We start from the raw sequence: 72,089 nt of genomic DNA on the forward strand, positions 1-72,089 counted from the left end.
CTGAATCACTCAAATTGGAACGAAACATCTCATGTTTATTTTTTGAAAATGGTCTAAAGTTGCTACTCACAAGTAGGCTAAGACGCGGATTTGCCACCCTCAAGTGGGCTTTAGAAAACAACATGATTTTGCCACTCTGCAAAGTGGGCTTAAAATGCACATTTCGATGAATTGTTCCAATTCAAGCAATAAAGCCTTCATCCACAGGCATTCATGCATTTAAACATATAAGCAAATAGCCTCATGGCAAGCATGCTATCATGGCAACACTTACACGCATGCAAGGATGCTAAAGCATAAAAGCTTACGTAGTATTCCAAGCCAAAACAAAAGCTATGCTAGAAATCAATGCATGACCCTAGCTATGTCAAGAATGCCCGATGCAACACATGCAAAATGCAACTAAAATAGGTCCGGCTATCTAAAATGGCATGTGAATGCAACTAGATAACATGTATTCAAATTGGTATTGAAATACAATGTAGTTTGTATGATGCGCCGAGCCTGGTGCATGCAAGACAGATGAATGGATGCACACATGCGAACATAAGTATGCTAATTGAAACATGCCCTAAACTAACCATCGAAAGCTGATAAGTAAAAGGGAGAAAGAAATGGGGTTGGAAGACATGCATCACACACGTACACTTATTACAAAATTTGCCCTCTCGACGGAGGGTCCGAATAAATCAACTAACTAGCTACACTAAGCTAATTAATTACAAACCGAAACTAATTAACTAACAAGTTAACTAATTACAAACGCAAATGAATGGCTAAGTGCATAAACTACTTAAGTACATAACCAAATAGTTAACTAGCTAAGAAAAGCAGTTAAAAGGGGCCTTGGGGTGAGGGCTGTATGCATGCTCGGTCGGCTTCGCTCGGAAATCTACTACCGTGCCTCGTGATGCCTCTGTTTGCACTCTTTTGGACTTCTGAAAATTATGCCAACCTCCAAGATACTTCTGATCCACCTTAAGAACATGCTGAGGGATGGTCGGCCAAGCGGAGTGGCCATCGGCTTGAGTTTATGGCTATTGGCCAATTTTGATACCCGATCGGCAGACTTGGTAGCCGGTCGGCCACTGCTTCCTGCAATTTCTCCTTTTGCTGCAACAGAGCACAAACAGAGGCATGGCAGTGTATTTGCAAGGTATGTGTTCATAACCACCCTCCCTATCATTTCTCAAGCTCAAGGGAGTGCGGTATTCGACTCTCGGGCCACCAACCGAGTATCGCAATGCACGATGGCCGAGAAGCCAAGTTTGCACAATTCAATGTCAATGAATGCACACAAAACACATAAGGACCTCCACCTCTATCATGCTTGATCAAGAGGGTCGGCGACTGAGAAATGAGGCGCGTTTTATCACTTCAAGTATGAAACGCCCCTCGTTTCTCGTGTTTAGATCAACACCCGATCCAAACACAATGCAATGCAACAACATTCCAAACACAATGCAAATAAAGAGCATCGTTCAAGAGGCATGCAACACAATGCTCAATGGACTTAAACCACATATGGACAGACTTAAGAGGTTCCAAAACAGTGGCCAACACACCAAAATTTAGGCACAAATGGGGCAAGAACACATGCTCATGTGATAGCTCATCAACTAGGCACAAGGGTCAACTTTCAAACACAATGAAGAGGTGACGAATAAAAGAGCATGGCATAGGTACAAGCACTGAAATCATGTGAGAAATGATGACATATCATGCAAGCCACACAAGCATGGCATGCTAAGGTCCTTAAGCATTAAAGCTAATGAAGTACACATCACTAAGGCTATACAATGCAATGCTCAATAGACTAAACCAACCCTAAACAGTCCTCATGCATGCCAAAATAATAGCCAAAATGCTCTGAAATGCTAGCATTGAAAGTAATAAAATGAATGCTCATGCATTGGCCCATGAACTAGGCACAAAGGTGAAACTTTTAAGAGCGCTTAAAGAGTGAAAAACATGGAAGTGTGACAACACTACATGCTCTGAAATATCATTCCAAATGATGCCAAAACATGCACATAAGACAAATGAGGCATGCTAGGAGGCTCAAGGCTTAAGGCTAGCAAAGGTACTTGAACCATAGCCATATCAAGCAAGCCCCAAAGGGCCAAGGTGACTCAAAACAGTCCCAAATTAGGTCAAAACAATGCCAAAACATGCATGGAATGAAGCCAAAACAAGCTAGAATTAAAGGCATGAAGCATGGAGCATACTAGGCCAACAAAGAGGATTACACTACACCTATCAACACCAAGCATGAGATGACTTCACCAACTAAAATCAGAGTTAAGGCATGTTAAATGATAACCAAAAACATGCTGGAATGGAACCAACACATGCTAGAAAGATGAGCCAAAACCTTAAGCATGCAAGGCTAGTTTGCAAGGATTACACTACAAGTGTAAAAAGCATGCATGAGGTAACTAAACCAAGCCAAAAAAGAGCTATATCATGACAAAACAAGGCCTAAGACATACTGAAATGGAGCCTCAAGGAGGTAGAAAAACATGCTAACTTGATGAGCCATCAACACAAGCACACAAGATAAGAGGAGGGGGGACAACCCCCTCATATTTGGGGCCTCAAAACACACTTTCTACCACTAAAAATCCACTGGATTTCAGTGGCTAAAGGGCCAAGAGAGGGTGATCTCGAAGGCCTAAAAGGATGGCACAAAACAAGGCCAAACAAGGCACAAAAGGGGGTAGACCACCCCCAATACAAAAGGGGCCTTAAACAAACACTTTAAGCACTTAAAAATAGAGCTTTTTATAGTTGAAAGCTAAGCTAAAAGAAGTATGCAAAGATGGCTAAGTACTTAAGCAAAACAAAGCTTAAAAAAGATATGGGACTCACCCCTGAAGAACAGCAAAACCAACAGCTTTTCTAAGCCAAAACCAACCTTAGGATGCTAAAACAAGTCCTATGGAATCTTAGCTCCAAGGTCAAGAGGTTTGGTGAAGGGTTGTAGGCAAAATGTGTGAAGAACACTCACTTTCAAGCAATATATATATATAGAGAGAGAGCTCTTGAGAGAGAGAGATATATATATTTGATCTAATGCAAATTTCAGAACCTTTGGAAGGGAGAGGGACCTCCCTTCTTATAGAAATCCAAGTCTCAAGCTTGTTGAACAAGCTTGAGGCTTGTTACAATCCCTCCATACCTATGTATGGAGGATGAGTTCTATGCTCACCAACTGGCACAGCTGGCAACAAAATATCTGCAAAAGCAAATAAAAAGGCCTCGGCCGACAAACATGGCCGACCGGCCGACAAACATGGCCGACCGGCCGACAAAGGTGCCAACCGGCCATCAAATGTGCCGACCGGCCACCACTGATGGCCAATGGAAAGAAGGAATGGCCGATGGGCAGGGGGCCTGGCCGATGGGTTGGAGGGCTGGCCAAAAGGCCACACCCCTTCCCTCATAAACAAAACCACAAGCTCTTGGTCCACAACCAAGCATAAAACAGACAAGTTGAGAGGCTCTAAGGCAAGGCGCACAGCCGAGACCTTCAGAAACTCAAAACGAACACGAGCATGGATGATCATCGAGTGTTCAAATGATGACGTCCAAGTCTTGAGGACGGTAAAAAATGGGGTGTCTACAGCATTGCACCATGTTCAGGGTTATGAACGTAGGAATGCTAGGGCTTTTAACAAGAAGGTTAAGTCCCAGAATCTCAAAGAAGGGACTTTGGTGCTGAAAGACAACCGAGCTCCCATCCATGACCTTAGGGGTAAGTTCAAACCCAATTGCACTGGTCCTTACATCATCAAAACTATCTGGTCAAGTGGAGCTATTATTCTCATAGACCTGGATGGCCTAGAGTTTTCCCAACCGATCAACATGGACAAGTTGAAGAAATACTATCCCTGAGAGGCTCGCTGGGATGAAAACCCGGAAGGGCGACCTAGGCAAAAGTTAGAGCAAAAAAATTAGAAATAAAGAAAAACTGAGCTCACAAGGTTGAAAACCCTAAAGGGTGGCGTTGGCAAAAGTTAGAGTGCAAAAGGAGAGAGTTAATACTCGAGTGAACTTGAACCGAACTACGTAAGGCTAATTCCCATCTTCGGGATACGTGTGCAACTTCATCCTAAAGTTCTGCCGTAAACATCTCCAACTCAACTGTCCTGTTCATGTGTTGATCAGGTCATCTTTGTCTGTTCTTTATCTGAGGGTTCGATTATGATCTTTATTCTAAGAACTGGTTACAGTGCTGAGTAGTGTTATTCAGTCAAGGGGCAATTTGTAATCTTCGAATTCGGGGTTATACATCTCAAGGATTGATTCCGTGCATGTCAAGTGGTGATCTTTATTGAAAATGGTTTTGAAAAGTTTTGGTAAAAGCTGATTTTTGCTCAAGTTTTACCTTTTACAACTTAGACCATTTTTGGACCAAAAGGAAAATTTTCAGTGCTCACAACTTTAATTTCATTGATTTCAATGCAAAGTTCTCCAACTCTCGATACAAATCAAAGTTGCTTTTATTACATTCATAAAACTTGAAAAGTAAAGATCAAAGGAATAAACTAGGGGCATAGATAAGTCAGGTGCTCCTGCGTCCCCCGCTTGTGCTTGTGGAAGCTTCTGATGCTAAAGTGGGCCCAGTTTGTGCCTCTTCTTCAAGCCAAGTTAGGCACTCGCCAGAAAGGGCACAACTGAAACAAGGGCAGGAGCTAGAAGTTCTTTTGTCCTCCAAGTAATGAGGTACCTAGCCAAATGTGAACCACAGATGAGGAAAAAAATCGGGTACTCTACCCCCTCCGCTAAGCAAGTCTGATCATGTCCAAACTAACGTCTGAACCGGAACGAGAAGTAGAATACACAGTGTATAAGGCCGATCAGCTGTATGCCAGGCTGTCGAGTCATGATGTAGCTCATTTCGGTCAGATTAAGCCAGGGACAACGCCAAGCAATGTCAGCAGCAGACCTGTTGCATATCCAGTGGTACCACCATCCTTCATTCGGGAAATCCACTAGCTGTTGGTGGAAAAAGTATGCTTGAGCTGAGTATGCAAGGAAAGAGTCCACTACCTTCAGCTTGTCCATTAGCCATACCTGGGGAGGGATGAAAGAAAAGAGAGATTAAAGAATATAGAGATGTATGTTGAGAGAAAAGTGAGAAAAGGGCTTTGAAGGAAAAACAGAGCATGAGTACCGAGTGATATGAGAAACACATATTAGAAAGAGTGGGAAACATTACCTGAAGAAGTAGTGGGCTTCCCATGAATTTGGTGGTCTCTCACTGATGGAAGGCGTCTAAGCCCATCAAAGTCTTGACCAGTACCAAGCCGATGCAACTCTTGCCCTCTTTCAAACCTTGGGCCACTTCAATTAGCTGAATGCTAGATCCGTTGAAGCTAGGGGCAAGGAGGAAATGTGCCAGCATACATACGCAAAGGGCGTGTTACCGAAAACCTCGCCAAAAAAGTTCGTTGCAGTCACCAAAAGCAGAAAATTGATGAATCAAACTGGGAATATCCAGCTCTCCATTGTGAACCAAAGATCAAGCCTCGTGTAGAGTAAGCCCGCACATCCGTCCCAAAGCTTGGATGTGGCCGAAACGGGGCTGAGGTATGATTTTCTCATTGCATCAGGATTCCATTAGTGCTTCAAATTCTTCGATTGTCAGCATATCTCTTGTCCTTCGAAGCTCAAGACATGTGTAATCGGGTTCCAACATCTAGCCGTGGCATGAAGAAATGGTAAACGAAGCAGAGAACGGCTCAGCTGGGAAAGTGTATTTATGCCGAAACCCCGAAAATTCATATTTTTCGAGTCGTCTAAAGTTGCAATCCAATCCGAGAGTTTTTCATCAAAAAATGGCTCTATTTGTGAAGAATTTGTAGCTGAAATAAAGAAATTACGAACTTCAACCTTTTGTAGAAGATAAGGCAGTGAGTGGAAGTCAGCTGTCAACAATCTGGAGGTTCTGCACATTAGTGGCCGACAAATCCCTATTCTGACCGGCACCCTTCCTCTCAAGTCTGTTGTCTACCTTTATGCTAAACAGTGTTGGAAGCAAGTGTTTTGTTCGGCTCTTTGTGTGTTTTAAGGTCTTGTTTTGAGTCCTTTTTGGTTTTAGCAAGTTTGTTGAGTTGTATTTCTGTTGTTTTGTTTTGTTTATCGAGTTGTAGTTGTGTTGTTTTGTCAAGTTATATGTTGTTGATTATCGAGTTGTATGTTGCATTTTGTATTTTGGTTGTCATTTGGTTTGCCAACCAATTAAGCATCTTGTTTTAATCAAACACTCTTGGCCATTTCAATTCCCTGTCCATTTTATGCATATATGGTGCTCATGATGCAAAATACAACACATTTTTCATAAAATTGCTGGTTTTATTTCGATCATGGCTTTTTACAAAAAAAGCAATACAAGTTTTAAAGCAAAATAGAACTTCCTAAAGCTATACATGTGCTAATGCTACTAAAGAAAATAAACTAAGAAAAAATACAAAAAAATTAGCGCCAATCGCCTCATGTTCTAAAGGCTCTCTCCGTCCTCTTCCTCAGAGGAAAAGACTCTGAGGCACTGTCGCCATTAGTTTCGCTGTCTGAATCTAAACCAGATCCCGAGTTGGCGTCATCATCACTCTCCGCCTTAGAGCTTGCCTCGGCATCGCCTCTACTCTCAGAACCCGAGCCGGCGTCATCGCTTCCACTCTCAGATAAATCTGAATGCTGATTCGCTGCCTTCTCAGAGTTGATTATCTTAGTATCATCATCACTCAGAATAGGCTCTAAAAGGCCACTCTCGGCTTGAGTGCCCCTAGCTCTGCCTCGACCACGTGCCTGAGCATGTCTCTCTCTCCTTCCTGCTACCGGAGGAGGTACTGTTGGTGCGGGTACTGCAACCGTCGCTGGTGCTATCGGTATGGGTGGAATCTGGAAAGGCCGTTGTCACATATCAGTTACAGTACACGTATCAGATGCAAGCACAGTGTGCAGAATGACTATATGCAGAAGTCAGATACAGTATATGAATATAGTATATGAAAGTAGTACGCTAGATGTAGCGTATCAATACGGTGTGGGAAGTTTTCAGTTGAGATGTCAATCCGATCATGGAAATGATCAAGTTATCCCCTTATAGACACCTTATTTTTGACCGCCCTTATGACTTGGGCGCCACTGATTGATCACTCGATGATGAGAGTTGTGTCATGCAAATGTTCAATTTCTTCAGCAAAAAAGAGCTCTAAATCCTAACCTTACACCCCATTTTGGACCAAAACTATTTTGACCAAAACTATTTTTAGACCTCAAAACCCCTTCTGTCAAAATATTTTTGAAAAGTTTCTAAGATGTTCCGAGGCTCGTATTTCGTTAAATGTTGCACTTTTCAGTAAACCGAGCAAAGACAAAGCAAAAATAAATGGAAGAGAGGTGAACTCTTTAAAAAATCTTTCAAAACATCTTATTTAGAGGTTTGGAGTTCAAGAAAATTGGAGGAGAGGGACGAAACCTAGTTGGGGAAGAAGTTGGGCATAAACTATTAAGAGGGAACCGGACAGCCTTCATTAAATCAAGTCTATCCTTTTGTACACTTGGACTTAAGTTGTGAGGCCACCACCATTGGAAAGTGGACTTCTGGGGCTTCATTTTACACTTAAGCATCTCTTAAAGCCGAATTTGGATGAAGGAGATATGGCTGGTTGAAGTTATGCATCAATCCGGTTAAGCCAAAATAGAGCAATCTTCACTAAAATAGACATATCTCTTAGAACACTTAGAATTTAAATTTGAGGCTGCAGCTATTAGAGAGTAGACTTTCGAGGCTTCAATTAAGACTCAAGAATGACCGGCAACGGAGTCCGGATGAGAGTGATATATCCATTTGAAATTGGGCCTGGAAGTAGATTTTTTCTATGGCTGACAGGTGGCTGACAATTACCATCTGTGGACGACCGGCCACCACTTCTGGCCGGTTGGCCACTGGTGTAAAGCCTAGATATTTTGGCCAGCTGTCCTCCTAATGCTTCAGCTGTCCTAATTTAGATATTTTCGACCCAAGGCTCATATTTTCTATATATAGAGGACCTCCCTCTCATATTTCAAGGTTAGAAAACATTAGGAGTAAAGAAATATTTTGAAAAATATCCTCTTTCTCTACAATCCTCTCTTTCTATAATTCTCTCTCCTTTTTGCAACTTGCATAGCCTATTCCCAAACACACCAAACCAAACCTAGAGAGCTTCTTGCAGAGGTGATTTGAGCTTGGATTTGAGCTCCTGAAGCACTTGAGAGTGTGAAATTGGTTGGTTATGACTTAAGGGTTCATTCCTCTCCAAGAGGTATACTTCTCTTGCTTTTGCACCATCTCTACAACACTTGTTTTCCATGTTTTATTGTTGTTTTTAAGCTCTTTAAAACCTATTTTTATGGACTAAAGCTTGTGGCTTAAGGCTATTAAGGGTTTTGGGGTTAATCACCCTTCTTTGAACCTTGTTCTCTAAGCCTTTTCACTTGTGTTTTCCATTCTTTCATCAACCTTTTTTGAGCTTTTTACCACTGATTTTCAGAGGTTTCTAGAGGTTAAAAAAGTGGTTTTGAAGTCCCAAAAATGGAGGGGTTAGCCACCCCTCCTTTGGCTTGTCTACTAGCTTAAACTGTTCCACATTTTAGCTTTCATTCCAGCACATTTTTGTACTATTTTTGGAGTGTAAAAACTCTGTATTTTTGGGCTGAAACTTGGATTTTAAGGCCATTAAAGGTTAAGGGGTGGTTCACCGTTCTTTGTACCTTGTTTTGGAGGCCTTTGCCCTTGTATTTCCCACCCTTTTACTATCTGTTTTTGAGCTTTTAAACACTGAATTTCAGAGTTATTTCAGTGGCTAAAAACACTTTTTGAAGTCCAAAATTAGAGGGGTTAGCCTCCCCTCCTTGTGTTTTGTTTATTAGCCTAGCATGCTCTATGTTTTAGCCTATTATTTTAGCTTTTGTTAGCTCAATTCCAACATGTTTTAGGACTATTTTAGACCTATTTTAGGACTGTTCCTAGCTGTTAGTTGCATTTGAGTCTTATTTTGCATGATTGTAGTGTAATTGTCCTCATAAGCTTGGTGCTTTAGGTCTTAGACATCACTTATTTGAGTTAATAGCATCTTAAGGTGTTGTTTTTCACTCCATTGCAGCACTATAATCTCTGCAACCTCCCTCTTTGCTTCAGTCTTTCATTTTCTTTTGAGGGTTGTTTCAAGCTTGGGATCCTTTAAGCTTGAGATTGAGGTTATGCTTAATAGTTTAATCCTCTTTGAGGGTTCATTACCAACAACATGATCTCTCTTGCCTTCCATTACCCCTTGGTTGACACTTCTTTCATCTTAGAAGACACTCACCAATGGACTAATTGATTAAAGAATGATTTGGTAATTAAAATGTGTAAACAAAATTGGCAAGTAAAAGTGGTAAGATAAGCACTTCTTTGTGTTGCATTGCATGTGTTCAAATCGGACGTTAGTTTGAACACAAGGAAAATGGAACATTTCATACCCAAGAGTGATGAAATGTGCCATTTTCCTAGGTCTCCATTGCCCTTGATCATGCATGATAGGGTGATGGTCATTTGCGTCTTGTCTTGCATTCATTAAACTTGTACAAACTTGATTCTTTGGCCGTCATGCAATGAAATTGCTTGGTTGATGGTTTGAGAACCAAGAGTATCACTCCTTTGAACTTGTTTGATGATAAGGAGGGTAACAACACAAACAAACCTTCAAAAAAGTACACTATTTTGCTCTGTTTGTTCTCTGTTGCAGCAAGGAAGTCCAACCGGCCACCATTGTTGGCCGACTGACCATCAGCAGTGGTCGATTGGCCCCACTGTCGGCCACCAATGCAAATTTAACATTATGCTCCTGAGACAAAACAAAGTTGATCTGGAGAAGGAGAAAGCGTAAGTGCTTCTGTGCAATAGAGGCTTGCAGCAGCAAAACAGTGGCCTTTTGGGTGAAAAATCGAGCATGCATGCGTCCCTCGTTTCCCGTGGTCTTTTAGTTAATTTTCTTAGTTAATTAGTTGTAGCTAATGCTTGCAAATAATGTAATTATTCAAGTAGATTAGTTAATTAATTCATGTTGTAATTAATTAGCTTAGTTGCTTTGTAATTAATTAGTTAAGTATTTAGCTAATTAGTTTGCTTTGTAATATTTAATTAACTTAGATAATTAATTATTTATTTGTTTTACTTAATTAGCTTAGAATAGTTAGTTAATCCTTTTAAGTGTTGTAATAATTAGCTTAATTAGCCTAGTTAGTTAGTTAGCTTTTATTCACTCGGACCCTCCTTCGCGAGGGCGTGATGTTGTAATAAGTGTGTGCGCATAGGTATATGTCTTCCAACCCCACGTCTTTCTCTCTTTTATCACTTTCGATGGTTAGATTAGGGACAACATATTTCAAATTAGCATACCTTATGCTTGCATCCATTCATTCGTATTGTATGCACCGAGGCTCGTCACATCATTCAAATTGCATTGCAATTTCAAATAATTCTTTGAATACGTGTTTAATTGCATGTTATCAAATTGCTCCATATGCCACATTAGTAGCCGAGCCTATTAATTGGATATTGCATGTGTTGTATTAAGCATTTTGTATAGTTAGGAATCATGCATATTTTTCTAACTCATGTTTTCCTAGTTTGGAGTACTAGGTGAGTTTTACGGTTTAGCATACTTGCATAAGTGTGAATGTTGCCATGATTAGCATGCTTGCCATAAGGCTATGTGCTTAAATGCTAAACTGCATGAATACCTATCGATGAAGGCTTGTTGTTTGAATTGGAACGATTCAACGAATGTGCATTTTAAGCCCACTTTGTTGAGTAGCAAATCATGTTTTAAGCCCACTATGTTGGGTGGCAAATCCGCAAACTTTAAGCCCACTTGAGGTGGCAAATTCAAACTATTTTCACAAACAACACATGAGTTGAATTGTTCCAAATTGAGCAAATTAGTCTATACTTACATGTGCACATCACATAGTAAAGCTAGCTTAATAACCGGAATTAGAGCACATAATGTTTATAAAAAAAATCATATCATGATTAGTAGAGACCGATCTTTGATCGGGCGAGCAGGAGTGCTCAATTCATGACCTTCCCCTCTCGTACCTAAGTTCCCGAGCCGAGCCTATTTTGGTGATGACGAACACGTGGCTTTTGGCACAAGTCATGGGTTTCCTAAATTTCCCTAAAAATAAAATATTTAGGTGGCGACCCTATATCTGGCAAAGCAGTCCAATTTTGGCGTTTTTGATCCTAAAATCAATTTTCCAAAAGATTTGCCAGATTTAGACTCTTTGGTGTTTATCAATTTTACATTGCACTTGTGAGATTAGATTCAGAACCGCGAGAGTCCAAACTGTAGGGCTTTGTTCCGAGCTTCCAAAAGGGGGCATGGAAAAGCTGAGCTATAGTTTCTGGCAACTCTGTTGGGGATTTAAAGAACTTGACTCGAACTCATGATATGACTTTTTATTTACACTTATGTGTTTCTTTACATTTGCATTTGCATCAGTGCCCGTAAGTCACAATGTTTGCCATGTGCTATTCCTGAACGATTTGTCGGAGGCTTGCTTGGAAAAGCTTGCCAAAAGGCTGACTGGTTGCGGGCTCTACCACGATGGGAACACAACCCTTGGATCTGGACTACCATTGTACCGTTTGATCCTCCTTTCACTTCTCGGTGTTAGGTGCGAGAGGTATATAAGGTAGTCTTGCTGAGGTACCCTTTTTGACCAATCGGCCTAGTTGCATATTGGAAACCATAGAGACTATTCCAAACTAGGACAGGTTGCTTACCCGAATGCAGGATTGTGAGAAGCCACTTGTTGTGCATAGTGAAACCTAGTTCCTGACGAAACTAGGACAGGGTAACCTTATCTCCTCATAGGGTGTTTTGGCTCTCACTTAACTGGTATGTGCTTTACAGTGAAATTGTACAAGAATGTGTGTATCAGTTGCAAGTTTGGTATCTATAGTTTGGTATCTATTTTGTGGTAGAATGTAGTTTGGAGTACAGTCGCTCTATTTTGGGACAGAGTGCAATTTGGAGTACAGTCACTCAGTTGTGATCATATCTGTTCCAGTGAAATTGGGCTGAAATGCTGTCTGTTTTCTCTTTTGCTAGGTAGTCCTGGAACTATGGCTTCAAAAGGCTCTGATATCTCCCAGGTACTCTGAACTAGTGTCGATATATTGTGTCAACTAGTGTTTCCTTCACCGGTGGCCAGGCAAAGAAGGGCCAAATAAGGTTCACTGGGTCCACTGACCCGACAGTTAACAGTTAGATCACCTTTGTTCAATTCAGCAGACCCGTGATGGTTCAAAGTCCGGAAGAAGTTGCGGCCGTGATAGCAGCGTTAAACCAAGGAATTGCCATGCAAGATGAGACCAACGATGAAATGCAACGCCCATCTGGGGCATTTGCCACACATCCAGTCCTGGGCCCCCAGTCGAACTTTGACCCACTTCTGCTAACCGAAGATTTGCATGGTCTGGATCCCCGAGAAGGGTTGGCTCAAGCTTGAGTTTTCAGACCCTTGGTGCAACCTAATGAGAGGCTTTAACCCCTTGATATTAATGATCTCAATCTGACCTCGGTAAAAATTACGAACCTTGAGAAGCAATTCAAAAAGGCACAGGGCCTTAACATCATTCCTAACATTGAGGATGGGTACACCGAGGCAGTTGTAAGGCTCCCAGACAGATTCAAATTGCCATACATTGACCGTTTTGACGAGTCTGGAGATCCTATGGTACATATCCTTCTTTTCTTGGACGGCCTGAAACTGATGAGTCTAATTAAGCCTCAAAAACACTCTCTGTATGGAAGAACCCTGTCGGGTATAGCGGCCACTTGGTACGCCAAGTTGGAGGATACAGTGAAGTAGAATTGGGGAGAGTTGGCTGAGGCCTTTGTCAATCAGTATTCTTATAATACCCAAATTGAAATAACCACTCAAGACCTTGAAGCAACCCACCAGAATCCTGAAGAGCCTTTTGTGGAATTTGTTGCAAGGTGGAGAGCAAAGGCAGCACAAATGACAAATCGCCCTTTTAAGAGGGACCAAGTGCGAATAATGGTGTAGAACCTTGAGCATGATATGCTACAAAAGTTAATAGTTGCTCCACTATTCATTTTCAAAAGTTTACATGAATTGGGGGTTCAGATTGAGAGTGCATGTAACAGAGGGATTATTTCCAAAACAAGTGAACCAATAAGGAGGGTTTTTGCTGGGAGTACCAATGCTGGCAGTAGCACTATTCCCAAACCCAGTGAAATCAACACCATCACCACTCCCAAAATTACCGACCTATTTGCCAAATCCAACTCACAAACAGCAGGCCCAACCCGAGCTTAAGGCAACACTTTCACCTCCCTCTATATGAGCCTAACTAGTGCACTAAAATCCTGATAGAAAAAGGGTATCTCAAAGCCCTTGATCCCCAACCTCTTCCTAACTCACTCCCTGCCAGACATAACCCCACCAAATACTGTGTGTACCATCAACAACGTGGTCATGGCACCGATCGTTGCTACCGCCTTCGTCATGAGGTCTAGAATCTCATTGACAACCAAAAGATAGCTCCACCTCAAGACCCCAATGACCAAGTACCTCATCCACACCTTAACCTCATCCATAGACTACTTCCTACCTACAACCCTAGCATATACATCACCCCAGCTCATTTACCCAAGCCTGAGGTGTTCATTTCAGAAAGCACAGACTTGTGCATGATGGATGCACTCGAACCCCAATCATCTCAAACCCATGAACCTGCTATTTCTGAGTTAATGAGCATGATTGAACTTCAGAGAACAGTCGGTCGATCGGAGCAGTAATTTTTTTTTTAACAATTGATACATGTTAATTTTTATATATTCAACAAAAAATATTTTCTGAATTTTTAAAAAAAAATTATGAGCTTTAATAGAATTTTGAGTTGTGTGCTTGGTTATGAGTTGTAAGTTTTTATATCAAATATCATATGTCATATCAAAAATTCCCCACTCAATTCAAAATTCTTTTTAAAACTCATTCACCAAACAAATTTTCCACACTAAAATCATAATTCCAAAACTTACAAACTCAAAAGACAACTCCTATTCTCAAATCATATTTAGAAAACTCTACTAAACATTACATATATTTCTCAACATATTCACCAGTCTTCCCATTAGAGAGAGAGGACATTTGGAGGCGTTTAAATACCACCTATTAGTAAAATTAACGGTTGACACATGCCATACGTATGTAAATTGGATAACTAAAAATAAAATAAAATATTTAATATATATTGGTTATAATCTTGAATGATAAGAGTTTTCTCTATCAAATTTATGGCTGTGTTTGGAATGATTTCCAAACTATGATTCTACCCCCACATTCCAATATGATGTTTGGATAGTATTCTTAAATCACATTTTCACAATATTTAGAAAACTTTGTGTGAGGCGTGATTTTCAATTTTTTTTTTTCAAATTTGGCCTAACCGGTCGTCCGGGCGGTTGACCGGAATAGTGCAATTTTTTTTTATCTTTTTATCTTTTTATTTTTTTACTTTTTTTATTTTTTGCAATTGACATATGTTAATTTTTATATATTTGGAAAAAATATTTTCTGAATTTTTAAATTTTTTTTATGTGTTTTAATAGAATTTTGAGTTGTATGTTTGGTTATAAGTTGTAAATTTTTGTATCAAATATCATTTGTCACATCAAAAATTCCCCACTCAATTCAAAACTCTTTTTAAAACTCTTTCACCAAACAAATTTTTCACATTCAAATTATAATTTCAAAACTCACAAACTCAAAATACAACTCCTACTCTCAAATCATAGTTAGAAAGCTCTACCAAACGCAACCTATGATTTTGAGTTCAAGGCTTGACCCATTCTCTTCCTTGTTTGTTTAATAAATAACTAGACACTTAACATAAACAGAGAGAAAGTTTCAAAAAACCAATCTAAGTGCTCACATATATAATAGTATAAATGGTACCGTTTTGATTAGGAAAAAATACAACGTTGATACAATGCCGTTAAATCTTATATTTCTTGTAGTGTCACACTTATCTATTCAATTAAAAAAAAAATTACAAATCATCCCAAACTATAAAAAAATTCAACTAGAAAATTACAAAATTATTTTCAAAATATGCGACCAAATAAATTTGTAAATTTTAAAAACTCTTTTAAAAAACTTATTTTTTAAAATTGATTTCAAAACTAAACAAAACAGACTTGTATCATTTTTATTGACAACAATAAAGTCAATCCTTGATTGCTACTTAGGGGTGTAAAATTGGCTCACCAGTTTGCGATCCGCTCGAAACTTGCCCATGGCCCGGAGCGATCCGGTCCACTCAGGCCCGAGTTTGAGCCCAGCTTATGACCCTGGGTTGTGTATTTTAGGGTCTGTCCTGATTCGAAGCCTAACCTACCCGCTTGCTCTAAAGGCCTAGTCCGCCAGAGATTCAAAGTCATTTTCAAACTATTTTAGTAGAAAACAAAATAAAATTTTTGTGAATTTTTTTTTAAAAAAAAATAGTTAAGCCTGCCCCAAGCCCAAGCCTAGATCTAAGCCCCATGGCCTAGCCCAAGTATCTCTAGGTTTGAGTTTGACTTTGAGTTTGAGTTTAGGCTTGAACTTGAGTTGAGATTTTATTCGAATGGACCAAAATAGCCCCACCCATTTTTTACAAAAAGCCCGTGTAGTCCAAAGGTGGCTTGACTTGAGCCCAACCTTAAGTGGGCCGGGCCATCTTTGTAACCCTACTACATTTTAGTAATTTCAAAAATGATTTCCTTGAGGTACTGTATATATCTATATATATATATATATATATGGTGTTTGGGAAGTGGGTTTTTATGTAGGTTTTTTTAGTTGTAGGTTTTTATTGGATAAATTTTTTTTGATTTTTGGAAAAATAGTTGGGTTTTTATGTGGTTAGATGATGTTTGTGAAAGAAAAAATGAAATGATTATAAGGTTGGATGTGATATTTTGTTTGGATATGTTTTTTTTTTTTTTGTAAAAAATTTGTCTTTTAGTGAAAAAAATGAGAAAAAAATTTGGAACCTAAATTCTCAAACACCACCATATATGCGGTGCTTTGATTTTGAAGGCCTGTTCTTTTCTTCCCAAACTGCCCTTTCAATGGTGGCTTATGAAATTGGCTTTCCTAAATTGTCCTTTGCACGTGCATTATGAAAGCTGCCACAACGTCGGCTGTGTTCATGACAAAAAAAGTGGAGCCTACTTTGTTGTTATATGTGGATACTTTGATTATTATGCTATCTTCCACATTGTTTTCTAAATTATAATATTGCTACTTTGATTATTATGCTATCTTCCACATTGTTTTTTAAATTATAAATTGCTAATGATAATCAGCATGTTTAGTTCAATTTTTTAGATTTAATTTTTTGAAAATTAATTTTTTTATTTTTATTTTTAGTGAATATTTTTAAAATTTTCAGCAATTTTTTTTTTTATTTTTTTAAATACACTTTACTTAGATGTATCTAAAAAGTAAAACATTTATAAAAACATATTTTAAAAAATTAATAAATACACAAGAATACGAAAAATGTACTAAATTTTTATATTTTTTATTTAAATTTTGTTATTTAGTCAATTTTTTAAAGACTGTTTTTACAAATATTATACGTTTTAAATGTATTTATGTTAGGTATATCTAAAATTTTTAAAAATTGCTTAGAATATTTAAAAAATTTAATAAAAAAAACATGAAAAATAAAAAAAAAATCAATTTTCTAAAAAGTGAATCCTAAAAATAAAAAAAAACAAGCTGAATTATATTTTGGGAAATTTTCATGACAGTGGTATTTACAAAAATTAATTACAAAAAGATGGAAAAGTTTATAATTTTACTTTTTAATATTTGTAATGTTTACCATTAATTTGAAAATATTTTTCTACATATACATTGATTTGAAATTACCCTTTATATTTTACATCATCATTCTATGATAACATATAAGTGAAAAAATAATTATGAAGTGAAAAATTAAAAAATAGTTCAAACATGTTAACAATTTATTACTAATTTTTATACAATTAAAGTGGTATTTGATAAAATTAAAAATTAAGTACTTAAAACTAATCTATACATAGGCGGTGCTTGGGTAATTTTATTTCCACATACTAATTCTACTCAGTTCATACATTTAATGAAAATTTTCATTAATATAATTTTTTCCTAGAATAAAAATACCATAATATCCTCATCTTTTTCTACTCTAACCCTATTTTTAAAATGCCACAACCATCCTCTATCACCAACGCCACCTCTCTCATCCGCTATCTCATCTTGTCGCCTCTTTTCTTATCCGCTGCAATCGCTTTCTGCCATGAATCATACACTTTCACAAGTTTCTCACCACGAATCACTCAATGTTGACTGTAGAGGTCTAGGATGAAAAGTAATGAGCTAAAAGTGGCGATGGTGGTGGCGATGAAGGGTTGAAAGTGACGGCAACGACAATAAAAGATGAGTAGATGAATGGCAAAAAAAAGAAGATTCTGTTTGATATAATTTTAGAATATGTTTGGTTTCATCTTTTTAGGGGCAAGAATTTTAAAAAATTAAAAAATATCTTTTTGATATTTATTTTTGTCAAATTAATTTATATTTTTCTCTTAAAAATTTCAAAAAATTAATTCAAAATTTGAAACCAAACATAGCCTTAGGGTTTTTAAATTGAAAATGAGGATAACATTAGAATATATAGATGTATACTGAGAATTTATATTTTTATAATATGTATATTGAAAAAGTGTTCATTAAGTGTGTGTGTATGAGAAAAATTAGTGGGTACAAATAGAATGACCTCGGTGCTTGCTCTTTGCTACTGTGCAAGCATTGCTTTTTGCCATTTGTTGCCAAATTTACCCTTCTATGACTTGTAAAAAGGATTCTGCTTGCTTATGAAATTTAAAGAATATTATATAATGCGTTTGATTTCAATTTTTTGAAAATTGAGTTTTTTATTTTTCATATATATATATTTTTTGTTTTTAGTGAGTATTTTTTAAATTTGAATTAATTTTTTTTTACTTTTTTAGATGCACCTTACTTAGATGTATTTAAATAGTAAAATATTTGTGAAAAAATATTTTCAAAAATTAATAAATACACAAAAATATGAAAAATGTACAGAATTTTGAGATTTTTTTAAATATAATTTTTGGTATTTAGTGTATTTTTTAAAGATTTTTTTTACAAATATTATACTTTTTAAGTGTATTTATGTTAGATGTGTCTAAAAATTTAAAAAAAAATTGCTTAAAATATTAAAAAAATTCATTGAAAACATTAAAGTACAAAAAATAAAAAAGTAGAATTTCCTGAAAACTGTTTTATGAAAACTGGAACCAAACAAGCTATATTAGATGTTTCATGCCATATGCTATAATTTGAAAAATGTTTCAGAACTCTAAACAATGAGCTCTAAGAGAGCTCTAATTAGTGAATCCCACCTATTGATGTGATGTTTTGATTTTTTTTTTCTTCACTACCAGCTTATTAAAGCTAACTTTAGAACTCATTATTTAGAGCTTTCTATCATTTCTATATTACCAACTATTATTACTACTAGTTTTGCTGTTCTACACAATTGTTTTGTGGCACATGCCTAGAGAGTACAGAGTGCAGTTTCGGTAATTTTATAAAAAAATAATCTTGCACCAATCACAAAATAGTTATCTCTTATTATCTTAATTATTTTGGAGAAATAGAAAACGAAAATAACAGTTCAGTGGTAAAGTTAAAAAATATATTTAGACACATGAATATAAAATCATTTTTTAATATTATAAATTTTATCATAAATATGTAAACATTTCTTTAAAATTACATTGAAATGAAAATCCCCCAATAGTAAATTAGTAGTACTTTTAGGGTAAATCACAAATATACCTCATAAGATTTGTTTAAATTATGAATTATCCCTTATAATTCTGAAAATTATAAATACTTCTCTTGTCATATATATATATATATATATTATTGTCTCATATGATGAAATTACTAATTAAAAAATATTTTTCATATTATTAAAATTATTAATTGACTATGCGATTAGAAATTGAAAGAGGCAAGATGCAATTTTGAAAATCCCAAAAAACAATTCATATATTAAATAAACCACAAGGAGTGTGATTGCAATTTACCTATGCATTTATTTATTTGATATAAATAAGGGCAAATTACATTTTAACCCCGTCAACTATTGTTCCATGTCATTTTACTCATTAACTAAAAATTATAACACTTAACTCTTCATCTATTACTTTTTTCTCAATTTAAATCTTAATGACAAGTTTCTAAAAAAGTAAAAAAATAAAAAAAGTTCGCAAATCATTTTAAATATTCCATTTGAGATGTCATGTGTAAGTCATATGCTAATTTTTCATCTATTTAAGATTCAAGTCTATAAGATAATGTTTATATTGATACAAATTAATAGTTTAAAAGGAAAGAATGAAGCATTTTTTAGTTGAAGAGGTAAAATGATATTTTTGTATTAAAAATACACTATAAGATGATAATTAAAATTAAAAAAAAAAAAAACTGCCTAATGCTTGCATGAAAAGAAACATCAAATAATCTTTCTATTATATTTAACTTCTATCAAGGCTCCTTTGAGAACAAATTTTTTTTGGATAATTTTTTGATTTTTTGGTTAAAATATGACATAAAAAAATTAGTATGTTTGAGATGACTTTTTGATTTTTTACGAAAATATATGTATATGTAAAAAGTAGAGAGAAAATAGAATTTTTGAATTTTTAGTATAAATTGTTATTTTTTAATTTTTTTAGTGATTTTATGACTTTTAAACTAAAAAATAATGTTATGAAACCAGATTTAAAAAAGAAACTTAAAATTAAAAAAAATAAAGTGAAAAAAATAAAAATAAAATACAAGTCGCCCGTGCCTTGCAGGGGCCTCATGTTCACTAGTCCACACATATATATAGATCACAACGATTGATCGTCTACATTCACTTCGTCATCATTTCAAAAGGGTTAGGGTTGATTCTCTGTCTACTCCGGCGAGAAATGCCGCCTCAATCTTCAGGTAATGCTCTTACTTGATTTTCACTGCTTTGATCTGTAATACTTCTTTTTTTCTTCACTTCATCTTGATCTAGATCCTCAGGTTCAATATTTCCGTTATCGTTTTTTTATTTTATCTTTTATATTACTTATAAACACTAATTAGTATATATCAATTAACCTCTGGATCTAGACCAGAGACCAGAGCAAATGCTTTCACATTGTTTTTCCCCCTAAATCCAAAGTAAATCATTTTGTATTTCTTTTATTTGTAATATCATAGGTTTATTTGGAAGTATTGGTGATGGCATGAGTGGAGTCGGAAAAAATCAAAATAAGGTATTCTTTACTTCCCTTCCTGCATATGTTATTTATTATTTAATTAGATACAATTTTTTTAAATTTTACACTATGTTTGGAACCTAGAGAGAAAAGAAAAGAAATGATTATTTAAGTAATAAGAGAAAAGAAAAGAAATGATTGTGATTTCTCTCATTTTTGTTTAGATAAGGAAGAAATAAAAGAAAAGAAATGATTGTGATTTCTTTCATTCTTGTTTGGTTAGGTTTCATTGAGAGAAAAGAAAAGAAATTATTTTATGTTATATTACCAAAATAATCTTTTTATATTTTCAATCATTTTATTTCTTTTATTTTTATAGGGACAAAATAGGTATTATAAAAATAGTGGTTTTTTTTCTCTCCCAATCTCTCCACTTTTAGGAAGATTGAAAATGAGGCTCATAAGAGAAATGAGTTTCTCTCTATTTCTTTCTATTTTTTTCCATTTCTCTCTACTTAGGTTATCCAAACAAATAAGAGAAATACATATCACTCCATTTCTTTTCTTTTCTCCCCAAATCACTCAATCCAAACATAGTGTTACTGTTTAGTTTCCATTTTAATTGTTCGGTAAAATGGCTACTCTATCTCATGATGATGACGATCCATATTTAGCTTGTATGAAGCATTGTTCTTTGGGAAAATTTAGAAGTTCTTTGATTTATTTGGTAATGTGTATTTTATTTATTGTCGTTTTTATTATGTAATTTAGTGTGTAGTTCAATTTTTATTGTTCAATCAAATAGCTACTCTACGCTTGTAGTAATGTTGCATACTTAGTAAGAAACATAATTTGGACATCTCGAAGATTGTGAGATTAGGCCAACCCATATGATTGGATGATGATCACTGAGTTTCGGTTTGAAGGTTGTCAGATCATTGTAGAGGCTTGTACTTTGGAGCAAGCCAAGAAGGTAATTTGTATTACGGCTGTTGACATATTTGAGAGAAGAATCTCTTTTCATAGCAATCGTACTAGCTAGAGGCAACCAAATTCTTGTTAGTGATTATGTACAATTAAAAAAAAAAAATGAGATTTTGAAAAACACTTCACATGTTTGTATTCTTTTTCTACAAGATGCCAGGAATTCCTTGTACCGCATGCAATCCTGGTCATAGTATGGATAAAAATAAAAATAATATATAAGTAGGGAATTCCACCACTATGAATTCGTGGTCATAAAAATAAAAAATAATATATAAGTAGGGGGTTCCACCACATAGCATTTCTTTTTCAAGTTTTTTGAGGTAAGATTCACCATCTCTAGTCTTCCTTAATGTGTACATACTTGATTTATAGGTTTTAGATTAGTTCATCTATTAATAATATGAAGATAGTGGGCTGAAGTTAAAGAACCCATTGCATGTTCATCCTCTTGGCTTGAATGACATGGCATCTTTGAGCTCTGTCTCTTCTTGCATGCATCCATATGATGGTTATAGCTTTTGATTGGCTTTATTACAAGTTTTATTTCATCCATATGATGCTATATATCTTTGAATAATCTTGTATGTGGGCGGAAATGGGTTTTGATGGTCTTTCTTACTAAAGATTGGATTTCCAGCATTGTTTAGATTTTTGTTAACTTGTAAAGGCTTGAATAAATTCTATGAAACCCATTTTTAAGATTTGAAGGTATTGGAGCTTTGTTATTATGTATTTTATATGTATTTTTTTTATAAAATCATCAGATGACATTTTATACCCAAAATAAATATTTTCCTCTGTTGTTGTCTGCAACACAGAAGCAACAACCACTTTAAATGAATGCAATTTTCTCCACAAAATGTAATTTTGAACAGGGCCTCTTGGAATAGTTAGGTATATATGTTAGCCTTCATTTGCCACCATTTTTGCTTAAAACCAGTAAGTATTGAAGGAGATATGGTTGTTTTACTAAACGTCTACAGATCTGGTCCTATTAACTTAGAAACAATTATTTCTCATAATTACAGAGTTTTATAGCCTTTGAGTTCATCTAGAAAAGTCTTCCTAACTCACTACAAGAAACTACACTTTCAACGGCAAATTTTGGCAACAATCTTAGAAATTAGTTGTTGAAAGGTAACATTTTGCAACTAATATCTTCACATCGCCCAAAGTAGTAAAAAAAAAAAAAAGGAATTACTTCCCAATGGGGACATAATTTGTTTGTTACATATTAGTGGGAAAAGAATGGGAATTATAACATAGTGGATAGTAGAAAGTATGTTACCAACTCATGGGTTTTGATGTTAAATGACCCTTTTACCCTTGCACCCCAAAACGACATCGTTTTGTCCCTCTTTTCCCCTTCCTAGCCTCTCTCTTACTCTCCTTGCTTTCGCACACATTTCTCTCGCATTTCTCCCTCCCTCCCTATACTCTCTCCCGCCATTCACGCCTCTTCTTCACTTATCTTTTCCCTTCTCTATTTCCATGCCCTAACCCACACCAATTACCTCTCACCTCACTCTGTCTGTGTCTCTATCGCTCCAATCTGACTCATAACAAAACCAAATTGAAGGCAACTCTCTCAAATTTGAAGGTAATGCATCACTCTCTCTCTCTCTCTCTCTCTCTCTCCATAATTAATTGATCAAACCTAATTTCTTTACATTGATAATTTTTGTGCTATTAGTATCATTTTTATATGCTAATTAGTTGTTTGATTGATGAAATGCCTGAACGAATTAGTTGTTTGATGAAATGCTAATTAGTTGTTTTATATGCTAATTTCTCTATAGATCTGGTCCTATTAACTTAGAAATAATTATTTCTCATAATTATAGAGTTGTCATAATTTTTCTGCAAACATCGATTTCTTTCAAGCAATGTTTGTTGTTTTTTTTTTAAAATTTTGTGTTCAGTCATTAAATTGATGTTGTGCTTCCGGCTTAACAGACTATGCAAGAAATATTACAACAAGAAAGGCTAAAAAACCAAGACCAACTAAAACGACAGCAAATAATACTACATCACCTATTGAAACGATAGCAACAACTAATCCAGAAGATTTTTGTCGTTTTACTCATAAATATCTCATTTTGATTTTTGATTTTTGATTTTTGTTTTTCTAAACCTTAAATCGATTTGTTGATTGAGATTTTCGCAAGGATTTGATCAAAATCTCTTTCGATTTGTTGATCTGTTATTGATTTGTCAATTATCTGGATATTATTTTTAGGTATTTTTTGGATATTATTTTGAAGTTTGTACTTCAACCATTCATAAGGCATCTCCAATGCATGAGGCAAATGGAGAGAATTAGGCATTTTGCCTATTGAAGCTGCATTTCTAGGACTCCAACGCATGAGGCAAATGGTGAGGCATTTTGCCCATTCTCGTTTTGGCTCTTCATAGATAGCTAGCCTCCATTGCTAGGCAAAGTGTGTTCCCGCCAACTCAGGTGACTCTTTCTCTTTCTCTCTCTTTCTCACTTTCTCGTTCTTCCCCATCAACGATCTCTCTGAACCCATCTCCTGCACTACGAAACGCTTCCCTTTCTGTTTGATCTCGCTAAGCTTAGTTTACTTCTTGCGATTCGGGAAGATTCAAGAGGTCTGGACATTGGATTTCAAGGTCAGAACTCTTTGAATCCTAAATCAATACCTTTGCTTCACTTTGATTTCTTTCTTTGTTTCCTGGTATGTTTGCCATCAATTTATTGGACTCAATGAGGTTCCTATTATTTCCGTATATTGGGTCCCCAACCCAAATATCTGGTGGTGGTGGGTGGCTCTGAAATGTCGTCGCCACTCTCAAACATTGTACCAAACAAGTCCTTTTCAAACTAACCGGTTTTTACTATGCCTTCTCTTATACCTTTCCAATCAATTTTGACTACGGCTCTAAATGTTGAATAGTTTTCGGAGTAGATTATTTCTTTCCATTCATGGGTTTTGCAGTGCTCAAGTTTTCCTCAATTGGGTTCTATCTGATTTTTCATTCTCTTCCTCTTACTATGATGATTGTACAGAGCACATGAAAGTTTGTTTCTTGTTCTTTAATATGCTTTTTTCATCTACATATTATTAGTTTCAATCCTTCATATTTGACCTGTTATTCTTTTTGTTGTTTTTCTTTCTTACTTTTTATTTATTAATAACTTGGTTTTTGCCTCTGGGTTTTGAGTTCAAGCCCTCGTCATTTGTTCTGAATTTATAATTGTTTTTACTTCAAGATTTTGATCAATTGTAACCGAAGGAAAATTCAAGTTTTGTTATGGAATTTTTGAGAGAGAGAGAATGGATTTATGGGTTGTTGCAGCAGCAGCAGCTGGAGCTGGGTATTTAGCCAAGTATTGGCAAAACTTGTCTGGGAAAATGGGTTATCAGATGAGAATTCAATTCGCAGGCAATCCAAATCCCAATATTTGCTTTAGCAGATGCAGGACCAAAATAGTCCATTCTGTGGATCGATGCGAAAAGGATTGGGAGGAGATGTTTCTTTAGGGGGGGAACATGATGAATCAGTTTCAGATTGGACGTTTCATGAATTGGACTGACATGGTGGTAGTTTGGCAACTGGAAATGCATCTACAAGTGACAGTGATGCTAAAGTTTTGGCAAATGTAGGGAATTATGAGAATTACAATGTGCTTATGACGAAGAATTTTCCACCAGAATTCCAAGGAAAAGAAATTTTTCAGGACAATGTGATTGGAATTGGTGAAAAGAATGAGAGTTTTGACAATTTTGGTGATGCTTTACTGGGATTTGAGACCTATAGATTAGCAAAGAGCAAGCCTCTTAGAAGTAGAAGGTCTCGCGAGTTTTCTGTTAAACCATTGAACCCTTTAGAAAGTTACCTCACTGCTCAGCTGTATAGAGCAGGCTCAAAAGGATGAGTTTGAGTTTAGTTTAGTTCCATCACCACTTACACCAATAGTGAGGCCATTGTTGGTAACTGATGGGAACCGAAATAATTAGCAGAGATTTTAGTGATTCATTTGGTTATAAGCTTAAGAACAAAGCTGTGATTTCCTTAGAAGAGGATAGTAATACAGTTTTGGAAAAGATGACTATTTGAAAAAGTTCTTCATGCAACCTAACGTATGTGGGCCTTGTAGAATAAGTTCAAATTGTGTATGAGATTTATATAACCTTCAAGTACTTGCTTTTATTTTATTTTATCATTATCTTTTAATGGGTTTTGCTTGATGTTTCATAATTTTAGCTCTTGTGTTCACTCTGTGAATTCTATTGTCAAAAATGATCTGTAGCTCGAATATTTCGGGCTCGAATGGCTCGAAAGTACAAATTTCTCCCCCCTCTCGATCTCTTCCCTCTCCGCCTCAGCAGTTCACTATATCTCTTTACTCTCGCCTCTCTCACCTCTCACACTCTCAACAAATTGCAAGAAATCAACACTCTCACCTCTCTCACTCTCGCCTCATGCCTCTCTCCTCTTTATCTCTTTACTCTCGCTTCTCTCACTTGTCTCTTGAAGGAGTACGAAGGACGATGAGGCGGGGGACGAAGGATGACGAGACGGTGGATAAACGACGACGGAGGATGACGAACCACGACGCAGGACGAATGGGAGCCTGCGATAGCGAATCTGAGGTAAACCTGAAATCGCAAAGTTAGGGTTTACGTTTGGCTTCAATTTTTGTAGAAATTAGTCGATTGGGAGTGTTTGGGGTTGGATTTTGCTTGCAATTTGTGTTAGGGTTTGGGATTTGGCTTTAATTTGTGATGTGTTAGGGTTTGGGATTTGCCTTTATGCTTGTTATCTAGAATGAACTCTGTTATAATAGATATAAAACAGAGTAGGTTTGGGATTTGGGAATGAATTATGTTATCAAGATGTGTTGCTGGCCTGGTATATTTGGGATTCTTGATACCTGTTATCCCAAACCTACTTTGTATGACAGTAACACTCTGTTATCAAGATGTGTTACTCTGTTATCAAGAATGAACTCTGTTATCAAAATCTTGATAACAGGAATAAAGGCAAATCTGGTCATACAAAGTATACCTACTCTGTTAGAGTTCAATCTGGTCATACAAAATATACCTGTTATCAAGAATGAACTCTGTTATCAAGATTAACCTGGTGGTGTGCCTAATTAAAGATTGAACTCTGTTATCAAGATTAACTTGGTTAACAAGTTAATCTTGAATTAATTTTTAGCCTTGATTAAATGTTCTGTGAAAAATTGATGAAATGTTCTTGAACTTCATGAAATGTTCCTATGTTAAATAATTTCAAAATTAATTCAATGAATAATTCAATGTTCTGTGTGTGAAAAACAGATTGAACTCTGTTATCTTAATTTAACAGATTGAACAGAGTTTTGTGAAAAATTAATTCAAGATTAGCTTGTTAACCAAATTAATTCAAGATTGAACTCTGTTATCAAAATTAACCTGGTTAATTCAACATATCAAGATCGAACTTTGTTATCAAAATTAATTCAAGATTAACCTGATAAAAGAGTTCAATCTTGAATGCATCTGTCTCTATTTTAAACAGATTGAACTCTGTTATCAAGATTGAACTCTTTAAACAAATCTGTTATCAAGATTGAACTCCAACATCATCTTTTACTAATAATAGGAAGATAAAAAAATGGAAGAACAACTTGGTAGGTAGTTGAATCATCATCTTCTGCTAATAGGTAGTTGAATCATCATCTTCTACTAATAGGTAGAACAACTTGGGAGATACAAAAATAAGAAGAACATCATCTTCTACTAATCGGTAGCTGAATCTGTTGGTATTTTTTATGCAAATAAAAAAATGGCTTCATCTTCTACTAATAATAGGAACATAAGATTAAAGCCAAGATTGTGTAATTGTGAAAGAACAGCTTCCATGCATTTTATACGAACCAATGAAAATGGAAATGAAGGACGTGTCTTTTTTGTTTGTCCAACAAAATATGTAAGTATTTGTTATATAAATTGATCTTTTACTTTTTACAAATTTTATTTGTTATTTATTGATTAACTGATTCTTGTGCATTGTAGAGTGCGAACGAACACTGCAATTACTTCAGGTTCGCAGATGACGACGACGTTACCTCCACAATCCGTGCAAATGCTAGACCTCGGACAGATTCAAGAACAGAAGAAATTAATGATCTAAGGAGAAGGCTTGGTGAGATGGACAATGCAATTCATGAGCATGATAGAAGGCTTCAAAGGATGGAGAAGATTTTCAAGGCAATGACTTATGTCATTGTATTTTGTGTATTTTTGTACTTTATCATATAAATGACTAAGGCCTCGTTTGGGAACAGGCTATTTTAGTAACTTTTTGGCTTTTTACGAAAAGATGTGCAGAAAAGTAGAGAGGTGATGTGACTAGTTTTAGTTGGTTTTTTGGCTAAAATAGTCAGTCCCCAAACGAGGCCTAAGTTGTTAGGTTTTGGAACATGCTAGGAATGTAATCTACTTTTCTACTTGTTTTGTATTTTTTTATTGGTGCTTAAAAATCTGATGGTTTGAAAAAACAGGTGTATTGATTAACAATGTGTTGAATGAATAGGTGCTTAACAGTGTATTTTTTTGGACAATGGTTGAACAGGTTGATTAACAATGTGTTGAATGAGCAGGTTGAACAGGTTGAAGGTGTATAACAGGTTTCTTTGAGATGAAATCTGTTAAATGAACAGTATGTATTGATTATGAACAATGTGTGAAATCTGTTGAATTATGTTGGTTGCTTAACAGTGTGTATTATATGTGATGGTTTGAAAAAACAAGTGTATTGATTAACAATGTGTTGAATGAACAGGTGCTAAACAGTGTATTTTTTTGGACAATGGTTAAACAAGTTGATTAACAATGTGTTCAATGAACAGGTTGAAGGTTTATAATAGGTTTTTTTGAGATGAAATTTGTTGAATGAACAGTGTGTATTAATTAACAATCTGTATAACAGGTTTCTTTGAGACGAAGGTGAACCTGTTGAATGAATAAGTAATATTTCAAGAAATTTGTTGGCTTGAATGAGAAGCATACACAGGTTTCTAGTTTGGTAACACATGCACACGTTTCTGAAATTGACTCAACAAATTCACGCATGAATGGTCCATGTTCAACAGTTGAAATTCACTCAACAAATTCACTCAATAGTTGAAATTCACTCAATAAATTCACTGAATAGGTTTATGAAATTCACTCAACATACACAGAGGCTTGCAACACAGTAAGATACAGGCTTTTGAGGTCAGGACAGCCCCTTGTACTAAAATAAGAAATTATCCAATTGTTAAAGATTCAATTCAGACTTAGGAGCTTCTAAAGTTCATAACTGCTAAGCACTGCAGAAGATCCATGGACATAGTAGAACTGAATTTAGTGACTGTAAAACTTCAAATTGAATATCATGCAAATTGCAATATTGTATTCACCAATCATGGCATCAAGGATCGTAGTTAAAAGGACCAAAAAAACTAAATAAAAGAACAAAAACATGGATATTAACCCTGATCCCTAGCAGCTTATCAAAAGGTCAACTAGTAAGCCCATAAAACATGTTAAGAACCATTTGTAAGAATATCCAACACCCTACAGGTTTCTATTCTTTCAAAAATGGGACCTTCAATTCATTCAACTCAAAAAAATGGGACATTCAAGTGAACAATCCGAAGTTTACAAATGAAATTCACGTACAATTAGCACTTCGAAACTAAAAAAAAAGGGGGACATTCGGATCCCCGTCGATGTTCAAGTCAACAAAATTTGATGATACTATCGAACTTTGACTGCTAATATTGTTGACCATTCCAGCTTGAGTATGAGATGTGCTTCCAATGTTGTCCCCAATTGTGCTAACTGGTGCTTGTAAAAATAAAGTAAATATTAAAAAAAAAATTCCACAAACATATTCACCAATATCAAGCGACAACAAACAAAGTGCAATATATTAAGTCCGTTCAACACATACCGATACATACATACTGTCTGCTATGACATCCATAGAAGGACAATAGTAAGGTTGATTTGGTGGCACCTAATGATAAAATAGTAACACAAGTTAATTAGTAATTTCAAGCACTAAAATTAAAATTAAAAGCCAAAAAAAAAAAAAAACACGAAACAACCTTAATATTTAACACGTACCGGTTCATACATAGTGTGTTGCACCTCCTGTACAAGGAAAGCTTAACTTACGAGATTCATCTTGATGCACCTTCTGACCCTATAGTGCCAAACATTGATGAATATTTGAAGTTTAACAAATTCTGCAATATACATGTGTACTGCGGAATGAAAAATGTACCTATACCGGATTAGCCTTCTTATTCTTTCCCTTCAACCGATTGACTATTGCATCAACCTTGCTAACCTTCTGTTTCGTACATGGACGACCTTTTCGGCGAGCAACCAAAGGACTTAGTACCTTGCGAGTCATGATTTCTTTTGTAGTATTGATACGAGGCGGACTTTTTGGTAAAGTATGGGAAGATGGCAAAGTACTACTTGAAGGTGGTAAAGTACTAATACATGGCACATTACTTGCACTACTTGATTGAACTGTTCTCACTTCATCCTTGATTTTCATCAACCCAAGTTGAATCACTTTGTGCTTACCATCATCATTGGTAGCAAGTTCTAGGATCTCATCCAACGTGTTGTGATAGTTATCATCCAACTTTGGATATAGAGAAGAGCCAAAGTTAGTATGTGTGGTTAGAATGCAAGTGTAGCCTCTTTCCAAGTCTTTTCTCCTTCTCTAAACAATGTATTTATTTGGCACCTTATATATGGATCTTTCAATGAGCACACAAAGTGAATGGGCACACATAATACCTCTAAACTCAAACAACCGACACATACATTGGAGCTCACATTCAGTTGAATTAAAGTACACAACAAATTCCACTTTTTTCATCCCTTTACCCACAACAACAGCCTCCCTCACATGATAGGTACAAATTACTCCCTCCTCTTTGATAAGATTTGCACGACAATACACTAGACGCTTCATTTCTAGTTGAACTTCTTTAAATTTGGAATTAGTGTAAGCTGTACGAAATTGCTTCTCAAAATGATGCACCGTTAAGCAATCATACACTTTGTTACGAGACTTAAAATCTGCTTTTGTCTCATTCTCTACCTTACTTCTCAACGCATTGTCATATTCCTCAACAAATTGCTTCAAGGTTGTCTTGGAGTTCACATATCCATCAAAGAATGCATTTATACTCTCACTTCGTTGTGTAGTTGACATGCCAGCCCAAATATATGTCTTTAACATAGGCAGGAAGCCACCTAGGTCGCTCACAGTATAATACCCCAACCACTCGTTATCATGCAAATTGAAATTTTCAATCATTGCTTCCCAGTATTCCTCAAATTCATCTTTTGTGAATGAATCATAAACTGCATTACTGAAAGCAACCTTTATGGACTCATATTGTGAATATCCTCTCAATTTCTTGGGAATTTTCTTCATAATATGCCATAAACACCAACGATGCCGAGCTTGTAGGAAGACAATTTCTATGGCATTTTGCATAGCTCTGCACTGGTAAGTTATTATCGCTTTTGGGGGAGCATCTGACATTGTCACGACCCAAACCCGCCCCTATGGATTTAGTACCGTAACCGGCCAGTAATCCGAGATTATCGAAGGCCTGCTTAACAATAATACAGTAATACAGAGTACAGGGGCTGGCGGAAGCCAATACAGTAATTAAAATATGTCCAATGAGCTGTGACAGTCTGTATGCAAAAAAACTTTTCACATCATATACACATACACAATCAGTACCAAAATAGTATGTACAATATATACAATCATTCAGGACAGGGACTTAATCCCTATTTAAAACAGTACAGTACAAAAACATTCAGTCTATACAGAACATAACCAAGAAGGGGGAAAACTAAAACACCCCAAAAGTCCTAGCTTGACAGGCTCAGAACCTCGCAGTGAGGCACAGTGGTTGGCTTTGACAAAAGGGAGTCTAACACATGCTCCTAGCTCCGGTCTGGTTCCTGAACACCTACATATATATATGAGCAGTGAGCTAAAGCCCAGTGAATAACATAATGCGTAAAGAGGTTAAGAATGAATGTCTTTTTAGTATTGAAAACAGTCAATTGATTCAGTGTATCAGTCATTCAGTCATAACAGTCATATGTGGTACATCCATTAGTAGAACAGTACAGTAAACAGTAGGTCTTGAAAGACCGAACAGTCAATGATGGCCATCATAACAGTAAACAGAAGTTCCAAAATAGGAACTGACAGAGATCTCTGTAACAGTAGCAGTAACAGTAACAGTAGTTGCTAAGGATGCGCTACAATACAGTTCAGAATAGAGTACAAACATTCATTCAGTTAACAGTAAACAGTTCAGAAAACAATTCAATTGATCATTTAGAAAATATTCATTTTTGAACATATCTTTACAACATTGTTACTCACAGAGTTCTGGGCTACAGATAAGCTAGTACGCATCTCCGGATGCCAACCCTACACAGTTGCAGAATGAACACACACTAAGCTACACAGTTGGGAAAATAATAACTTAATCCATAGTTTGCCTCAGTGTGGTTCTACATCAATATCCTCATTAAGATGCCTTAAACTAGGCCTAGGAATGCCTAGGATGGAATGAGGATGCAAGGATGCACTTTAAAATATTTTTTTACAACTTTCAGAAAACAGGGGTTACGCTCGAGCGTGTCTATATCTGCTCGAGCGGACATGCAGACAAGGGTCTCCGCTTGAGCGTGAATCAATCCGCTCGAGCGGACTGCAAGCTACAGTAAATGTCACAACCCAAACCCGCCCCTAGAAGTTTGGGCATGACCACTTCAGAAACGGACACTTAACCTGTTATATATAACATATGGGGCCTGAACGGAAGCATTAAATATCAAAATTTGACAATAAAAACAAACTCCATTGAGCTACTACTATCATGCCAGGATCACAAACTTTAAACAGACAAATAAAATCTAAAACATACACCTGAATATTGGATATAGACGCACATATATACAAGCCCAGCTCTATAATTGGGCATACATCAAAAACATTTCGGAAGAAAGTATTATACACATTTCAACCTTAGGCCAATAAGTAAAGCGTAGCGCCAAAAGTTTGTCAAGACTTCACAAAAATATGAGTGGCTTTATCTAGAGTCTGGGCACTCAAAGGTTGACAAAAAGAACGAGCATCATGGCTCAGGATTAACCACTTGGTTGTTTACCTACAGAGACAGACATAACATAAAGTGAGGCAAACTCAGTGGGTAATAGTACTTAAATGCTCAATTTACACATAACATCTAGCAACGCATACTTAAATACAAAGATCACGCAGTTAATCTATTCCTGTTTTCATTCCAAAATGGTCTTAGGCCCAATCGTGAGACATAGTGGCTTAAAACCCTTGAACACATTAACATTAAACTTTTAAACATGATGGCATATAGCCCTTGAACATATGGCATGGAGCCCTTAAACATGGTGGCATATAGCCCTTGTACATATGGCATGAAGCCCTTGTCAGAATGGCATAAAGCCCTTGTCAGAATGGCATTACAGCCCTTGAACATATAGATATATGAACTCAAGAGGTGTCTCACACGGATTCTAAAGGTGACTCACATTGTAGCACTTAGTTCCGTGTAGCACTTTGTTTCATATTAGAATGGCATAAGCCCTTATCAGATTGGCATTACAGCCCTTATCAGAATGGCATTAAGCCCTTAAAACATATTGGCATTAAAGCCCTTGAAACATATCGGCATTAAAGCCCTTGAAACATATATATATATATATCTATATGAACCCAAGAGGTGTCTCACACGGATTCTAGAGGTGACTCACATCGTAGCACTTAGTTCCGTGTAGCACTTTGTTTCATTTCATAACAACTTATACAGATGGCCATGAGCCTCATAACTTTCACAGAATGGCTTTCAGCCTCATAATTTTCACATATGTATGGACTCAAGAGGTGTCTCACATGGACTCTAGCGGTGGCTCACAATGTAGCACTTAGTTCCAAGTAGCACTTTGTTCCATACCAATAATTAGCAAGTCTTATAGACCAAACCATACATAAATGTCATACCATAAACGGAAATAAACTCATACATATGCATTATGCTTGAATCATTAACAGAAATCAGAATTCATACTTACTTATACTTAGCCTTTTAATAGCGCTGGCAAATCAATAAAAAGCATTCTTGTTAGTTCCATAAAGAAATTCCTCAACATTGTGAACTTGTAGTACACTTGAACTTGTACATATGTAAGCATGTAACGTAGCTTGTAACATACTTAAACTTGTAACATACTTAAGCTTGTAACGTACTTAAACTTGTAACATACTTGAACTTATAACATGCATGAACTTGTAACATGCGTCTACTTGTAATATACTTGAACTTATAACATGCGTGAACTTGTAACATGTGTCTACTTGTAACATACTTGATCTTATAACATACATGGACTTATAACATACTTGGACTTGTAACATACATGAACTTATAACATACTTAAACTTGAAAACTTGTAACACATTTAAACTTGTATATACTTGTACTTGTAACCTTACTTAAACTTGTACATATTTGAACTTGTCACATATATAAACTTGTAACATTCTTGAGTTTGTAACATTCTTGACTTATAGCATACGTAAACTTATAACAGACTTAAACTTAGAACATACGTAAACTTGTAACTTAATTATTTGAACCACGGTATTATTACCCCTGGGTAAGGGCCTTGTGCTAAAGATGATGTGAATACTTCTACATATATGAATAATCATTCATTAAGTTAATAGAAAACAGAGCATTTCTTGTTATATCATATCATTATCATGCGCTTAACAAAATAGAATAATTCATATTCTTATGTGGGTTGCATACTGATGGTAAACCTTTACATTCATATCATAGATTCTAAACGATCTTGGGTCCCTTCGTAACATAATCTTAGATTCACACAAATATCATTCTTCAAGGATGAACATAGGTTCCACTTATTCTTTAAGAAATAACATAGCATGCTGATAAATAACAAATGGCTAATATTCGTCATTAACAGAACATAAGGATTCCAAAATCATACCAACGTACGCGAATCTTTCAGCGTTCATATAAGTTCACATTGCTTTCCAATTGTCATAAATGTTCGTATAACACTTACAAGGAACAGAGCATTAGTGACAATAATTGTCAACAGTAGATAAAATGTACATTTTTGTACTACTACTCACAGTGTTCAGGTGCTTGGTCCGCCCCTGTAGCTGACCCTACACAAGTCATAATACACATAGAAATCGGGTTACATATAATTATTCTGTTCTTAACTTGTTTAATTCTCTTTATACCAAATTACACATCAATTTGCAATTCAACATAATTCAAATTAAATCCTTGAATCTCCTTTCAACATTCCACAACCGAATTCATGTCTTCCACATCCTTGACAGATTAATTTCCCAAGTTTTCCTTTACATTATAGCATGAATTACAACGTTCATAACAAAGTTCATTCGCAAATTTTAAACATAATTTTCAAACATTTCCAAATTCCAATTAAACTTGTACATATATAATTCAATATCTCAATTTCATTATTCTACCTTCAATTTGGGCCAAATCATTGGTTATCATCATTAATCAACCTAGGGTTTCAAGAAAATATTGAAATTGCAAGAAGAAAATCAAACTTATTAACCCATTACTTTATTCCAATCTTTCCCATTGATTATACACCTAGGATTCATAATCCACCATTTTAACCCATTAATTTAACTCCCAAGATTCCATACCTCAAGAATCAAGCAAGCTTTGGTGAGATTCCTCCGTAATTTCGGAATTCCATCGGTGGAAAATGTTGATCTTCATGCCTTCTTCACTCCTTGGTGGAAGATCTTGATCAAAACTTAGAGAAATGGTGAGGATTTGGGATCAAAACCCTAGGGTTTTCGGACCTAGGGAGAGAGGAGAGAAGAGGAGAAAAGAAAAATGTAAGAAATGATCTCAAAATCCCGTTTTTAAGTTGCTGTACTCGCGAAACCCGCTCGAGCGTCCTTATTCCCGCTCGAGCGTACCTGCTCTTATCACAGATTCCAAAACTTCAAACAGGCATAACTCTCCCATCCGGACTCCGTTTTAGGTCATTCTTGTGGTCAAATTGAAGCCCCGGAGATAAGCTTTCCAATGGTTCTAACCTCACATCCAAATTCAAAGTGTGGCGAAAGAAAAAGGCAAAAGAGTGCCGGATGATCGTAGACGAATTATTCGAATTAAAGTTTTTGGTCCAATCTTACTTTACCATCATATTACCACCTCAAGCAAGACCCCAAAATAAAATGAGGAGGTTCCAAACATACCAATAAAAATGTCAAAAATGAACCCACGTGTCTCAGGAATTCAAATTCAACCTGGAGACCCGCTCGAGCGCCCAACCTTGCGCTCGAGCGTACGGACCAACAAAGCTCCCGCTCGAGCGACCATTTCTACGCTCGAGCGGAAATTTACAACCCTCAGAATCTCAAGCCGTCTGCAAAATTGCTGGGAGCCCCAAAAGTACGCTCGAGCGCCAACTACTCCGCTCGAGCGGAGGGAAAAATTTCAGATTGTTCGGTAAAGGTCACTGTACGGGGAGCCAATATTCCGGCAAACCCGTACTCCTTTCTTCCAAGCTCCGTTTATGTCCGATCACCTGCGCGCAAAGAATGGAGAGCTACCCGGCGGTGTGTGGCCGGAAAAACCCTCCAACGATCAAGTTAGCACACACCTTAAGATAGAGAGAGAGAGAGAGAGAGAGAGGTGTTTTAGTGTAAGAAAATCCTTACAAAGTGTTCATCTGTCCGCGTATGGGGGGCGCAAACCCGCTTATATACCTTCTGCGCCCCAAATCTACTCTCATTAGTCTCTCGACACCTGGTGCTATTATCCCATCTGTCAGCACAAATCACGCTGAACATCATCTAACCCAACTACCAGCCCACTCTATTGGGAGCTCGGCAGCCGGGCTGCAGCTTCTCGGCTGCCAACAGCCATACTGCACTTCAAGACCAAGTGCTTCCAATAACTGAGCTTCGTTTCAGCCGTGCTCGACCGCATTCCGGCGACGCCGAGCACGGGATTGGTCATTCCGGTCAACCAAAGGCCTTCCTGCCGAGCTTCAGGCACGAATCTTCATCCCGAGCTATGGGTGCGCGCCTTCCGACCGAGCAACGCACGAACCGTGATGCCCTTCTAGGCCGTGGACGTCTCAGCCGAGCTCTCACTTGATCGGCCTTCATACCAAAGAGCCCAAGTAGCTCGGCTCCGCAGGCCCTTTGCCATTACTGAGCAAAACCACGGCACAATCTTGAAGCCAAATACCTCGGCCCAATCTTGTTTGGCCGAAACTAGATCATAAATCTCCCTCTCAATTGCCCCTTAATTCCGTCCGCGCTAGCGTGACTGGGATTACATTTCAAGGCCGGGCTAGGCTTTTTGCTTGGTGATCCACTTTCTTCGGCAAGGAACTCCAAGGAAGGTGAGCAAAGTCCGCTCGGCGACTTCCCTCTTGGCGAGCAAGATCAGCTCGGCCAAGGAACTCCAAAGAAGGCGAGCAAGGTCCACTCCGCCACTTCCTTCTTGGCGGACAAGATCAGCTCGGCCAAGGAACTCTAAAGAAGGGGAGCAAGGTCCGCTCCGCGACTTCCTTCTTGGCGGACAAGATCAGCTCGGCCAAGGAACTCCAAAGAAGGGGAGCAAGGTCCGCTCCGCGACTTCCTTCTTGGCGGACAAAATCAGCTCGGCCAAGGAACTCCAAAGAAGGCGAGCTAGGTCCGCTCCGCGACTTCCTTCTTGGCGGACAAGATCAGCTCGGCCAAGGAACTCCAAAGAAGGCGAGCAAGGTCCGCTCCGCGACTTCCTTCTTGGCGGACAAGATCAGCTCGGCCAAGGAACTCTAAAGAGGGCGAGCAAGGTCCGCTCCACCTCTTCCTTCTTGGCGGACAAGATCAGCTCGGCCAAGGAACTCCAAAGAAGGGGAGCAAGGTCCGTTCCGCGACTTCCTTCTTGGCGGACAAGATCAGCTCGGCCAAGGAACTCCAAACAAGGCGAGCTAGGTCCGCTCCGTGACTTCTTTCTTGGCGGACAAGATCAGCTCGGCCAAGGAACTCCAAAGAAGGGGAGCAAGGTCCGCTCCGCGACTTCCTTCTTGGCGGACAAGATCAGCTCGGCCAAGGAACTCCAAACAAGGCGAGCTAGGTCCGCTACGCGACTTCCTTCTTGGCGGACAAGATCAGCTCGGCTAAGGAACTCCAAAGAAGGGGAGCAAGGTCTGCTCCGTGAATTCCTTCTTGGCGGACAAGATCAGCTCGGCCAAGGAACTCCAAACAAGGCGAGCAAGGTCCGCTCCGCCTCTTTCTTCTTTGCGGACAAGATCAGCTCGGCCATGGAACTCCAAAGAAGGCGAGCAAGGTCCGCTCCGCCTCTTCCTTCTTGGCGAACAAGATCAGCTCGGCCAAGGAACTCCAAAGAAGGCGAGCTAGGTCCGCTCCGCGACTTCCTTCTTGGTGGACAAGATCAGCTCAACCAAGGAACTCCAAAGAAGGCGAGCAAAGTCCGCTCTGCCTCTTCCTTCTTGGCGGACAAGATCAGCTCGGCCAAGGAACTCCAAATAAGGGGAGCAAGGTCCGCTCCGCGACTTCCTTCTTGGCAGACAAGATCAGCTCGGCCAAGGAACTCCAAAGAAGGCGAGCAAGGTCCGCTCTGCCTCTTCCTTCTTGGCGGACAAGTTCAGCTCGGCCAAGGAACTCCAAATAAGGGGAGCAAGGTCCGCTCCGCGACTTCCTTCTTGGCAGACAAGATCAACTCGGCCAAGGAACTCCAAAGAAGGGGAGCAAGGTCCGCTCCGCTACTTCCTTCTTGGCGGACAAGATCAGCTCGGCCAGGGAACTCCAAAGAAGGCGAGCAAGGTTCGCTCCGCCTCTTCCTTCTTGGCGGACAAGATCAGCTCGGCCAAGGAACTCCAAAGAAGGGGAGCAAGGTCCGCTCCGCTACTTCCTTCTTGGCGGACAAGATCAGCTCGGCTAAGGAACTCCAAAGAAGGCGAGCAAGGTCCGCTCCGCCTCTTCCTTCGTGGCGGACAAGATCAGCTCGGCCAAGGAACTCCAAAGAAAGCGAGCATGGTCCGCTCCGTCTCTTCCTTCTTGGCGGACAAGATCAGCTCGGCCAAGGAACTCCAAAGAAGGGGAGCAAGGTCCGCTCCGCGACTTCCTTCTTGGCGGACAAGATTAGCTCGGCCAAGGAACTCCAAAGAAGGCGAGCAAGGTCCGCTCCGCCTCTTCCTTCGTGGCGGACAAGATCAGCTCGGCCAAGGAACTCCAAAGAAGGCGAGCATGGTCCGCTCCGCCTGTTCCTTCTTGGCGGACAAGATCAGCTCGGCCAAGAAACTCCAAAGAAGGGGAGCAAGGTCCGCTCCGCCACTTCCTTCTTGGCGGACAAGATCAGCTCGGCCAAGGAACTTCAAAGAAGGCGAGCTAGGTCCGCTCCGCAACTTAGGCGAGCAACATTAGCTTGGCTGGAACCTCGCAGCCGAGCAAATCATCAACCCGTCAGCCGGAGTAAAACATCTCGGCGGGAACCTCGCAGTTGAGCAAATCATCAACTCTTCAGCCGGAGTAAATCATCTCGGCTGGACCCTCGGAGTTGAGCAAATCATCAACTTTTCAGCCGGAGTAAAACATCTCGGCTGGACCCTCGGAGTTGAGCAAATCATCAACCCGTCAGCCGGAGTAAAACATCTCGGCTGGACCCTCGTAGTTGAGCAAATCATCAACCCGTCAACCGGAGTAAATCATCTCGGCTGGAACCTTAGAGTTGAGCAAATCATCAACTCTTCAGCCGGAGTAAATCATCTCGGATGGAACCTCGGAGTTGAGCAAATCATCAACTCTTCAGCTGGAGTAAATCGTCTTGGCTGGACCCTCGGAGTTGAGTAAATCATCAACCCGTCAGCCGGAGTAAATCATCTCGGCTGGGACCTCGCAGTTGAGCAAATCATCAACTCTTCAACCGGAGTAAATCATCTCGGCTGGAACCTCGCAGTTGAGCAAATCATCAACCCGTCAACCGGAGTAAATCATCTCGGCTGGAACCTTGGAGTTGAGCAAATCATCATCTCTTCAGCCGGAGTAAATCATCTCGGCTGGAATCTCGGAGTTGAGCAAATCATCAACTCTTCAGCTGGAGTAAATCATCTTGGCTGGACCCTCGGAGTTGAGCAAATCATCAACCCGTCAGCCGGAGTAAATCATCTCGGCTGGGACCTCGCAGTTGAGCAAATCATCAACTCTTCAGCCGGAGTAAATCATCTCTGCTGGAACTTTGCAGTTGAGCAAATCATCAACTCTTCAGCCGGAGTAAATCATCTCGGCTGGAACAGAAGAGTAGGCCCCTCATCCACTATTATTTTGGACACAACAAAGCTCTTCAGCAAAAGTAATTCACTTCTATCACATTGACAAAAAGAGCATTTGCATTCAGAAGTGTAAGGGAAACAAGTCCCTCAAAAAAAAAAATTACATAAGGCCGCCTTCCATGGCCGGGGTACGCCTTTGCCATCCAAATCTTCTAAGTGGTATGCCCCCTTACCCACCAGTCCGGTTATCTTGTAAGCCCTGTTTGTCTGTTGCCACCGGGGTTGTCTTCGCGGTGGACGCCGCTGCATCATCCTCTACTCGGATGTGCTCATTGATGCGCTGCATTAGTTGCCCCATGGATGGCGGCTGTTTCATTGTAAGCGAGTCCCTCAGCCTATGTCCGACCGGGAGACCGCGCTTGTATTGGGTGATTGCTAGGTTGACCGGGCAATCCAAGATCTCGTTGAAGGTTTCCCAATATCTAGAGTTGTATGCCTTCAGTGTGTCGCTCGACTCCATCTTGACACTGAGAAGGTGGTCAACTTCCTTTGGCGTTTTGGTGTTTGTTTTGAAGCGCGTCACAAAAGCTTCGGCCAACTGTTGCCACCTTTCTATGCTCCCCTCCGGCAGCCTCTCAAACCATTTCAAGCCCAGCTTGCCCAAACTTGACGAGAAGATAAGGCACATAAGAGCGTCATTCCGCCTATGTCCGGCCATGACCTGTCGGAAGTGGCTTACATGCATATAGGGATCGATTTTTCCATCGTAAAGCGTGAACTTAGGCTGGTGGAAGCCCACGGGAAGCGGTGTTATTTCTATCCCCACGGAGAAAGGGGTGGCGCTCAGCTTTGCCAAGTCTGTGTCTAGAAAGAGAGGCGCAGCTAGGCGAGGTGGAGGCATTCCGACCTCTTCACTGGCATGAACCCCATAGGATAGCCGCTGGAACGCCGGCACCCTCTGAGCCTCCCGCCGGCGAGCCCGTTCCTTCAAGACTACCCGTAAATACTCTGAACGAGCGGAATAAGAATACCTCGATGTCGTCGCTGGACGTGAGGGTTGATAGGTGCTGTCTTGCGCGCTGGACTTCTCTACGTGCGCGTCGGAATCTTCAACCTTGTAACTTCTGGTGGTTGAGATGGACGAAGTATGCCGCTGGCTCTGACTGCATGAACGGCGGGGTCGGGTGCGCTCACTGTGGTCTCCCACTCCAGCTACACCCTTCCCTTTGACATGTCGCTTAAGATCCTCCATCTCTGCCGCCATTCTCCGGATGACGGCGTCTTGGTCCCTTAGCTTGTGTTCCAGTCGCCTGGCGTGCGATTCTCTCCGCCGCCGGTGACCGTCTGGACTCCGTGAATGTCCAAAGCTTCTTCCGCGTTTATCCCGCGCGTCTCTTGAATGTCCTCCTGGAGAAGTTTCCAGGTCCGCCATAGGAGGAATGGCAGGATGTCCTTCTCTCCGTCTGCCTGACTCCGGGGTAACTCCGTCGATGGCGGACAACGGAAACTCATCGTTGTTCGCCATGGACGGCGATTAGATGAGCGTGGAAGACAAGGTTTTATCTGCAAAGTTCCCACAGACGGCGCCAATTGTACGGGGAGCAAATATTCCGGCAAGCCTGTACTCCTTTCTTCCAAGCTCCGTTTATGTCCGATCACCTGCGCGCAAAGAATGGTGAGCTACCCGGTGGTGTGTGGCCGGAAAAACCCTCCAGCGATCAAGTTAGCACACACCTTAAGATAGAGAGAGAGAGAGGGAGGTGTTTTAGTGTAAGAAAATCCTTACAAAGTGTTCATCTGTCCGCGTATGGGGGGGCGCAGACCCGCTTATATACCTTCTGCGCCCCAAATCTACTCTCATTAGTCTCTCGACACCTGGTGCTACTATCCCATCTGTCAGCACAAATCACGCTGAACATCACCTAACCCAACTGCCAGCCCACTCTATTGGGAGCTCGGCAGTCGGGCTACAGCTTCTCGGCTGCCAACAGCCATACTGCACTTCAAGACCAAGTGCTTCCAATAACCGAGCTTCGTTTCAGCCGTGCTCAACCGCATTCCGGCGACGCCGAGCACGGGATTGGTCATTCCGGTCAACCAAAGGCCTTCCTGCCGAGCTTCAGGCACGAATCTTCATGCCGAGCTATGGGTGCGCGCCTTCCGACCGAGCAACGCACGAACCGTGAAGCCCTTCTAGGCCGCAGACGTCTCAGCCGAGCTCTCACTTGATCGGCCTTCATACCAAAGAGCCCAAGTAGCTCGGCTCTGCAGGCCCTTTGCCATTACTGAGCAAAACCACGGCACAATCTTGAAGCCAAATACCTCGGCCCAATCTTGTTTGGCCGAAACTAGATCATAAATCTCCCTCTCAGTCACCAATTCCGGTTTCAAAGGCATAACCCAACAGATAGTTCTTCAATTCTAATAGAAAACACATTAACCACTAATTAAGTAAGGATAACTTTCTATACGCATTTTAGGGTCATTACAGTAAAAGTACTGGATGTGTGAAAATCACACTCGATGGGCGCTCGACACCCGCTCGAGCATGTGACACAAGTCCTCGCACGAGCATCCAATACCCCGCTCGAGCGGACTTTAAAACAGTGTAAAGTGCTGGATGCACGAATTCCACGCTCGAGCGCCAATCACTTAGCTCGAGCGTGAGTCCAAAATCTGGAATTTCCAGATTTGAACCTCAAGTTCAAAAACAAGTTTCAATATACCAAATTCGATTATTTTGGGCTAATTTTCCCGAAAAAAACTTAAAAACCTATAGTATAACATGTTTCAAAGATCAATTTGAGAAATCAAAGCCCAAAGGTAATTCAATTAAACTCAGTTTCAAACCAATTTCCAAGAACATAACTCAAACATGACATGCATGAGTTTAAACCAATTCAAAGCTTCCATTACATGCTCTAATGAGCTAATTCTTCCAAAAACATGGTAAAATCATGAACTATACTCAAAATATGAACATGCATGTGGCAAATTTGTGAAGAACAACTTCAAAATGCAAGAATATGCCCATGCATGCAAAGATTAAACTTTGATTCAACAAATTAAGCTAATTCATGACCTTCATCTCTAGACTCCTATAAACCATGCAACATATAACTTGAATACATGAACAAGAAGGTATAATCTCTACCTTAAGTCTCCAATTCTAGGTGTAGGAGTCCAAACATGCAATCGACCTTCAATTTCCTCAAATCACCAAGCTAAAATTGTTGAACTCAAGTTTCCTCACTCTCTCTATCTTTAGTCGGCTAAGGACTCAAGGAATGGCTGAGGAAATGATGCTAAATAATGTATAATTCAAGTCTCAACATATGGTATGAAGTGGGTCACTAAGTGGCAAAGTTGTAAATAATGCAACTTGTGTAATTTAACTTATTTTAATCTATTTAATCATACCAAATCACATTTCAAATAAATACGCCATAAAATCACATAAATTATGATTAACACATATCACTAATCAATTTCAGATTCGGCCGCCGATAAGGCCTTCAATTTGCAGTTTAAAACATAAAACATGAACAAATAGTTTAATAGTCGAACAGATGGAGATGCACTTAAACAGATACAGACAATCAATCAGTTCCAGATTTCAGTCAGTCAGTCAATTAACATGTTTAGTCTCAGTTTAGTAGTAATCAGTGGTTAATCAGTAAATAGTGGTGAGGGTTGTCACAATCTCCCCTCCTTATAAAGAGTTTGGTCCTCCAAACTCGAATTACCTTCGTTCTGGAAGAAAATAGGATTCAGTGGAAACAGTTCAGGATATCTCTTCAGCATATCATCTTCCCTTTCCCAAGTGGCATAGACGCCACCATGGTTTTGCCAGTCAACTTTTACTAACGGAATCTCTTTGTTTCTCAACTTCTTGATCCGTCTGTTTACAATCTGAATAGGTCGTTCCTCGTAAGTGTAGTCATTACTCAGCACTGCACAAGTAGGCTCAATCACATGGAAAGGATCCCGGAGGTAATCCCTCAACATAGAAATGTGAAAGACGTTATGCATATGCTCTATTTCAAGAGGAAGTGCTACTTGATACGCCATCGGATTGATTTTCTCAATAATCTCATACGGTCCGACATATCTCGGCGCTAGCTTACCCTTGACTCCAAAACGAGTATGGCCTTTCATTGGTGTCACTTTCACAAAAATGTGATCACCTACTTCATACTCTCTGTCTCGCCTTCGAACATCCACATAACTTTTCTGTTGGCTCTGTGCGGTTTTCAGTCTCTGTTGGATCAGTTTTACTTTTTCAGTTGTTTCTTGCACAATCTCGGGCCCAAGTAAAGGCCCATCTCCAACTTCTGCCTAGCAAATCAGAGATCGACATTTTCTTCCATACAATGCCTCGAAAGGCGCCATACCAATGCTTGAGTGAAAACTGTTATTGTAGGTGAATTCAGCCAACGGTAAATGGCTTTCCCAATTTCCCTGAAAGTCAAGGACACACATTCTCAACAAATCCTCCAAAGTCTGGATGGTCCTTTCTGGCTGGCCATCTGTTTGAGGATGGTATGCACTACTCAATCTCAGTTCAATACCCAATGCTGTCTGTAAGCTTTGCCAAAATCTCGATGTAAACTTCGAGTCCCTATTAGAAACAATGGACACAGGCACTCCATGCAGTCTAACAATTTCATCAATATAGATTACAATCAATTTGTCCGCATTATAAATTGTTTTGACAGGTAAGAAGTGAGCAGATTTAGTCAGTCTATCAACAACAACTCAAATTGAGTCCATACCTTTACTGGAGCGAGGTAAACCAACGATGAAATCCATGGTAATATGTTCCCATTTTCACTCCGGTATCGGTAAGGGTTGCAGTAAGCCTGCGGGTCGTTGATGTTCAGCTTTAACTTGTTGGCAATGAAGACATTTCGACACAAAATCGGCAATTTCTTTCTTCATTCCCGGCCACCAGAAATTCAGTCTCAAGTCTTGATACATTTTCGTATTTCCAGGATGGATAGACAGTTTCGAATTATGGCCTTCTTGCAGAACTCTCCTTTTCAGTTCAGAATCATTCGGTACACACTGTCTTCCCTGGAATTTCAACACGTTATTCTCAAATTTGAAATCCGACCTCAGTTTGGATTCTCGTTCTTCGATGATCTTCTTCAAGAAGTCATCTTGTTGCTGTTTTTATTTAATTTTTTCAGTCAGTGCCGGTTGAGCAGAAATAGCAGCTATTGTTCCACATTGTTCTCGCAAAACAATCTCAATTTTAGATTTTTCAAGGTCACCAAGCAACTCTCTCTGTCTAGTGAGTAAACATGCCAAATTCCCAATCGATTTCCGACTCAGTGCATCGGCAACGGTGTTAGCTTTTCCCGGATGGTACAAAATCTGTAGGTCATAATCTTTTATCAGTTCTAACCATCTCCGCTGCCTCATATTCAGTTCTTTCTGTGTGAAGAAGTATTTCAAACTCTTATGGTCTGCATACACCTCACATGTCGCCCCATAATGGTAGTGACGCCAGATTTTCAGTGCAAACACTACTGCAGCAAGTTCCAAGTCATGGATCGGGTAGTTCTTTTCATGCGGTCTCAGTTGTTGGGAAACATAGACAATAACTCTCCCATTCCGCATTAAAACACATCCCAAACCCTTATGAGAAGCATCACTAAAAATGGTAAAACCATCCGTACCTGAAGGTAGGGTAAGAACCGGTGCAGTCACAAGTCGAGTTTTCAACTCTTAGAATGCTGATTCCCTTTGGTTAGTCCAGTCAAATGATATCCCTTTTTGTGTCAGTTGAGTCAATGGTAAGGCAATTTTGGAGAAGTCTTTGACAAACCTTCTGTAATACCCGGCTAATCTCAAAAAGCTTCGGACTTCCGTAACATTTGTTGGTCTAGGCCAGTTTACTACTGCCTCAACTTTCTGCGGATCAACTGAAATTTCATCCTTACTAATAACATGTCCCAAAAACATAACATGATCAAGCCAAAATTCACATTTAGACAGTTTAGCATACAGTTTCTGTTGTCTTAGGGTCTGTAGGGCAAGTCTCAGATGATGTTCATGTTCTTCTCTACTTTTAGAGTAAATCAGAATGTTGTCTATAAATACAACAATAAAATCATCAAGGAATGGTTTAAAAATCCTGTTCATAAGGTCCATAAATGCAGCAGGTGCATTGGTAACTCCGAAAGGCATAACTAGAAATTCGTAATGTCCATACCTCGTTCGAAAAGCAGTTTTGTTAATGTCCTCTGGTTTAACTTTTAGCTGGTGATATCCGGATCTGAGGTCAATCTTAGAGAACACCTGAACACCCTGTAACTGATCAAATAAGTCATCAATACGCGGCAATGGATATTTATTTTTCACAGTTACCTTGTTCAGTTCACGGTAGTCGATAAAAAGTCTCAGTGAGCCGTCCTTCTTTTTCACAAATAGGACCGGCGTGCCCCACGGCGAAGTACTGGGCCTGATGAACTTCTTATCTAACAATTCTTGCAGTTGCACCTTCAATTCTTTCAATTCAGTCGGAGCCATTCGGTAAGGAGCTTTAGATACTTGCTGTGTACTCGGAATCACATCAACGGTGAACTCAATCTCCCTATCAATCAAATCCCCTAACAGATCATCTGGAAATACATTGGAAATTCTCTGACTATATGAATACTGTTCACATTAGCATTAACATCAGTAGATACAGTCAATACAGAACAGAAATACCCTTTACACCCCTTTCTAATCAGTTTGTATGCTTTCATAGAGGAAATCAGATACGGGGGAGGTACTACTCCAACTCCATTAAACACAAATTCAGGCAAACCAGGTGGACGGAAAACTACTTGCTTCGTTACACAATCTATGGTAGCATGATATTTCGTTAACCAGTCCATCCCCAATATTACATCAAAATGGTCAATATTCATTGGCAGTAAATCAATATACAGATGCATATCTCCAACAATAATTTCACATGCAGGGTACATATAAGCACAAGTCACAGATCCCCCAATAGGTGAAGATACAGCTAACAAGTAATTCATGGGTTCCAATGGTCTATTCAATTTTCGCGAAAAAAGCATGCGATACATATGAATGTGTAGACCCCGAATCAATCAAAACATACGCATTTTGAGCACAAATTGAGAGTATACCTGACACGACGGTCTCGGTATTTTGTACATCTCCCGGTACGAGTGCGAACATTCGGCTTTGCCTCATAGGCTCTTTCTCAATAGCTTTGGGGTTGGGTTTTGGTGGAGCAGTTGATGCTGCTGTGCTAGGTGCAGCTTTACTATTGCCCTGAGGAGTGGAAGGGCAATCTTTGACCATGTGGCCCACCTTGCCACACCTGTAACAAGCACCAGATAATTTATAACAAACCCCTTTGTGTTTCTTACCACATTCAGAACAGGGCGGTATGGAACCACTTCCCTGACTGGAACTGGTTGTTGACCCTGTATTCTGCTTCTAATTCGATGAATTGTTTCTGTCTTCCTTGAATTTAAAACCCCGTCTCTTCCCGCGCCACTCAGTTGCGGGTGTTTCAGTCTGCTTCAAAGCTTCAATATTTGCTTCGGCCATAATGGCTCGATCAAGAACATCCACATATTTCAGTAACTTTAGCACATTGATTCTGTCCAGTATTTCTACATTGAGGCCGCCTTCAAACTTCCTGGCCTTCTTGTAGTCGGTGTCCACCAGGTGTGGTGCATATCTGGCAAGTTCGGTGAACTTTGTTTCATACTCTACTACGGACATGGCGCCTTGTTTCAGTTGTTCAAACTCGGTCACCTTTCTGTCCCTGACACACTGAGGGAAGTACTTTTCGAAGAAGGCTTCTTTGAATTGAGCCCAAGTTATAGCAGTGTTGACATCACGGATAAGCATCCACCACCTTCTAGCTTCTTATTGCAAAGTAAAGGTGGCCAGTAGCACTTTGTGTGCTTCAGAACATGAAAAAACTTCAAATAACTTTTCAGTCTCAAGAACCCAAGCTTCAGCTTTTAGCGGTTCGAGGCCTCCCTAAAAGGATGGCGGTTTCATCTTACTAAATTTCTGTGTCAGAGCTATAATATCATCATTCATAGGTGGCTCTGGTTGTACTGAAGGAGGTGGGGGCTGTTGGTTCTGTTGTTGCCCTAGTCTTTCAGTTAGTAGTTCCACCATTCTCTCCAACCTCGTCATTCTTGCCTTAGAGGATTCAGTTTCATCAACATTTCTTACGTTGTCCATCTCACTATAGGTAGTTATAACAATTATAAACATAGGCAGTTGCATACTTAGACAGATTATCACATTAACAGTTATATTCATGTCTTAGCCACATACACTTATCATGCTCATGTAATGCCCTAATCACGTTTCTAGGACATCCTATAGCTCATTTGGACACGTGTGTGCGGTATAACTCGTGATTTAATAATGCTTTGATACCACTCTGTCACGACCCAAACCTGCCCCGGGGTTTAGTACCGTAATCGGCCAGTAATCCGAGATTACCGAAGGCCTGCTTAACAGTAATACAGTCATACAGAGTACAGGGGCTGGCGGAAGCCAATACAGTAATTAAAATATGTCCAATGAGCTGTGACAGTCTGTATGCAAAAAGACTTTTCACATCATATACACATATACAATCAGTACAAAAACAGTATGTACAATATATACAATCATTCAGGACAGGGACTTAATCCCTATTTAAAACAGTACAGTACAAAAACATTCAGTCTATACAAAACATAACCAAGAAGCGGGAAAACTAAAACACCCCAAAAGCCCTAGCTTGACAGGCTTGGAACCTCGCAGTGAGGCACAATGGTTGACTTTGACAAAAGGGAGTCTAACCCACGCTCCTAGCTCCGGTCTGGTGCCTGAACACCTACATATATATATATATATATATGCAGTGAGCTAAAGCCTAGTGAATAACATAATACGTAAAGATGTTAAGAATGAATGTCCTTTCAGTATTGAAAACAGTCAATTGATTCAGTGTATTAGTCATTCAGTCATATGTGGTACATCCATTAGCAGAACAGTACAGTAAACAGTAGGTCTTGAAAGACCGAACAGTCAATGATGGCCATCATAACAGTAAACAGAAGTTCCAAAATAAGAACTGACAGAGATCTCTGTAACAGTAGCAGTAATAGTAACAGTAGTTGCTAAGGATACCACAATACAGTTCAGAATAGAGGACAAACATTCATTCAATTAATAATAAACAGTTCAGAAAACAGTTCAGTTGATCATTCATAAAATATTCATTTTCGAACATAACTTTACAACATTGTTACTCATAGAGTTCTGGGCTACAGATAAGCTAGTACGCGTCTCCGGATGCCAACCCTACACAGTTGCAGAATGAACACACACTAAGCTGCACAGTTGGGAAAATAATAACTTAATCCCTAGTTTGCCTCAGTGTGGTTCTACATCAATATCCTCATTAAGATGCCTTAAACTAGGCCTAGGAATGCTTAGGATGGAATGAAGATGCAAGGATGCACTTTAAAACATTTTTCAGAATTTTCAGAAAACAGGGGTTACGCTCGAGCGTGTCTATATCCGCTCGAGCGGACATGCAGACAAGGGTCTCCGCTTGAGCGTGAATCAATCCGCTCGAGTGGACTGCAAGCTACAGTAAAAGTACTGGATGTGTGAAATCACACTCGATGGGCCCTCAACACCCGCTCGAGCGTGTGACACAAGTCCTCGCTCGAGCGTCCAATACCTCGCTTGAGCGGACTGTAAAACAGTGTAAAGTGCTGGATGCAAGAATTTCACGCTCGAGCGCCAGTCACTCCGCTCGAGCGTGAGTCCAAAATCTGGAATTTCCAAATTTGAAGCTCAAGCTCAAAAACAAGTTTCAATATACCAAATTCGATCCTTTTGGGCTAATTTTCTGGAAAACACTTCAAAACCCATAGTATAACATGTTTCAAAGATCAATTTGAGAAATCAAAACCCAAAGGTAATTCAATTAAACTCAGTTTCAAACCAATTTCCAAGAACATAACTCAAACATGACATGCATGAGTTTAAACCAATTCAAAGCTTCAATTACATGCTCTAATGAGATAATTCTTCCAAAAACATGGTAAAATCATGAACTGTACTCAAAATATGAACATGCATGTGGCAAATTTGTGAAGAACAACTTCAAAATGTAAGAATATGCCCATGCATACAAAGATTAAGCTTTGATTCAACAAATTAAGCTAATTCATGACCTTAATCTCTAGACTTCCATAAACCATGCAGCATATAACTTGAATACATGAACAAGAAGGTATAATCTCTACCTTAAGTCTACAATTTTAGGTGTAGGAGTCCAAACATGCAATCAACCTTCAATTTCCTCAAATCACCAAGCTAAAATTGTTGAACTCAAGTTTCCTCACTCTCTCTATCTCTAGTCAGCTAAGGACTTAAGGAATGGCTGAGGAAATGATGCTAAACAATGTATAATTCAAGTTTCAACATATGGTATGCAGTGGGCCACTAAGTGGCAAAGTTGTAAATAATGCAACTTGTGTAATTTAACTTATTTTAATCTATTTAATCATACCAAATCACATTTCAAATAAATACGCCATAAAATCACATAAATTATGATTAACACATATCACTAATCAATTTCAGATTCAGCCGCCGATAAGGCCTTCAATTTGCAGTTTAAAACGTAAAACATGAACAGATAGTTTAACAGTTGAACAGATAGAGATGCACTTAAATAGATACAGACAATCAATCAGTTCCAAATTTCAGTCAGTTAGTCAATTAACATGTTTAGTCTCAATTTAGCAGTAATCAGTGGTTAATCAGTAATCAGTGGTGAGGGTTGTCACAGACATGCAACTTAACCATTCTTTGAATAGCCAAACAAAAGTCTCCGTGTTCTCATTACTTAACAACCCACAACCAAACAAAATTGGCTGTCCATGGTGATTAACTCCTACAAACGAAGCAAACAGCATATCGTATTTGTTTGTCAAATAGGTTGTGTCAAAAGAGATAACATCCCCAAATGCTTTATAAACCGCCCTACTCCTTGCATCCGCCCAAAACAAGTTGCGCATGCGACCATCTTCATCAAGGTCAATTGCCGAATAGAAGTTTGAATTTTGTTGTTGCATTTCATGAGAATAATGTGTAACCGATTCAGCGTCTCCTACCCCAAGTCTCAACCTTCTAGCATTCTCAACATAATTCCTTGCATCGCGTTCATCAAACGTTAATGCCTCATATTCCCCCGCTTCAACAACTATGGAATGAAAATTCTTAGCCACCCCAATTCCTGCTGCATCGTTAACTTCTAGTCTCCTCTTCACCGAAGTAACAATCCTCTTATTCATTGCAAAATACCGTGAGTTAGTAGCAACCAAATCATGAGTGTGCTCAAGCACAATTGTGGTTAACTTATATGTTATATCCTTTTGTAGACTGGCTCTTACCCTTGCTTTACAATGAATTTTTGATGACAAAGATGGTTCCAAGGGTTTTATTTCTAATCTTTTTGTTTTGTTTCGCGCCCTAGTACATTCAATTACAAAGTACTTAACTTCCCCATCACATGTTAAATTTTGTGTTCTACAAGCTATAGCAAATCCCGAGTGTTTCGCATATTTTGCATAAAATGCGTACACCTCTTCCTTTGAGCTAAAATACATTCCCTTCTTAGGTTCTTCAACTTCACCACACTCATTAAATGAAAGAGTGTTATCTTCTTCTTCAACTTCGTCACTCCCATTGAAAAAATTATTGTTCGAATCAATATCCATTCTACCTTCAAAGTTAAATAGAATACAAAATTTTAGAGTACAAACAATTATCTTATTAATGGCAGCCACCTTAAGAATGGGGCTTTTCAAATTTGTAAAATATGAGAGCCATTAGGCTAGAATCAAAAGGAGTTGAATTTTATAGCTTAAATCAATCACGGAATCCAAAAGAATTATTCAATGTGAGAACATAAAAATCTTTGCAACCATAAGTAATTGAAAAATGGCATTTTGAATTGAATTGATGATAGAATACATCCATAGTCTACAACAATAGAAGGCAATAGATAAAACCATAAAAGGTATTATTAAACATGTAAAGTCAATTGAGAATGAAAAGATGTTGACAGGTTCCAAAATTCTATTAAACATGTAAAGTCAATTGTATTAAACATGTTGACAGGTTCCAAAATTTTGTATTATCAAAATTCATGACAATATTAAACATGTTGCCTGTATTATTAAACCTGTTGACAATATTATTAAAGTCAATTGAGAATGAAAAGATAAAAATAAAAGGTATTATTAAACATGTTGACAGTATTAAAGATTCAAAATTCTGTATTGACAGTATTTACAAATTCTATATTTTCCTCACATCTCCACCTCCAAAACAGTATAATCCGAAGGGGTATTTCTTGTGTAAATACTGTTTTGGGTTGAATCTGTATTTACAAATTCTGTCAACACAAAATTTGAATCTTGAGTGAATTGAAGGTCCCATTTACACAACACAGAATTTGAATCTTGAGTGAATCTTGTGTAAATACACTATTTACACAAGGGGTATTTCTTCTGTATTTTCCTCACATCTCCTTATCCAAAGTTAAATACTATCTTGACGAATCTTGTGTAAATTCACGTACAAATTCTGTTTTAAAGATTCAACCCAAAACAGTGTTGATTTCTTGTCTTGAAGAGCAAATGAAGAGCAAATCACACAAGGGAAACAAAAATACTAGTCAGGACTGGATGACACAATGGCAGCAGCTTGCAGCACCCATGGCAGCAACAAGAACCCAGATCGCTCCTCTCATTGTGCCCTTAGGTTACGAATGATACATGCTTCTCTCTCTTTAATCTCTGTTCTTGTCTTTCTTTTTATTTTTTTTATTGTTTTGCCAAATAAAATGATGCTTGGCTGTGAGACTTCATTCAAGCACACGCCCACAGAGGATAGAAAACAACATTCGGGCCACTCTTGAGCCACACTCTTTTGAGCTACGAATCGCTATTGTTCTATTGTTGATATAATACACATTTTGTGGAATGAATAATTGTGCTTTAGATGGAATATCAAGGAAATGCATATTTTAGCAACTTAATGAACGACGAGTTTGACCTTGACTATGAAGTTACCACTGAATCTCCTTAACAAGAGAGTCAATCTTTATCATTCGCTCCTGAAATTATTACTCAAACCACAAAGATATCACAACGCAAAGGGAACTTCACTGTAGAGGAAGACATGATGCTCATATCTTCATGGCTTAATATTAGCTTAGATCCAATTAGAGGAAATGAGCAAAAGTCAAAGGCATATTGGTTAAGAGTGTGGGAGAACTTGAACAAGTACAAAACCTTCGATTCTGAAAGAACTCAAACTTCTCTTATGAATCAGCGGTCGACGATTCAACTTGCCACAAATAAATTTTGTAGATGTTTTGCTCAAGTTGAACGGTTGAATCGAAGTGGTTCGACTGAAAAAGACAAGGTATTACTAGAATTTAATTTTGTACCTATAATGAATATATATTTTTCATTACGTGATTGTGATTATTCTTTAATCTATTTTTCAGATTCGGGATGCAAAAAAATTGTACAAAGACTTGTGTCAATTGAACTTTCCCTTTGAGCATTGTTGGAATGAATTAAGATCCCAACCAAAATGGATGGAAGATACAACAACGAAGAAGCAAAAAAGCACAAAAAATGCATCTCCGGCAACGTCTACCCCTTGTACACCAGATTCAGTAAATTTAGGGGACAATGATAACTACGATGTTGTGGAAAGACCAGCAGGAAGAAAGGCCGCAAAGAAAAACAAAGCCAAAGATCTTGGAAATAATGTTACAGAGTCGCCTTTTGTAAAGCTTTTAGAAGAGATAAAGGCAAAGAACGACATAACAAATGAGAAGAAAATAGAGATATTTGAAAAATCTTATCTTCAAGAGGAACGGAGGATTGAAAATGAGGAAAGGAGAGAGGAACGAAGGCTTGCATTGGAGGAAGGAAGAGAGGAAGAGAGAATCATGTCAATGGATACAAGTGTGATGCCTCCATTGCAAGCGCAATATATTCGCCAACGTCAGATGCAAATCCTTGAAAAAATGAATTAATTGTTTCTAATTAGCTTTGAAACTCTGTTTTTATTTAATTTAAGTTTGACTGCATTTTATTTTTGGGTTTGCTGGCACATCTTGTATCAGTTGGGGTTGCTTTGCTGAGTTGTCATGCTTCTAGAAAATAGAGATATTTTGTGATGTTTTTGGATAGTTTCAGTTAGGGTTGTTGCTTCTTGTTGCTGATGGTTTGTCAAACAGCTAAATTCATTACATCACTTTTATATGGCTTGTTAGCACATTTTGTATTGTTTTATTTAGAGTAAATATGATACAAGCTGCAATGATATATTGTTTTATTGTTTTAGTATGGCTTGTTTTATTGTTTTATTGACAGAAAGAATTTATTCTAAGTATCACTAAAGATCATAGATTAAAAACAAATCACTAGTGATATATTATTGAAAGCACATGAAGTAGTACAAATATTTTTGAAAACACACTCACTAAAGCATATAAACTAGTACATAAATCAATAAGAACCAACAAGTACCTCTCACAAGGAGTCTCCATGTAGTGTTCACAAGTGTTCGACCAAGTCTTGTTTGAGTTTGGAGTGAGTTCCTCTATCTTTGATGCGATGATGATTTTGGATGAATTCAAAAAGTTCTGGTGTACGCTCATGAGACAGTGTTGGAAGACTTTCACTAATTGTATCATAATTAAAAAATGAATGAAGTTGAGAAATATAGTTCAAATTGGTAAAAATGAAAGAGCAAATTCTTTTCATAAACAAAAATATATGACTGTTAGGAATATATCCGTTAGAGAATATTATCGTTAGAGAATAATACCGTTTGAAAATATGACTGCTGAGGTAATATGATTGTTTGAAAATATTTTTTTTATAAATAATTTAATTATATATTTTAAATAAATAAATATTTGCAAATGCCACGTCAATATATGCAGCATGTCATAAAAAGATTATTTATTTATTTATTAATGTTTATAATAGTTTTCTTTTAAAAATTAGTTAAGTTAGTTTGATTGGTTAACTAAAATAAAAAGTATGGTTGGAGTATACACTAGCTAAAATAGTTAGGCAAAATAAAGATTGTAGTTTTTTTGTGTACTATGAGAAGGCATTTTAGAGAGTATGGGTGGAGATGTTCTAAGAATTGATAGGTATTATCTGGATATTATTTGTTTTTTGCATGAATTTCAATGCTCCAAAGGGAGACCACCATTTTAGCTTTTCCTTATTTTGAAGTTGTCCTTTAAATTTAACTTGATCAAGAAAGAAACCTCAAGTTATAGCTTATTTATTTTTATGTAATCTAGTAATTATTTGATAATATTGTAGTAATAACCATGACCAAATAAGCAGGAATTAGAACCACCTTATTTGGATTTTTTTTTTCTTTTTTTTCACCAAAGAACCTTTACTAACTAAACACACTTCAATATTATTTGGTCTAATTTGTCATTATTTGGTAATTGTTATTAGTTTTGCATTGCAAGCATTTTGGTAGTGATTGACAGATAAATGTTCATAAATTTTGCTGAAACTGGTGATTACAGACTTTTTTTTGAACTACATTGATTTTCCACATCAACTTTTTACTTGGCGAGGTTAAATGGCACTAAAGTGTTGCCGCTGCCTTGGACATGCGCTTGCATGTGTTGGGCATGTGCTGGGCACCTTGGGCAATTTTGCCTTGCTGCCTAGCATTCTAGGCTTGGCTGCCATGCCTTTGGGGCCCCAAGTGCTGACCTTGGCTGCCATGTGCCATGCCTTAGTGATGGTTTTTATTTTAATTGTCAAAATAGAGCAACAATGTGATTAAGCAATGCCTCCTTTGGACCCAATTTAATCAAAGGCTTGTACATACCAAAATTATATTCATGTTTGCTCACACTCTGCCCCCATATGACAATGTGTGAAACTTAAAAGAGCAAAAGAACACTATCACAAAAAACACAAGGAAAAAAAAGAAAAAAGAAAAAAAAGAACATAATAACGACATGGTCAATAATTTACTACCCATATTTCTTCATTTTTTCCTTTTTTCATAAATAGATTTTTTACAAATAGTATTAAAGTTTTTTTTCCCATATATATGCCATTGTTGCTCTTCTAACGTGGTTCAATAGGATAGTATTTACTTCCTGATTGAAGTAATTAGATACATATGTATTGTATGTGAACTATTAAATGAATCTGTTTAAATCCAAATAGATAAATTTCAAACACGTAATTGAAATTCCCTATGGTGAAATTCAAACATGTAATTAGATATATTTTTTTAAGTAAACAGATTCAAGGGGGTGAAGAATGCTGTGAGGTCCCATTGTGGGTGAAGAATGCTATGGAGATGGATTAGATTATAAGGGGATGAAGCCCTTGGTGAAGTCAGTTGTCCCCTTTTTTGGCTGTCCTTTTGTTTTTGCTTTTTTGTGCTTGTTTTGCTGCTCTTTTCTTTTCCTATCCTTTTCCTTTTATTTTGTTTTCTTTTGCTGCCCTTGTCATTGTTTTAAATTTAGTTTCAAGTCTGATTGATGCTCCTTTCTATATAAAATTTCTATTTTGCACCTGAACACTTGGTGGTTGTCTTATCCCCAATCCTATATGTTGGCTTCTAACAAAATTTTGTTATGCTTTAGTTATTTACTGCTAAGTTATTGCGTTTTATTATGTCATATTACAGATATGGTCCTAGGACGTCCTTCCAAACATTGTCCATCAATGTCTAGATCAGATGTGCTTTTATCATCTAAAGATACTTCTCATACAGAGTGAAATATAGGTAAGTTGCAATAATGAAGTATAAAATTTTATGTAGTCATCATATTTTAAGGTGTTTCATATGTTGCCTTCTAACAAAATTTCGTGGTCTTATCAGGTGATAATAGATGGGTTCGTGGTCAGACTTGAGGAAAGAATACATCGAAAATTACGGCCAACAATGGTGGCCAAAAACTACTTGTTGAGGTGCTTACAAATAAAGGATGTGCAATAGTACGTAATTCCACTAAGTTGGCAAATGAGCTTGATGCAAAGATTCGATTGAGGGCACCATTGTAGGGAGTGACATATTGGGGTGAGATTCCTAAACCAATTAGAGAGGCAATCATATAGACTGCTCGGGTATTTGCATTTGATTCCTTCATATAAGTAGGTTAATAAATAGAGGTCATCTTCTTTATGACTGTCCCGTAATTCAAAAATTTATGGGCAGCCATTCACTATGTGCCACATAAGTCAATTGGTGAGTGGCTGTGTAATGAGTCGAGTCGAGTCAAATTCGATTTGTACTTACTTTTTTGGTCCTGTTTGGTAATTATCTTAGTATATTTGTGGGTTCGTGCCTTGGTTAGAGTTGGATTGGTACGAGTTTTCAAATCGTTTAATTGTGTAATTATTATTATGGTTGTGATGTTATGGATCATTCTATTTAAATTGGTGAAAACAAATTATGTTACTTTTTGATTTCGACTTTTTGGGATCTACTCAGTAATGTTTTCGGTTTTAGTTATTAGATTTGCATATGAATTTAATCTTTGGGTTTTATATGATTAGCCCATGTGGCTCATCTATCTATCTATCTATCTATCTATCAATATATATATATATATATATAAATATTAAGGAAAAGGAGGTTTCTAACCCCCAAGCCCTGTGAGAGCTCCAATATCCCAATCTGAATTTTCTATATTTCTTATTAAAAAAAAAAACCCTCAGCATTTATTGATTTAGTCAAAATCTCTTAATCAGCATTTATTAACTTTTTCCAATCTACATGTCTTTCCACATGACTACATTTATTGATTTGGTCAAAATCTCCTAATCAGTATTTAAAATCCTCCCATTCAAATAATTATAGATATAACCCGTACATAATTACTACGGTACCCTTTTCAACTTCTCCTATATACTATGGTTAATGATAAGATTGTTAAATTATTTTTATAAAAAATCTTAAAAAACATAATTTATATATTAAAAAAAAAATCTAAAACAAATATAAATATCTATAATTATCCCGTGCGTAGCATGGGTCATAGGCTAGTATGTTATATAAGGAAAAGAAGCTTTTAGTGAGATGAGCTAAGAGAGCTCTAAGGGCTCAATCCAAATTTCTTGATTTTTCAATTGAAAAAAATAATTAATAGATCACACACTAATATTTTTTTTTTAAAACAAAAAATGTATTTTTTTTTCTTAAAATCATTCCTTTTTTGCCATCAAATAATGAAGGAGTTTTTAAATTAAGAAAAAATGATTAATAGATCACACACTAATATTTTTTTTTAAACAAAAAATATATTTTTTATTCTTAAAATCATTCCTTTTTTACCATCAAATAATGAAGGAGTTTTCTAATTAAAAAAAAAATGATTAATAAATCATCCACTCAAGAAAGGAGTTTTTCCAATTAAAAAAATTAATACATTACACTTGAAAATATTACATCGTAAAATATTTTTTATTAAAATATTTTAAATTCTTCACCATAAAGTGTAAAAATAATTTATATAATTAACGAGCTAAGAGAGCTTTAAGGACTCAATCCAAATTTCTTGATTTTTCAATTTAAAAAAATAATTAATAGATCACACACTAATATTTTTTTTTAAAACAAAAAATGTATTTTTTATTCTTAAAATCATTCATTTCTTACCATCAAATAATGAAGGAGTTTTCTAATTAAGAAAAAATGATTAATAAATTATACACTAAAAAAAAGAGTTTTCCAATTAAAAAAATTAATACATTACACTAAAAAAAAAAATAAAAAAAAATACAAGTCGCCCGTGCCTTGCACGGGCCTCATGTTCACTGGTACACACATAGATCACAACGATTGATTGTCTACATTCACTTCATCATCATTTCAAAAGGTTAGGGTTGGTTCTCTCTCTACTCCGGCGAAAAATGCCGCCTCAATCTTCAGGTAATGTTCTTAGTTGATTTTCACTGCTTTGATCTGTAATACTTTTTTTCTTCTTCACTTCATCTTGATCTGGATCCTCAGGTTCGATGTTTCTATTATCGTTTTTTTTTATTACTTATAAACACTATTTTAATTAGTATATATCATTTAACCTCTGGATCTAGACCAGAGACCAGAGACCAGAGTAAATGCTTTCATATTTTTTTCTCCCTAAATCCAAAGTAAATCCTTATCTACTTCTTTCATCTGTAATAAAATAGGTTTATTTGGAAGTATTGGCGATGGCATGAGTGGAGTCAGAAAAAAAATTAAAATAAGGTATTCTTTACTTCCCTTCCTGCATATGTTATTTATTATTTAATTAGATACAATTTTTTCAAATTTGTAGTTTACTGTATAGTTTCCGTTTTAATTGTTCGGTATATAGCTACTCTATCTCATGATGATGCTGATGCATATTTAGCTTGTATGAAACATTGTTCTTTGGGAAAATTTAAAAGTTCTTTGATTAATTTGGTAATGTGTATTTTATTTAGAGAATTTTTTTTTAAGATCCCTAATAATAATAATAATTTATTGGGACATTTTTTGATAAATCCTATTTATAACTGTTTTGTTCCATAAAACCCAAACTATTTCTGAATATTCCATTAGGTCCATTAATTGTTAAAAGACGAAATAACCCTCTCCGCCTCTCCCGCGTGAAACCGATTCTGCAAAAACCCATTCCTATTCGAAATATTCAATCCACAAAATTTCCAAAACAAAAACTCAATCCACGAAACGATACTAATATTGCCTCCAGTAGCCCTAGATTCATATCGCCTCACCAACGTCCTCGTCGTCCACCGTCGACCATCGACCCCAGATTTCTCTTCGTCTCACCACTGCGAAGCTTCACATCGGAAGGAGGGTGATTCGTCGTTCGAAGATTCTTGTCGTCCCATTGAGTTTATTTTATCCACTGAGTGTGATCCATACCCACCAACCATGACGAACAAAAGTAAGGAATACCATTCCACCTTCTGCTTTTCAATCATAATGTCATCATTGATGTATATATACACCTTCTGGTTTTCGGATTTGAATTTGTAAACATAGATGTTTTCGGAATTAATTTTGTAAAAATAGATGATGTGAACATTCACATTAGTGTTGATTACTGGCTAAACTTACAGTAGTAGACACTGATGTGAATATTCACAGCAGTGTATAATGATGCGAACATTCACATCAGTGTATGATGATGTGAATGTTCATATTACTATCAATGTTGATATTGTTCATTTTTTATGTCCAGAGAACCCCCAAACTTCACTCAACAATGTGATGGAATGTGATGTAAATATTCACAGTGTGACATCAATGTTGGACTTGTTTGTGTTGTTGGGTGTTGTTTGGTGCAGTTGGTTCCTCCCTATGATTTTTAGCAAATTATTACATAATGTGATCACCTATGTAAATATTCACATTGCCATCTAACTGCTGTAGTTTTCGGGATTTGTTTTTGCACACATGAATGATCTCAACATTCACATTACTGTTGATTACTGGGTAAACTTAGAGTAGTATACACTGATGTGAACATTCACATCATGTGAATGTTCACATTAATGTCAGAACCCCCAAACTTCACTCAACACTGTGATAGAGTATGATGTAAACATTCACATTGTGACATCAATGCCCAAGTTGTTTGTGTTATTGGGTGTAGTTTGGCGCTGTTGGTTTCCCCCTTTGATTTTTAGCAAATTATAACATAATGCGATCACCCATGTAAGCATTCACATTGCCCAGTAACTGTTGTCGTGTTCGAAATTTATTTCTCAAACATGGATGATGTGAACATTCACATTAGTATTGAGTACTGGGTAAACTTAGAGTAGTACACACTGATGTGAACATTCACATCATGTGAATGTTCACATTAATGTCAGAACCCCCAAACTTCACTCAACACTGTGATGGAGTATGATGTAAACATTCACATTGTGACATTAATGCCCAAGTTGTTTGTGTTATTGGGTGTAGTTTGGCGCTGTTGGTTCCCCCCTTTGATTTTTAGCAAATTATAACATAATGTGATCACCCATGTAAACATTTACATTGCCCAGTAACTGTTGTCGTTTTCGGAATTTATTTTTCGAACATGGATGATGTGAACATTCACATTAGTATTGATAACTGTGTAAACTTACAGTACTACACACTGATGTGAACATTCACATCAGTGTACAATGATGTGAATGTTCAAATTACTGTCAATGCTGATTGTTGAATGTTGTTTGGTGCTTCGGGTTCCATCCTCTGTGTTTCAACCAATTATATGTGCTCATTTGAACACACAGGTCTTCCCCATAAAGTTGATGGCAAGCGAAAGCGAGGGGAATCCCGTTCCAAAACCAAGCCTGATCAAACAGCTGTTCCTGAAGAAGTGAACATGAAAAAAGTAAACTACCGGTCAAATATAACTGGATTGGTCAAACTGTTAAAGGATACAAAATTTACAAGTGGCCAATTGAAGTGCCTTAGAAAAACACCGTTCTGGCAATTATTTGATAGCTTGATCAGTAACGAAATCGACCTCAACCACTGCATGAAATATGATGATGTCATTGTACGTATAGTACAAACATTCAAGCAATCTAGTGGAAGGTTTTACATTGGGGATAAGAACATCCAGATTTTTAGAAGCGACGTATCACTGATTTTTGGGGTGGACTGCGGCACCAAGTCGATGGACCTCTCTTATGGTGCAAAACCAACAACCGGCATCATACACCGAATGTGCAAGGATGTTAGTCGGTTAAGTGCTGCCAAAATACGAGAAATTCTGAGGGAAGCATTGAAGGGCACAAAAAAACATGACGATGAGGAGGTCGTAAGATTAGTTTGCATGTATGCATGCGTCAAGCTATTCTTTTCTACATCCGGAGAAACAATTGGATGGGTTTTCTACTCATACATGGACCCATTAGACAAGATGATCGAGTATGATTGGGCTGAGAGCATCCGGGCAACCTTGATGGGTTCATTGGGCCAAAACTGTGAAAAATCAGGACGAGTCACCGGATGTGTGATGTTGTTAATGGTAAATCTCATAAAACTTATTCTATGTTTAATATGAACATATACGGGCTCTGGACACTCTGATGTGAATGTTCACATTTCTCAGCTTTGGTGTGGAAGTTGACAACATTGATGAAAACATTCGCATTACTGTTTCAGTAATGTACAAACACACATTAGTAGATGCTGGTGTAAACATTCACATTAACAGATGTGAACATTCATATCAGTTGTACCACTCACATTACCAGATGTGAATATTCACATCAGTAACATCACTCACCATTAGCAAAATGTGAGCATTCACATAGTAATAGCACTGACATGAACAGATGTGAACATTCACATTAATAGTATCACTCACGTTAACAGATGTGAACATTCACATCAGTAACATCACCCACCATTAGCAAATGTGAACATTCACATCAGTAATAGCACTGACACTAACAGTTGTGAACATTCACGTCAGTAATATCACTCACATTAACAGTTGTGAACATTCACATCAGTAGTATCACTCAACATTAGGAAATGTGAACATTCACATCAGTAACATTACTCCACATTAGCAGATGTGAACATTCACATCAGTTTTAATTGATGTAAACATTCACATTACTGCCCTAGTGGTGTACTGTGAACATTCACATTACTGCACCAGTGGTGTAAATATTCACATTAATGTTAATTCATATGAACATTCAAATTACTGATATTTGTTATTTGTTTCAGAATTGGCTGTGTGAGCATACAACAATCTTACAACCCCGCAACCCCAATGCCATTCCATGATGCGTAAAATGGGACCTCACAGCCTTACATAGCAACATGAAGTCCATAACTTTGGCTAAGCTAGGTTTAAATGAGGTAGAAGTACAACCAAATATATTGTGCTTATTCACATAGTGAGACGAGGAACTATCTAACTGACATACTGATTAAGGCTGAAATGTACATCATTGAGGCCGTTAATTAGAATCTCTTAACTTCACTTGTTGGTCAAACTGTATATTTTATGTGTGTTGAGTGTCAATCAGGTTATATATCGTCGGAGCATAAAATGAGCAAAAAGTCAGAATTTGGGCAGAGTTGACTTTCCCGCACGTGCGTTGACTTTTCCCGCACGTGCGTTGACTTTTTCTGGGAAAGTCAAACCGACGTTTTAAACCTGTTTGGACGAGATTGGAAGGATAAAAAGACAAGAAAAAGGCTAGATTAGGGTTCTGAAATTGTTTGGACCTAAAGAGGGAAGCTAGGGTTTGGAAGAGAAGAAAAAACAAAAGCTTCAAGGATGTCTCCCATGGTGGTTCTTTCTCCTTCTACCTCCTTCCGCTCCTCCATGAGTGGCTAGTCTTCTTTTCTAGAGTTTTGATGAAAACCCTAGCCATGTAATTATGTAGTTTTTTTTTTTGATTTTATATTATGTAAGGTTTGAACCATTGTATGGTGTTTTAGAAATTCTTTATATATAATTTTCATTATCTTTTCAAATATTTGACTTTCTGTGATTGTTGAATATTATCCATACATGAGTTTTCTATTCCTTCACATTCAAGGTATGGGACGAACCATGCTACGAGGAACGAGTCGTATCACTACCCTAGTTTAGAGTGAACGAGTCGTATTGCTTGAGATGGTTCGTGCTCGTACATTGAATGTGATAATCTTCTTGTTAAATGCTTTGAGCTTGTAGTTGTGAAGCATTAATTCGTTCAAACCATAACATAATTAATTTCAATTGGAAACCCTAATTATGTGGTTAGTGGTGAATTCTCTACCTTAGGATTTTTTTCCCAATTTAGTAAATCCAATTTCATTTAATATTGATAATTTAATTCCTTAGTTTAATTTATTTGTTAATTAAATTAGGTTATGATCATTCAATCTTTTTATCAAAATTAATTTAGGAATTTAACAATTAAATTAGTTTAATTTCACAATAGTCCCTGTGGATCGATACCTGGACTTGCCATTATTCTAATAGAATTTGGTATAGTTTAGTATTTAATTTTGGTGTGTTCAACGACCCACCAAATTTTGGCGCCGTTGCCGGGGACTTCTGGCGAAATTAGTTAATTTAAAGTTACATTCTTATTTTAATTTTTTTTAGTTTAGGATTTTATGCTTTTGGTGTTGCTAAGTGTGCAGAGTGTTTGAAATTGGAGCTATCATTGAAGTGCAAGCGGAGCGCAGCCGAGTTTAAATAAAAACCGCAGCACTAAAGTGAGTAAACAGAAGCAAACACTCACAAGCAAAAGCACCAAAGTGCTAAAACAGAAGTCAAAGCTCAAACAGAGGTTGGGGACAACGTCTACACGTCAACCATCCGTAAGACGAGTAAAGCGTTTTCGTTAAACCGCTGTGAGTATTTCTTCCTTTGGTATTTTGCTTTCATACTTAGTGCACAGAGTCGGAACTTGTTGTGTGTGTTTGGGTAGTGTATGCACGGGCGTCGTTCTTGTCGCCCTGAATTGTGGAGTTTGGACCTTGAACTAGAAAGGACTCTTAGGAGACTTAGGACCTCTGCCCGTATTCCTAAGCTTGAATATTCATACATTGAGCCATTAGAGATGGCAGATCCTAATATCCCGAATGAGCCTAACCGGACACTTAAGGATTATTTTACACCCACTGCATATACATCACCATCATGCATCCAATTGCCCAACACCACTGCTGCTCATTGTGAGATTAAGTCCAGCACCATACAAATGCTCCCATCATTCCATGGACTAACTCATGATGACCCTTATAAGCATTTGAATGAATTTCTGGAAATTTGCTCGACAGTAAGGATCCAGAATTTCACAAATGAGGCCTTAATGTTGCGATTGTTTCCATTCTCGTTAAAGGATAAAGTCAAACACTGGCTAAATTCTTTACCTGCTAATTCAATCACAACTTGGGACCAATTACAGCAACGGTTCTTGGAGAAGTATTTTCCCATAGGTAAAACCAACCAACTTAGGCGAGCCATCACAAACTTTGCTCAAATGGATGGCGAGCAATTCCATGAGACTTGGGAAAGACTTCGAGACCTTCTCCAACAGTGTCCCCACCACCAAGTGCCTAATTGGCAACTTGTTCAAACATTTTATTATGGCTTAACTGAGCCACACCGCCAAATGGTGGATTCGTCCTGTGGTGGGACATTTATGTCTAAAAATGATGCCGAGGCATGGCAATTGTTTGAGAACCTAAGTGATAATTCCCTTCACCATGCCTCCGCAGCCCGGCAAGTCCGGCAACCCATGGTTGGAGCCCCGAAAAGAGGGGGCATTTATGAGGTCGGGCAAAACCTAGAGTTAGCCCAACAAGTAGAGGCATTGTCCCGCAAGATGGACCAATTATTAGCTACGGGACATGCTCCTACCCAATATGATCAGCCTCAATTTCACGAGGCATGTGCTATTTGTGCGAGCCCTGCTCATGACTTGAATGAGTGCCCTTCGGCATCACAATTTCCGGAGTTAGTCCAAGAGCATGTGAATGCGGCTCAAGGATTCTCCAACCCGGGTAATAACCCATACTCCAACACATATAATCCGGGATGGAGAAATCACCCTAATTTCTCATGGAGGCCTCATTCACAAGGCACTTCTTACAATCCTCCACCACCAAGGCAGAATTTCAATAATTTCGCCAACCAATCATCTTACCGACCACCGCAACCGTATAGACCCCCATAACCATACCGTCAACTACAACCCCCGCCTGTCCCTCAGGGCAACTCTGCCTTTGAGACTCAGGTGTTGGAAGTTCTTTCAGAACTTAAGGGGTTAGCACCGATAGTTCACTCCCACACTCACTCTATTGCCAAGATAGAGACCTAATTGGGTCAAATGGCTAACAACATGAATCGGAGAGAGAAGAGAAAATTACCAAGTCAAACTGTGGCCAACCCTAAGGGACAATACGGGGCAGAGAGTTCGGGTGGGAATGGTAAGCAACATGAGCAAGTGCAGGCGGTGGTTGCTCTAAGAAGTGGTAGGGAGTTAGAGCCTCAATCTGTTGCGTCTGATGTAACTAGAGTTAGGAAGGGTGACCACAGTGGTTCACCAAGTGAGAGCAAGGGTGAGGGGGAAACACTTAAGAGGGATGAGTTAGTCCCTAGCACTCCATATGTGCCTAAGACACCCTTTCCCCAGTGCCTTGATACACCGTCCCCTTTTAATAAGAATGCGGCATCTATGGAGGCAATGATGGAGGTCTTTAAACAGGTAAAAATCAACCTTCCCCTGTTGGAGGCGATTAAGCAAGTACCATCATATGCCAAATTTCTGAAGGACCTTTGTACGCAAAAGCGTAAATCTAGGACACATGTGTCCCAAAAGGTCCTACTCAGGGAGCAAGTAAGCTCCATCTTGTTGAATGACACACCTCCTAAGCTTAAGGACCCAGGTGCCCCAACCATTGCATGCATTATAGGGGACCACTTCATTGATAGGGCCTTATTGGATTTAGGGGCTAGTGTTAATTTGTTGCCGTACTCTGTGTACGAGGAATTTGGGCTTGGCGAGTTGAAACCCACGACTGTTACTCTTCAGTTGGCTGACCGGTCCCTCAAAGTGCCACGTGGTATGATTGAGGATGTGCTAGTTAAGGTTGATAGGTTCTACTTCCCTGTTGACTTTTTAGTATTAGATATGGAACCGGTAGCAAGTTCGAGGAAACAAATCCCGGTGATTTTGGGTCGACCTTTCTTGGCTACGGCCAATGCATGCATTAATTGTCGGACCGGGGTTATGGAAGTTTCATTTGGTAACATGCAAGTGAAACTTAATGTTTTCCAAGCATCACAACAACCTCATGAGAGAGAGGAGTGCTTATTAGTGGATGTTGTGGATGAGATTGTTGAGGAGGCTTTGCCCTCCATTCTTGTAGAGGACCATTTGGAGGCTTGTTTAGCTCATTTTGGGTTTGAAAATTTTGATATAGATGGGTCAATTGAAGAGGTGAATGTGTTGCTTAATTCTTCTTCTACACCGGATTTTCCTCCATGGAAAGCCCGGTTTGAGTCACTTCCTCCTCTGTCGAGAGAGCCTGCCACACCTTCTTTGGTCACACCACCTACACTTGAGTTGAAGCCACTTTCGGCCACACTCAAGTATGCATTTCTAGGGCCCCAAGATACTTTACCGGTCATTATTGCATCTGACTTGACTGCAGCGCAGAAGAGTCAGTTAATGAGTGTTCTCGTGGCACATCGGAGTGCTATAGGGTGGTCAGTAGCTGATTTGAAAGGGATAGATCCCTCCGTGTGCATGCATTATATACACCTAGAGGAGGACACCAAACCTTCTCGCGAAATGCAACGGAGACTGAATCCTAACATGAAAGAGGTGGTGAAGAAGGAGGTTTTGAAATTGTTGGATGCGGGTATTATATACCCCATCTCAGATAGCAAGTGGGTGAGTCCCACACAAATAGTGCCCAAGAAATCGGGCATCACTGTTGTTAAGAATGAAGGAGGAGAGTTAGTCCCCACACGGACCACTACTGGGTGGCGAGTGTGCATTGATTATAGGAGACTAAATTCCTCGACTAGGAAGGACCATTTTCCCTTACCTTTCATTGACCAAATCCTAGAGCGGTTAGCGGGGCAGGGTTTCTATTGTTTTCTTGATGGCTATTCGGGGTATAATCAAGTCCTGGTGTACCCTGCTGACCAGGAAAAGACCACATTCACATGCCCTTTTGGCACTTTTGCTTACAGGCGCATGCCCTTTGGGCTGTGTAATACACCGGCGACTTTTCAACGGTGTATGATGGCCATTTTCTCCGACATGGTGGAGAAATTCTTAGAGGTTTTTTTGGATGACTTTTCGGTGTTTGGACCGTCTTTTGAGGAATGCCTTAGGAACTTAACTAGAGTGTTAGAACGATGTGCTGAGGCAAACCTAATCTTGAGTTGGGAAAAGAGCCATTTTATGGTTCGTGAGGGTATAGTGTTGGGACACATTGTGTCCCCTCGAGGTATAGAAGTTGACAAGGCTAAGGTTGACCTCATTGCAGGCCTTCCTCCACCCAATTTCGTGCGTCAAATTAGGTCTTTCCTAGGGCATGTAGGTTTTTACCGTAGGTTCATCAAAGATTTTAGTAAGATATCACGTCCTTTGTGCAGTTTACTAGTTAAGGATGCGCCTTTTGTCTTTGATGAAGCATACTTAAAGGCATTCGAAACACTAAGAATGGCTTTGACCACCGCCCCAATCATGAAATCACCAGATTGGTCTCTTCCCTTTGAAATCATGTGTGATGCTTCCGATTATGCTGTCGGGGCTGTGTTGGGCCAAAGGGTCAATAAGGCACCATTTGCTATATATTATGCTAGTCGCACTCTCTCGGATGCTCAATTGAACTACACTACTACCGAGAAAGAGTTGCTAGCTGTGGTCTTTGCCTTAGACAAATTCCGGTTTTATCTCCTAGGTTCTAAGGTCATAGTCTTCACTGATCATGTCGCTTTGCGATATTTACTATCTAAGAAAGAGACCAAACCTAGGTTGATTAGATGGATTTTGTTGCTTCAGGAATTTGATTTAGAGATCCGTGATAAGAAAGGATCTGAGAATGTGGTGGCGGATCATCTCTCCCGAATCCTCGTTGAGTATAATAGTCTTATTTTGCATGATTCGTTTCCGGACGAACAACTTTTTGAGCTGTCACAAGCGAGCCCCCCGTGGTTTGCACATATTGTGAATTACTTGGCCATTGGGCAAACGCCGCAGAATTGGTCTAAGCAAGACAAAGACCGATTCTTTTCACAGGTCAGGTATTACTTTTGGGAGGATCCGGAGTTGTTCAAATATTGCTCCGACCAAGTGATCCGACGGTGTGTGCCGGAGAGTGAAGTGCATAGCATTCTTACATTTTGTCATTCTTCTGCATGTGGCGGTCATTTTAGTGGGCATAAAACGGCTGCCAAGATTTTACAAAGCGGGTTTTATTGGCCCACAATTTTTAAAGATGCCCATCAATTTTGTAGAACTTGTTTGCGCTGTCAGCAAATGGGTTCGATGTCTCGGCGTGACATGATGCCAATGTCCCCTATTCTTGTAGTAGAAATATTTGATGTTTGGGGAATTGATTTTATGGGCCCTTTCCCGTCGTCGTTCGGGTTTGAGTACATTCTCTTGGCAGTAGATTATGTGTCGAAGTGGGTGGAGGCAATAGCTACCCGAACAAACGATCATAGAGTGGTAATCAAATTTTTGCATGAAAATATCTTTAGTCGTTTTGGGTTTCCTAGAGCTATAATAAGTGATCAGGGTACACATTTTTGTAACCGGTTCTTTGAGTCGGTAGTTAAGAAATACTCTATTACTCATAAAGTTGGCACTCCATACCACCCTCAAACTAGTGGCCAAGTAGAAGTCTCGAATAGGGAGGTAAAGCACATAATTGAGAAAACGGTGAGACCGGATAGGAAAGATTGGTCACAACGGTTAATTGATGCATTATGGGCTTATCGCACTGCTTATAAGACACCCATTGGGATGTCACCATATAGAGCAGTGTTTGGCAAAGCTTGTCATCTCCCGGTTGAACTTGAGCATCGAGCATTGTGGGCCATAAAGAAATTTAACTTCGATATGGCCGCGGCTGGACTCAACCGGAAATTGCAACTCAATGAGCTGGAGGAAATCCGGAATGATGCATATGAGAGTTCGAGAGTTTTTAAAGCTAGGACTAAGGAATTCCATGACAAGCACATTAATAGAAAATCTTTTGAACCCAACCAAAAAGTGTGGCTTTTTAATTCAAAATTGAGACTCTTTCCGGGTAAGCTAAGATCAAGATGTGATGGCCCCTTTGAGGTTGTTGAGGCATTTAGTCATGGCGCCGTTGAGGTGCGGGATCCAAAAATTGGCCACACTTTCAAAGTGAATGGCCAAAGATTGAAACCATATATAGAGGGGATTGGGAATGGGGATATGATTGAGTCCATTGCTTTGATGGACCCATTTTACTATGATTGATAAATTGATTTCTTGTTCTCTTTTCTTTCCCTTCTATGCTATTTGGTTTTTCTTTGTTCTCGTTATGCTTCACTTGCGTCTAGGAGACTTTAAATCCTCTAAAGGTGTAATTCCTTTGGTGTTTGCCGTGCCCGAACGGCATCTGACGGTCTGGTATAGCCACCTAACTGTGTTTGTAGTGAGTTCCTAGGAGACCAACTGAGACGGTGGAAACTAGAGTTCGAATGGCAAAGCCTAGAACACAAAGGTTTGGGATTTCCGAGACTAAAGTCTGGTTTAAATACCCAGGGGTGTGGAGATTGCTTCAAAACTACCTCGGCTTGAACTCTGTATGGCAGCCCCATAGATTGAGGTAGCTTTATGCGCCTCGATTCTGGATACCAAATCAACCTAGTCTGTCACCCTGTTGGAGAATAGGGAAAGTTACAAATACAGTTAGGGAGAAAAGTAGTACCCGTGGTTTTCGCGTGAAGATCATACCTTTAGTGGGCATTCCGTGTTCTTTTGTGCTATATTTATTCCGGATGTCAATTAAAAGTAGAAATGTTTATTTTCAGTGTTTAAAACCATGCTTTCATGTTTATTTTCTATGTTTATACTTGATCATTTAAAAAAAAAAAAAAAAAAAAAAAAAAAATTGAAATCGCTGCACGTGCGGCCTGGGCCCCGCACGTGCGGGAAAATTGGGCAAAGCACTCTGCTAAATATGCAGGTGCGGGAGGATGTGCGTTGACCAAGCCGTACGTGCGGGATGCCGATTTGCACCAAAAAAAAAAAAAAAAAAAATGGAGTTAAAATCGCCGCACGTGCGGCTTGGGAGCAAAGCACTCTGCTAAATATGCAGGTGCGGGAGGATGTGCGTTGACCAAGCCGCATGTGCGGCTTGAACGCCGATTTGCACCAAAAAAAAAAAAAAAAAAAAAAAACAGAGTTGAAATCGCCGCACGTGCGGCTTGGGCCCCGCACGTGAGGGAAAATTCAAAAACATCAGCCTCACACTCTGCTAAATATGCAGGTGCGGAGGGACGTGCGTTGAACAGCCGCACGTGCGGCTTGACTCCCGCACGTGCGGGACGAAGAAATTAAAAAAAAAAAAAAAAAAAAGCGCGGGGATGGAATCGCCGCACGTGCGGCCTTGACTCCCGCACGTGCGGGGTGGAAAAATTTAAAAAAAAAAAAAAAATGTGTTTTGTTTTCTTATTATTTTTTATTTTATTTTATTTTATTTTATTTTCATTTACTAATTTTTTTATTTTTATTTTATTTTATTTTATTTTAATTTTCGTAAAAAAAATAAAAAAAAAAAAAAAAAAATCAAACCACCTTATCTACTCACTTTCTCCCAATCACTCTCACACTCTCAGATCTCTATCTCTCTCTCTCTCTCTCTCTCTCTCTCTCTCTCTTATCCCTACAAACCCATCTTCTTCTTCTTCTTCTTCTTCCCTTTTCTTCTTCTTTCTTCCTCACCACCATCATCTCACCGCCGGCACCACTTCCCTCTCCGTTCGGCGAAACTCTGGCGACCACCATTTTTTCTGGCGAACCTCCATTTTTTTTCTCTCTTTCTCCACTTTTTCAAGGTAAATTTTTTTCTTTTTCTTCTTTTCTTTCTTTTGCGTAGATTTGTGAAGGTAGGAATCAACTTGTAGAGTTTTTGATTTTTTTTTTTTTTCATCTTGATCTAGTGTTCATCTTAAAAAAAAAAAAAAAAAAAAAAAAAGAGTAGTTTAGCCATGACTGCTCTACTTCTTTTTAGTATTTTTAGTGGTCATTATGACTTTATTTTATTTTATTTTATTTTATTTTATTTTATTTTATTATTATTATTTTTTAGGCTTATTATTATTTTTATTTTATTTGTACTCTTTTAGTTGTAGAATGCATGCTTGTTAGTTTCTTTTAAAAAAAAAAAAAAAAAAAAAGTGTTATACTTGTTCAATTTTATAACTATATATATTTATATATTTAAATAAAAACAAAATCTATCTTTTCTTAAAAAAAAAGAAGAGAATTTCCCGCATGTGCGGCACTGTGCACGCACATGCCCCATCATCTCACCAAAACATGGTTGGACACTGCTAAATCCGCAAGTGCGGGGAGTGATCCTTGACCAAGCCGCACGTGCGGCTTGGGCCCCGCACGTGCGGGACGCCCATTTAAAACAAAAAAAAAAAAAAAACCCTCACAAATATTGGTACTAACACTACTCCTAA

The 72,089-nt window shown here is 38.3% G+C and overlaps 4 protein-coding genes across 11 annotated transcripts in view; 3 read left to right on the forward strand and 1 right to left on the reverse strand.

Annotated features, from left to right (window-relative positions):
• The first annotated feature begins 19,987 nt into the window (after positions 1–19,987).
• LOC114290171 (uncharacterized) lies at positions 19,988–27,957 on the forward strand. Its single transcript, XM_028234060.2, has 3 exons — positions 19,988–20,133; positions 20,395–20,450; positions 27,410–27,957. The coding sequence occupies exons 1-3, from the start codon at positions 20,115–20,117 to the stop codon at positions 27,653–27,655; spliced, it is 321 nt and encodes a 106-aa protein (XP_028089861.2). The 5' UTR covers positions 19,988–20,114; the 3' UTR covers positions 27,656–27,957.
• Positions 27,958–47,701: 19,744 nt separating this feature from the next.
• Positions 47,702–51,579, reverse strand: LOC145791446 (protein FAR1-RELATED SEQUENCE 5-like). Its single transcript, XM_082871799.1, has 3 exons — positions 50,663–51,579; positions 47,845–48,032; positions 47,702–47,739 (listed from the first exon to the last, which is right to left on the reverse strand). The coding sequence occupies exons 1-3, from the start codon at positions 51,577–51,579 to the stop codon at positions 47,702–47,704; spliced, it is 1,143 nt and encodes a 380-aa protein (XP_082727925.1).
• A 1,468-nt stretch (positions 51,580–53,047) lies between these two features.
• LOC114290208 (glutathione S-transferase T3-like) lies at positions 53,048–53,918 on the forward strand. The gene is made up of 2 exons (XM_028234103.2): positions 53,048–53,293; positions 53,379–53,918. Exons 1-2 carry the CDS (start codon positions 53,048–53,050, stop codon positions 53,916–53,918), a joined length of 786 nt encoding a protein of 261 aa, XP_028089904.2.
• Positions 53,919–58,713: 4,795 nt separating this feature from the next.
• LOC114290170 (uncharacterized) overlaps positions 58,714–72,089 on the forward strand; it is a 20,946-nt gene continuing 7,570 nt past the window's right edge. For 3 of the 8 annotated variants that reach the window (XR_014329559.1, XR_014329563.1, XM_082869003.1), the window contains exons 1-3: positions 58,714–58,819; positions 59,080–59,137; positions 64,040–64,252. Coding sequence is in view for 1 of the 8 variants with exons in the window: in XM_082869002.1 (XP_082725128.1) it covers positions 61,260–61,910 (651 nt within the window). In the remaining 7 variants the exon portion in view is untranslated. Of the gene's footprint in view, positions 58,820–59,079; positions 59,138–61,167; positions 61,911–64,032; positions 64,253–72,089 lie in introns of all 8 variants that reach the window. The other 5 variants (XR_014329560.1, XR_014329562.1, XM_082869004.1 and 2 more) reach the window with 3 other exon arrangements.

The sequence above is a fragment of the Camellia sinensis genome, chromosome 5, assembly GCF_055761805.1.
Source record: "Camellia sinensis isolate YWXY chromosome 5, ASM5576180v1, whole genome shotgun sequence".
In the NCBI taxonomy this organism is placed as follows: domain Eukaryota; kingdom Viridiplantae; phylum Streptophyta; class Magnoliopsida; order Ericales; family Theaceae; genus Camellia; species Camellia sinensis.

What these genes read in the sequence shown, in the direction of transcription:
- LOC145791446 (XM_082871799.1), bottom strand. Translation starts at nt 51,579, where the DNA reads ATGGATATTGATTCGAACAATAATTTTTTCAATGGGAGTGACGAAGTT. An exon ending in GTTTGGCTATTCAAAGAATG is followed by an intron (nt 48,033 to 50,662) that starts GTTAAGTTGCAT and finishes AACTACCTATAG; the next exon opens with TGAGATGGACAACGTAAGAA. An exon ending in AGCTCTGACACAGAAATTTA is followed by an intron (nt 47,740 to 47,844) that starts GTAAGATGAAAC and finishes CATGTTCTGAAG; the next exon opens with CACACAAAGTGCTACTGGCC.
- LOC114290171 (XM_028234060.2), top strand. An exon ending in TCGGAAAAAATCAAAATAAG is followed by an intron (nt 20,451 to 27,409) that starts GTATTCTTTACT and finishes TGTGCATTGTAG; the next exon opens with AGTGCGAACGAACACTGCAA.
- LOC114290208 (XM_028234103.2), top strand. Translation starts at nt 53,048, where the DNA reads ATGATGCTCATATCTTCATGGCTTAATATTAGCTTAGATCCAATTAGA. An exon ending in GTTCGACTGAAAAAGACAAG is followed by an intron (nt 53,294 to 53,378) that starts GTATTACTAGAA and finishes TCTATTTTTCAG; the next exon opens with ATTCGGGATGCAAAAAAATT.